Below are 72089 nucleotides of genomic sequence, written 5' to 3'. Positions count from 1 at the left end.
TACATATGAAACCAAATTGATAAATTTATGATCCCTCTGAGTTTCTTTGTTCCTTGTAAATTAAAAAGTTATGGATCTGAAGATGACAAATAATTTGCCAATATAAATGTGTAATGCAAGCACACTGTTTCACTTCTGCTATGAGGGCCTAGTTTGCAGCAAATCCTCTGGATAATGGGAGGCTGGAGAAAAGCGGCATACAATACAGGCACAGGAAATCATCTCATCTGCATAAAGGCATCCAAAAGATGCAAAAGCACCCAAGACTTGAGGGACCAAAATCCTGGAGAGAAAGAAAACTCATTGAGGAGAGCTCAATATTTCATGTACCTTCATAAAACTCATTGAAGAGAGTTCATATTTTATGTACCTTCTCCTTTCAATGTATTTGCCAATTCACAGTTGCCTAAACAGAGAAACAAAATTAGCCCAGAAGAAAGCCCAAGTCTGCTGGCACTGACGGAAACACAGAGACATAGGACAGTGGACCGATCACTTTTGGCATTGACTTACGAGCTTCATTTCAGCTTTGCCAACATGGAGCAAACAGAGTGAGATACTCAACAAAATTACCAACATTTTCATGGCACTGGAGAGATACAAATTGCAGTTCAGGGACTGCCATGTGGAATGACCCTGGGAAACATGTATCCTGTCAGTTGACAACCCTGGAGGCTGGGACTCCGGAAGGAAGTGGGAAGCAGAAATGGACCAGCACTCACACAGACTCCCACTGAGAATTAGGACAACTCCTGATGGCGTTAGGGTGATTTTCTCCCTCATTTAATACTGGCAGTAAGCTCAACTAAGTCTCTTACCAAAAAATAAAAATACCATCCAGAAACTCTACATTTTTAAGATGCATAAAGTCCAACTTTCAATAAAAATAAAATTATAAGCATGGCAAGAGACAGAACTCAGAGAAAATAAAATAGAGAAACCAGTGATAGAAATATTGAGTTTATCAGACTTGAGCTTTAAATAACTCTGATTAACATATTCAATAAAAAGACATGAAAATAGGGATAATTTTGCCTGTAATCTATATCAAAGCTTCAGATGAAACTTCTAAAGCCAAAATTAAGAATTCAATGAATAATTGTTTTAACTGCAAAGTATTCACAGTTGAAGTAAGGATTAGGGGTCGGTAGAAAGCATACTGTTAAAAGCATAAAGAGAAAAAAATTGAAAATGTAAAGCGTGCAAGACGCATATTTGACATGGAGAAAAGTGTAAAGTATTTGTAACTGCAGTCCTAGAAATTGTGTAGAAAATAAATAATGAGAACTATTTGGAGAGATAATGGGAGAGAGTGTTCCAAAACTGACAAAAATATTAAGACATAGATTCAGGGACTATTACAAATTCCAAAGAAGAAAATAAATATACATCTACACATATTAACCAAAATAAAGAGAAAAATCTTAAAAGCAGCCAGAGGGAAAAAATATGCATCATCTTTCAAAGAGCGAAAATAAGACTGACAGCTGTCTTTTTAACAGAAAGAGTGAAAGACACAAGATGGTAAAATGCCATATCTAAAACTCTAGAATAAAATAATTATCAAACTGGAGTTTGATTGCCAGTGAAAATAGCTTTCAAAAAAAAAAAAAATCAGTGACTACCAACAGTACAAGTCTCTATTATCTGTCCCTTCCCTGATGACCTCTATAATCTCTGGACAGATTAAGGACTCTGAAAAGTAAACACAAGCAGGCAGATTATTGAGAAGTCATCATTTGAGACAAATGACACAAACAGAGAGATTTTTCTCATTTTTTCACTTCCTATGGCTTTGCCCAAAGACAGACCTCTGCCAAGCAACATGGTGGTGCAAAAATTGCATTATATTTCTGGTTAGAGAACCAGGGAAAGAGGTACCATAAGTTGAATTTAAGAGGGAAGATCAAGAATGGAGAGGTCTGGGCAATAGGATTTCATATTTCTGCATATGAATCTTCACAAGCCTTAAGCTGATCCCTGAACCAAAGATGTGTGAGATATACCCAATCCAGTGCAACAACAACAACAATAAAAACTGAGATTTAAATCACCACCCACCCAAGGGGAGAAATAACAACGTTTGATACTAATTGGATTGATTGTTTGCCAATAGTAAATATCATGTTCCAGGAATTACAAGCCAATTCAGTTGCTATGGAAGGTAAGATTCACAACGTCCAGGATCCAATTCAAAATACCTCAGCATAAAAAGAACCAAGATAATGTGTCCTGTTCATGAAGGAAAAAGTTAACTGATGCCAATCTTGGTATGACTGAGATGTTTCAATTAGTAGAACAAGACTGTAAAGTACTATGATGGACTGAAGTACGCTCCCATCACACACACAAAATTCATATATTGAAGCCCTAACCTACAATATGACTGTATTTGGCCATGTGGTTTTTAGCAGCTAATTATTGGTTTGAAGATACCTGGTCCATGGTAATGTGTTATGGCAGCCTACAAGCACCTATTTTAGCTGTGCTCCATAAGTTAAAGAAAAGGACACCTGAAATTAATGAAAATACAGGAAATTTTAGGAGAAAAAAATGATTGCTAGAAAATAAGACAAATGAAATTGAGCTCAATAGTAGAATAGAGATGGTGAAGTGGACAGTCAGAAATTGATGATAGATAAACAGAAATTGTCCAATCTGAATAGCAGAAAGAGATAGGATAAAAAGTAATAAAATGAATAGGATTCCAGAAATTCATCAAAAGTTCTAAAGTGCGTTTATTCATAGTATAAGAAAGAGGGGATGATGGGGTAGAACAAATAAGGGTAAAATTTGCAATGGCCAAAAAATTAACAAATTTATAAAGACATAAATTTACAGAATTGAAAACCTCGGCAAGCCTTGCATAGGTTAAATTCAAAGACACTACCTCTCTCTCTGTATATATATATATACAGATATATACAGATATATATACAGATATATATATACAGATATATACAGATATATATATACATATATACAGATGATATATATATATATATAGATGCTATATATATACACAGATGATATATATATATATCATCATAAAACTGCTCAAAAACAAAATTAAATTAAAAATATTGAAAGCTGCTAGAGAAAATGATAGACTTCACATAAGGACAATAATTCAAATGGTTCTGATTTCTCATCAGAATGTTTAGATAACAGAAGACAATCATAAGTATTTTTACTGTTGAAAGCAAAACAAATGAACATAAGATAAAGAAAAACACAGAAATTGTTTCCTATCCAGAGGGAATGGTGAAGAAATTTCAGTTGGAGGAAAACTAATAGAAAGAAATAGAATGGTTACTAGTAGCTGTTCTACAAATAATACCGAAAGGGCATCAGAAATGAGGTTAACATATTCTGCACACACACACACACACACACACACACACACAATGTGCACACAAGAAAAGCAATTGCGTGGATAGTCTATCATACTATCACAAGCTATGTATTTATCTGCCATTTTCCCCAAGGCAGAGCCAACATGGTAAAATCATTGTATCTTTAGAAGTTTTGGCATCTGCCATAAAGATTTTTCTCAGCTTTTTCAGCTTTAGGATTGACCCTCTGCCAACAGTTCATATTCCCACTCCAGTAAAAATGTACAAATGGTTTTGAACATCAAAGACAAGATGTCTGGACCCCACTTTCCATCTTCCCAAATGATTTTTCCATATCTCTATAGATGCAAACAGTTGCACATTGTAAAGAAGCAATATCTGTCTTCATTGATTTTTCTAGACACTAGGCCTCAGACCAGGGCTTGAAAACCAAACCTGGAGGGTAAATCTAACCCATAACCTGTTTCTGTATTAATGTTTCCCTGGGACACAGCTTCTCCTTTGGCTCGAGTCTTGTCTATGGCTGCTTTCACATGACAACAGCAAACTTGAACGGTTGTGACAGAGAACAGATGGCCCTTGAAACACTCATCATTTATTTTTTTCTATTGGAAGGTTTGTCCTCTAAACAAAGGAAAATAAAATTTGGTTATTTTCCTTAGAAAAACTACAAGTGGATAAATCTTCTAGTTTTAAATAATAAAAGGAACACTGTAGTGGTACTTTCAAAGTAAAATTAAGTTTTCCTCAATATGCATAGGCTTATTAACTTAGAAGTTAACAACCATTAGCAATTCTTCCTATATTGCAGATTAAGATGAAAATGTTAGACCTGTTCCTGAGCCCATTAAGTTTTCATGGGACATCCCATTGTAATGGCACATACATGCACTTACACAAGGAAATACAGCACAGCATCCTAAAACAAACAGTCCAAAAGAAAAGGGGACACTTATAATTCTCTAAAAAAACAAAACCAGAAGAATTTGCTGCCAACAGCAGTGTACCTAAAGAAATACTGAAAGTTTTTCTTCAGGAAAAAGGGTATCATGGAAATGCAGGGATAATTAACAACCAAGGAAATGTTACACATGGAATAAATCTAAATAAATATTGACTATATAAAACAATCATAATTTTATTTGTGTTTAATGTTTAATCTTCAATGGCAAAAATCATAGAACATAAACATTTAAAATTTTCTAAATTTCAGCCCTGAAGGTGGAAAAAACACTGACGTATATATATATTAGATTTTACCAATTTATGCATGCTAATAAGGTAACCAATAAAATAATGAAAGGGTAGAGTGATATAATAAAAGTAATTAAAAATTTTTATTTTATTTTATTATTATTTTTAGAGACAGGGTGTCACCCTGTCATCCATCCTGGAGTGCAGTGGCATGATAATAGCTTATTGCTACCTCAAACTCCTGGGCTCAAGTGATCCTGCCACCTCAGCCTCCCGAGTAGCTGGAACTACAGGCCTGTACCACCACAAAAACATGAATTTTTTTTTATCTAAAACAAAACAAAGAAGAAAAAAAGAAATATAGAACATAAGAGCACAGAGACTTAAAAGAAATGTTAGTAATTTAAATGTAGATGCAAATAGATTAAATACTTCAATTAAAATGTAAAGGTTAACAGACTAAATTAAAAATCTCCAGATAAATATAACTTGCAAGAGCTACTCTGAAATACAAAAGTCACATAAAGCTTGGAAGTAAGGAAAAATAAGCAAATCAAACACTACCTCAAAGAAATCTGGTATAGCTTAACAATATCAAAGTATACTTCAAGGGAAGTAAAATTAGTATAACATGGAGAATAATCTTTTATAAAGTTATATATCACCTTACTAAGAAAGAGATCAATTATGAATTTGAATGAACCTACCACTATAGTTTTACATCATAATATAATGATAGATAGAACTAAAAGAAAGGAAAAAAAAATCATAGCCAAGTTGGGATCCTTTAATGTACCTTTCTTATTATACAACAGAAAGATGAGATTAAACAAAATCAGTATGAATTTGAAAGATCTGAAAAATATCAATACATTTGATCTAATTGACGTAGAGAGAACGCTGCATAGAACTGACCACATGCTGGACCATAAAAACTCTTTCAACCTAAGAATGAAAATCATTCACGGCACATTGTCTAAAACAGTAAACTTAATCTAGAAATCAATAAGAAGTAGGCAAGTAGAGCTCTGAATGTTAGAAAAATAATTAGTATGTCTGTAAATAACCCATAAATTAATTAAGAAATGACAGTGGAATTGATAAACTATTTTGAACTGAAGATGATTAAATATGCCATATTTAAGATAGCTAACATGAAAAAGACAACATATGAAGGGTTGGCATAGCTATGATGTAACTGGTCATTTCACAAACTTCTTATAGGAGCTGATGTATTATAGTTTTAAAAACACTTTGTGTCAACTAAAGTTGGATATATTTATACCTTATTACTCAGAAATCTACGATTTACCCAATACAATTTCAGTAATATGAACCAAAGACATGTAGAAGCTTGTTCATGGCAGAACTATTCTTACTAACTAAAAATTATAAAGATCTAGTTGCTAAATAGATAAATAATGGCCTAAGCTGGACACAACGACTCACACCTGTAATCCTAGCCATTTGGGAGGCTGAAGCAGAAGAATCGCTTGAGCCCAGGAGTTCGAGACCAGCCTGGTCAACATAGCGAGAACTTGGCTCTGCTAAAAATAAAAATTAGCTGGGTGTGGTGGTGCGCACCTGTGGTCTCAGCTACTTGGGAGGCTGAGGCAAGAGAGTCACTTGAGCCTGGGAGGTTGAGGCTGCAGTGAGCTGTGATTGCACCACTGCACGCCAGCCTGGGCAACAAAGCAAGACCCTGTCTCAGAAAATAATAGAAAATAAAAAAAATTGATGGCCTATTCACACAATGATATATTATACGACAACAACAAATAACAAGGATTCTTATAAACATATAGTTGAGTAAAAGAAGTCACATACAAAAGATTACCAAGCCATTAATAAACATATTTAAAAGGTAAAACTCATTGATAGTGTATGAATTAATAGGGTGATTCCCTTGGAAAGGTAGTAGGGACAGTAAAGATGCTGAGGATAGCTCTGGGTGCTGGTAATATTCTATTTTTCAAATTTCATGGTTATCAGCATGTATTCACCTTATGAAAATTCATTTAGCTGTACATTTATGATTATTATACTTCATTGTATTAAGACGAGATCAAAAAGTTCACCCAAAATTATGTAATGCAAATAAATATTTTGAACAATACTTTTTGGTTAAAAAATGAGAAAGCCAAAATATTATTGCATTTTGATATTTTTATTCAATATATTAATTATATAAAGTTTTTTTTTTACATCAATTACCCTCATGTGGACACATGTATAAAGTTTTTCAATGTTGATATTAACTAAGGTTTTTGAGAAACTGGTAAAAGTTTCAGTTTTATTAAAGCATAGTGTCAGTATTATTAAATTGTTGTAAATAAATGAGAGAATTGTTAAAATGACCATAAAGTTTAAATGTTTAAGTATTACATGTTGAAAAAATGACTTGTCATTAATAAAAGGACAGCACACATTTAAACCTGGTTAGATAAAAAAAAAAATTCAGTAGAATTAAGTGGGTCATATCTGATTAGTCTAAAATTTAGATTTGTTTTCAATTTTATATTTCTGTTGTTTACTGTGCTGTATTAATGATGAGTAACAGGTTATTTGAATACCTATAAAAGCAAAATTTGTTGAAGATACAAAATATTTGGTTAGTGAAGAATTTAAGAGATTTTGAAAAACTCCAGAAGGGTGTAATAAAACTAGATAACTAAACAATTTGTTGTCAAATGAAATGTAATATACACAGTGGAAGATATAACACACTATAAGAAATATTTTAATATACATCCGCTATTTTGTAATGATTGTAATCACTGAAAAATTAAATATTAATATACACTTGAACAGACTGTCCTTAACTTATGGTGGTTTGAGTTATGATTTTTTGACTTGATTACAGTGTGAAAGCAATACATATCCAACAGAAAATCCATACTTCAAATTTTGAATTTTGATCTTTTCCTGGGCTAGCAATATGCAATAAATACTCAGCTCCCAGTCATCCACAGGATCATGAGGGTAAGCAACCGACAGTGATGCCAAATGATTTTGCCCAACTCTAGGCTAGTAAGTGTTCTGAGTATGTTTAAAGTAGGGTAGGCTAAGCTATGATGGTCAGTAGGTTAAGTATATTAAATGCATTTTCAACTTACAATATTTTCAACTTACAATGGATTTATCAGGATGTAACCCCAACCTAAGTCAGGGAGTATGTGTACTTATTTCATCCTCAATATTTTATTTAGATAATTATGGAGTACTTATTATGGTCTTTAGATTCCATATATCTCATATTTCAAAATTATATGGAAGGATCAAGGACCAGGAATAACCAAGACACTCCTTGAAAAAGAAGAACACACAAGACAAGATTTGTCCTATTACATGTTCACCTCATTGTAAAGCTGTATTGCATTTTATAGGCAGTATTGAAGTAGGGATCAATAAATACACCAGTGGAAGATAAAAGAAACATATTCCAGAAACAGATTCATGCATATGTGAAAACCTGATAAATATCAGAGCTGTTGTGACATATCAGCGGGAAAGATAGTTAACACAGAATAAAGGGAAAGCAATTGACTATTCAAGTAAGAAATAAGAAACAGACCCCATTTCAATTGATAAGCAAAAATTTATCCTATACTGACATTTGAATATAGTCTTGATTTTAGATAATAGTATTATAATGACATCAATATTCTGGTTGTTATAATTATACTATGGATTTATAATATGTTAACATTAGGGAAAGGTTGAAGAAGAAAATAAGTGAACTTTCTGTGTTGGTTTTGTAACTGTTCCGTAGCTCTATAATTCTTTGAAAATAAGAAGTGTTTTTTAAAAAGGTAGTACAAGTAATATGTGATCACAAAAATTGAATTCCATGTTGATCATGAGTTTTAATGCAAATAGCAAAATTTAATATTCTTTTGAAAACAATATATAAGAATACTTTTAACCCTTTGTACTTGGAAAAAATTTCTTAAATAAGACTTAATGAATACAAACCATAAATAAAAATATGGATAAATCCAACTACCCTAAAAACAAGATTTTCTGTACATCATAATTTCTATCTCATTACCACAATTGTTACAATATTTTTAAGAAACAGAGGTTCAAGAGGTCAATGACAGCTCATAGAAAATAGTTACTTAGATATGGAAATCAAATTTAATCTCATTTCTGCCTAATTCTACATTTTTTTCCTTTGGGTGTTATAGTTTTCTCCTTCTCAAAAAATATATTTTAAACAATAAGATAATTAACCTATAATTGTAAAAGAATGCATGGATAATATAACCTGCATTCATGGCATAGTTGTATGCTCACACCTACCTAAATTTACAAGAGAAAACAGATTTTAGTTTATTAGAATCCATTTTTTCTTTGGTTTTGACATTTTGAAATGAGACATAAATAAGGATATCCTTATATAAAAACATGTCATGCATATTGCAATTACAAATATAGATTGATACAAGTATGTTGGATTGGTGACATACCATGAAAGGTGTGGCTATTGATATTAAGATTTTCTGAAATTGTAAACAACTTTTAGCAAAAGTCTGAGCCAAAATATATGTTTTATTTAACTTACATGATAATTGTATTTCTGAATAATCCCATAAATATTAAATCCCAGCAAAAAACACTTTTTGTTTTAAAAGAGTATTAGGTTTTATGCTCAATCATCCACCAATAGGAATATTAATGGGACATTTGATTTTCCAGTAGAAAAAACTTAAAAAACTTTTTATTGTACAGGGCTGTCCTGTGAATTTCAGTATATCTAACTGATGGGACCCAACCAATTATATTCAGTGCATTGCTTTTCTTTGTGACAATGCAAAATCATTCATAGGCGGGGACTTCAAAAAGTTTGTGAAAAAATACATTTTATGAAAAAACTAAGAAGAGATTCTAAAATTGTTTTGGACCCAAATAAACTCATACTAACTTGTTATAACATGTCTAAGCAGGATCTAGTTTGAGGCACTAAGAAGGATAAGACATCATTTTGAAAAGGGCCCCTATCAGAGCAAAGTGAATTCTGCTAAAATTAAAGAACACATAAATTTATGGTGATGCTAAAGTGGAAAAATGGTAAAATCATTGATGCTTTACAAAAAGTTTATCAGAGAAATGCCCTAAGGAAATCAACAGTTTACAAATGGATAACTTGTTTAAAGAGACAAGAGGATGTTCAAAATGAAGCCCATAGTGGTAGATCATTCTCATCAATTTGTGAGAAAAAAAAGTCATTTTGTTCATGCCTCAACTGAAGAGAACAACAGATTCACAACACAAACACAAGCCAACACCATAGACAGCTCAACTAGTGCAGCTTGCACAATTCTGACTGAAAAATTATAGCTGAGCAAATTTTCCAATTAATAGGTGCCAAAACCATTTCACCCAGATCAGTTGCAGACAAGAGAACCTTCAGTGGAAATTTTCAACAAGTGGGATCAAGATCCTGAAGCATTTCTTGAAAGAATTATAATGGGAGATGAAGCCCGGCTTCACCAGTACAATCCTGAGGACAAAGCACAATCAAAGCAATGGCAACTGAGAGGTGGAAGTGGTCCCATCAAAGCAAAAGCAGACCAGTCATGAGCAAATTTCCTGGCAACAGATTTTCTTTGTTTTGTTTTATAAGCTTAAGGTATTTTGCTTGTTGACTTTCTGGAGGGCCAAAAACAATATCATTTGCATATTTTGAAAGTGTTTTGAGAAAGCCAAAGCTTTTGCAGAAAAACACCTGAGAAAGCTTTACCTGAGACTTCTTTTCCACCATGACAATGTTCCTGCTCATTCTTCTCATCTGACAAGGGCAATTTTGTGAGTTTTAATGGGAAATCATTAGGTCTCCACCTCCAATCATTACCATCCTGATTTAGCTCCTTTCAGCTCCTTTTTGTTTCCTAATCTTAAAACATAAATCTGTAAAGTGTGCTCACTTTTCTTCAGTTAATCATGTAAAAAAAAAACTGTGCTGACATGATTCATTCCCAGGAGCCTCCACTGGTATTGTTGCTTACAAAAGTGTTTTGAACTTGATGAAGCTTATGTTGAGAAATACATTTATAGTTTTCCCTTTTATTTATTAATTCCATTTTCCACAAACTTTTCAAAATCCCCTCATACATTTTGAAATAATTTAACACCTTATTGGGAACCACTGGCTAATTTATATCAAGCTTCAGATTCATGTTATCAGGACTGGCAGTTTTATGTTTGATAGAAACAACAGAACAACAGTTCCTTGTGTTTGCTGGTTGTTCTACCACCTTCCAACAACTTTCCAAAAAACTCTTCTCAAAAACTTTAGAAGGTAGCCATCTCTTCATCTTAGATAAATGTTGTTAAAAAGGTCTAGTGCACTTTTGGAGGCTGAGGTGGGCAGATCTCTTGAGCTCAGGAGTTCAAGACCAGCCTGGGCAACATGGCGAAAGCCTGTCTCTACAAAAATACAAAAATTAGCTGAGTGTGATGGCACATGTCTGTGGTCCCAGCTCCTCAGGAGCTTGGAGGATCACTTGAGCCTAGGATAGGATGTGGGAGGATCACTTGAGGCTAGGATGCAGAGGCTAAGGTGGGAGGATCACTTGAGCCTAGGATACAGAGGCTGCAGTGAGCTGAAACTGCATTGCCGCACTCCAGCCTGTGTGACAGAAAAAACAAAACAAAACAAAATTCTAGAGATTTGCCCCAAGTCAAACACAATTAAACAGCTGGGTAAAATGGATCTCTTATTTAGTTGTGAGTTTTTATTATGACAACCAGTGGGAAGTTTAGCCTTCTAAGATTTTGGTATGGAGTGGACCCTTTCACATTACAATGTTCCATTTTCTTGGCTGAATTCAGCAAAGGATGGCGTGGCAGTGGCCGTGGCTCTCTGCAGCCTCCTGCCTTGGCTCTGCCACAGGCATCCACGGGCAACAATTGTTTCTCCTTTGCCTGTATTTCACGGGGCAGCCAGCCGGTCTTTGAGATGTGCACCCAGCACTTCTTGAAGTCTGTGTGATATATTAAGGAACTTTGTTCACTGTTGAAGGCAACCATCTGGTACAAAGTGCTGACACATTTGTTCTGATAGCGCACTGTGAAGAAACCTACCAGAGCTGCTGTGGGGGAGGTGAGGACAGGAGCAGCTAACAACCCTGAAGCCCCATGAGGACACATGGGAAGACTCTATGGGAGCTGAGAAAGACCAAAAACACTCCTGTGCAAGCATTCATGGTTGGGAGACCTGAAGTATCAGCAAAAGCACAAAGTGCTTCTCTCACCCAGGGAATGTGGGGAGATGTGGGACAGTCCTAGGGAAGCATACACAAGCATGTGCAAACTCAGCCCTCTCTTTTGGAATAAACAATTACCTTACAAAAAGACAGTATCAAATTCTATTATTAGAGACCCCCTCTTATCTTCTTTTGGAATAAGCTAAGAACTAACCCGTTCTCCTGTTGTTAACAACACAATGGTGCCACAGGTGAGAAGTTATATATTAGGGAGGTCCAGACAGGCTTTCATGGAAATAACACCTAATCAGGCACAGAAAGGGGGTGTAGTAGACAGAATAGCCTCACCTACCCAAAAATGTCCACATCAGAATTTCTGGACTCTGAAAATGTTATGCTGTATAGCAAAAGGAAATTAAAAATGCATATGGAATTAAATTTGCTAATCAGATATCATGAGATGGGGAGACCATCTGGATGATCTGGACAGTCCTGATGTAGTCACAAAGGTCCTTATGAGTGAAAGACAGGCAGAACAATAAGTTTCAGAATGGTGCAGCTTGCGAAAGACTCAAGTAGCCATTGTGGGTGGCTTTGAGGATGGAAGGGGGCCATGAACCAAGGAATGTTGATAGCCACTAGAGCTGGAAAAGGCAAGAGAATGAATGGATTCCTAGAGCCACTAGAAAGGCATGCAGCCCTGCTGAGACCCATTTGAACTTTGGATGTGCAGAACTGTATAATGACGTCTTTGTGTTGTTATAAGCTATAAGGCTGTAATAATTTTCTACAGCAGAAATAGGAAACTAATATAGGGTGGATTAGCTAGTGCCTTTTTACTTTATTTGTGTGATGGCAGACTTAGAGCAGCAGGTCGATAAATTTAGCAGCAGTGACTTAGTGATGAGAGAGAAAGATGTTTCATGGCTGCATGTCTTTGCATCATATGTTAAATTCTATCCTAATTTGAGCTCTCCCAATGTAGAGGTAATAGGGACTAGAATCAAACAGTTTCTTTGGAAATAATTCCAGTGTTCTGCTGAGACGAAATTATGAACAGTGCCCAGGTACATAAATTTTGGCTATAGTATGAAGGATTTTGTGCCATGCATTGCATTTCACATTTGTCAAAGGTATAGTAATTTTGAGAAGGGAAGATTCAAAAAACAATGCTTTAAAGAGGCATATGAGATTAACTGAAGGGAACTGAGGCCAGCTACTGTCCTTGGCTTTACTTATTCGTTTACCAAATGTTTTTAGGAGCTGTGCTCAGTGTAGAGGCAATAAAAAAATGGCCAAACTTAGTTTGTGTTCTCAAGAGGTTAATCGTCCATTGAATGAGACAATTCTATGGATGATTAAAAGATGACCCAGCAAATACTTCCCTGGAGGTGTGGACAGGATGTGGGGAAACAGGGCATGGTGTTGGAGTGTCCCTGGGGAAAATGACCAGCAATATTTCACTGTGTGATTATCTCGCCTGAGTATTCTTATTGCATACGTGAGCACTCTATTCTTGCAACAAATGTCATACTGGACTGTTTTAATTATTTACTTGTCTGTCTTCCCTAGTTGTTTTATATGTCCTTAAAGAAAGGGCTGCATATTTTCCCGTTTGAATTCCTAATGAAAACCCTAAGCAATGGAGAGAGAAAGAGGCTCCTGAAAAGAAAGTGGTGTGTATTGTATTCCAGAGTAAGCATTGCAATGGGAATACAATGGGCGTATTCAGGGAAACAAAGGAAGGTGAGGGTTTAAAAAGCAGACATGAGGAGGATTACGTAATTGTTTTTGGATAATTATCCTTGGGTGCAAGAGTTGATACCAAGGGGAGCACCAATCTGATGTTGGACAGGAAGTTGCTGGGCAGATGTCCTCGCAGACATATTATTTTGTGTAAGGTTGCAGTGGCCTTTGTGCAAGCTTGTGGTTTTTGCAGAGCCTTTTGCAGAGTTCTTATTATCAGGCATAGATGAATGAGAACCCTCCATCATGGCCTTCCCCGGCTCCATTCATCAGGGTTTTAACACAAGTGACTTCGTGAGTCTAACAACTTTTACACTAGCAACTTGCTGCGGTGTGAATGTTTGTGTCCCCTTCCCCCACATTCATGTGTTGATACCAAGCCCCAAAGGTAATAGTGTTAAACGGGTAAGGACTTTGGAAGGTGATTAGGTCATGAAGATAAAGGGCTTTCTGCCATTACAAAAAAAAAAAAAAAAAAGGAACATATTGGTACCAAGTGAAGACGCAACAAGAAGGCACTGTCTATGACAAATAAGCCCTCATCAGACACAATATCTGCTGGTACCTTGATGTTGGACTTCCAGCATTCAGAACTGTGAGCAATAAATGTTTTCTCTTTATAAAATTCCTAGTCTGTAGTATCCTTTTATAGCAGCCTGTAAGCCTGTACAGACTAAGACAAAACTACTTCAGGCTACTCACTTGCAGGCTGAGTGAATGAGTGAATGAGAGGGTGAGTGAGTGAATGAGAGGGTGAGTGAGTGAATGAGAGGGTGAGTGAGTGAATGAGAGGGTGGGTGAGTGAATGAGAGGGTGGGTGAGTGAATGAGAGGGTGAGTGAGTGAATGAGAGGGTGGAGTGAGTGAATGAGAGGGTGGAGTGAGTGAATGAGAGGGTGAGTGAGTGAATGAGAGGGTGAGTGAGTGAATGAGAGGGTGAGTGAATGAATGGTGGAGTGAGTGAATGAGAGGGTGAGTGAGTGAATCAGGTGACATTTGATCTGAAGGATCCTGAAGTACAAGTGAACAATCAGTGACATGGGAGATATATATATATATATATATATATATATATATAGATATATGTATGTATATGCCAGGTGCCAGGTAAAGACTATATATATATATATATATATATATATATATATATATATATATATATATATATATATATACACACACACACACACATACACACACGTGTACATATACCTGTGTATATATATATATATAGAGAGAGAGAGAGAGAGAGAGAGAGAGAGCAGGTAAAGCTAACAATATTGTTCCACTTGGATTTTAATTTCAAACACATCTTTAACACTTCACTATTCTTATACACAAATGTCACTTAAGCCTGGGTGCAGTCAAACCTGAAGATACTAGCAAGAACTGGTGCCCCTGGGGTGGCCCTGTAAACAAACTGTCCTCTTTCTCCCGACGCATAGTCACAATGGCTAACACAAATGACTCACAACTGTGGACCCCCATATCAAGTCTCCAGGACAACATGGCATATGGAAAAGGGGCCCTTGCTTTGTCCCTGGACTCGGAAATGCCCTGCCTTTCTCTCTCTGTTGTTTCCCTTGGACCACTCACTGTTCTTACTTTTCCTCTATTCTTTCTTTTGTTCACATCAGCTCTGGCTAAAACTAAAGTCGCTCCACGGTCCAGAATCAAATAGCTAAATTCAAGCATTTTCCTGTGTTTAAAGGGCTATGAGGACTAAAACAATCAGAATGAGGCTGATCATAACCCATTTCTACCACTTCCAGAATTCACATCTATCATGTGTTGTTTTGTATGTTTGTTTGTTCTCCCATCTTTCAAAGCTACATGAGTCATTTCCTCTCATTTTTCTTGTTCAAGAGAAAATTAGAAAAGAGAGGCTAAAATGATCAAAGACAGGAGTGGGGTGTGTACTCCCCTGTTGCTGTATCAGAGCTTGTCAGAGAAGAAAAGTTTGAAGTCCATAGTTTTTAAGGAATAAGTCATAACCAAGCCATGTGAGCTATTTTCCCACCAACAACTTAGAGTTGAAGAAGTTTTGGTTTAAATATTCATGTAGCAAAGTTATTTAAATTGTATTTTTGATAGTAACACAATGTGGACACTAATGAGCTTTTTTGATGATAGGTAATAATAAGAGGTGTTTCAGATGGCTTAACATGGTAATTTTTGAAATTTTAATTATTAACTAATATTTATATGTGATTCTTAAAAACAAGATTTTTGCTTATATTTTATTGGAGAAGAAAGAATAAATTCTATAGTTTGAGAATTTTATTTGGAAATTAAAATTGCTATTCTTTAGATTTGCATATATCCAAATGCAGTAAAACTATCTCTTGGATATTCTTGTTTATAATATTCCCAATGGTTTACAGACTTGCAGAATCATCGTTCCTAGAGTTATAAAAAGGCAATTTTCTGCCTCACTACTTATTTTCATATAAACAGTTGAGTACATTTAGGGGTTACATTGGAGCCTATTAATAGCAAAATAGACTCTCCTAGAAACAACATTCAAACATATTACAAAGTCCCGGCATTTACATCACATTGTATGGGTGCCTTTGGCGCCAAGCGGCAAGTGCAGGGGCATAGATTTGGAGCTAGTATTAATTTCTTAAATTTGTTATAAATATTATAGATGGCTATATATACATATATACAATTTAATCCAAATTTTATAGAATTTGTATATATATATATATATATATATATTTTTTTTTTTTTAGACGGAGTCTCTCTCTGTTGCCCAGGCTGGAGTTCAGTGGCAGGATCTCCGTTCACTGCAAGCTCCGCCTCCCAGGTTCACACCATTCTCCTGCCTCAGCCTCCCGAGTATCTGGGGACTACAGGCACCCGCCACTATGCCCGGCTAATTTTTTGTATTTTTAGTAGAGACGGGGTTTCACTGTGTTAGCCAGGATGGTCTAGATCTCCTGACCTCGTGATCCACCCGCCCAGGCCTCCCAAAGTGCTGGGATTACAGGCGTGAGCCACCTCACCCGGCCCAGAATTTGTATTTTTTAAAGGCAGTGTTAGGCTTTTGGGAGGGGAATGATGATATGAATAGCTCCATTTTACAGATGAAAATGCAGAGACTGGTTAAAACAAGTAAGCTACCTATTACAGAAGAGAATGCAAGTGTACGTCAGATTCTCAACCCTATGCCACATCACACACACACACAATCACACATTCAGCACAGACTGAATGGGAGATGGAAAATCACATGTAACCCAGAAGATCTGATATAGGGTCTAAATATCCAGAAGGAAATACAAAGGAATCTGGAAGAAACACTATAAATATCCCATAAAACTCAGATCATTTACTACATAAATTCTGATATTTTTTGGACAATCATGTAAAAATTGTAAATTTTTCATTAAGATTGCAAATGGCAAATCAAACTTATTCATGAGAATGTTGCAGCTATTACGTTAATTTTTTCCAAGGTACACTTCCTCTCTCTCTCTTTGTCTCTCTGTGTTTTCTCATGTGGGAATGGGAGGTTGAAGTCAATGACATACATTTTTCAAAACTGAAGTTCTCTGATACTATGGTTTTAAAGCAGCTACAAAATTATGCTCTCTTACTTTTTCATTCAGACAACTAACAAAAAAATCTAAGAAATGGAAAACATACATTAAGGAAACTCCTACATCCAACAGTCTTGAGAAAACTAACCGTTTTTGACTTCAAGACTTGAATCTGTCTTGATGTGACCTTTAGTTTCTTAAGACATTTTCCCAGAGTCCCTTACACATGAAGCTTAACAGCAAATGGCAAGAGAAGATCAATAGTGGGAAGGTCCTGAAGCAATGAGGCTGGGCATCCTGACACAGGTATGCCCACAAGATGATTGACAACATGACATTTGAGCCACTCCTGTGTGTCATCAGATGAAGGTGGGGGTCGCCTCAGGATCATGAGTTAAAAAAAAATGGCATGTGACCTATGGAACCACGTCTTCAGATAGAGCTGTAGCAGCAGACATGCATCAGTGTGCCAGGCAGCACTGTGAGAAGGAATGATTCATTTTCGCCCAGAAAGGCAGCCATCCAAGAGGCAGAACCCTAAATAACGACAGGTCTCAAAGCCGAGGCTACCACTGTGCTCCAAACAATATGTGTCCGTTCTACTGAAATAGCTGCTGTGCACACTGTCAGGAGTGACATTTGTGAAAGTACTCAGTGAAGGACAAATTCATCGAGATGGCAGCTTCTGGGAGGTTGTCAATACAGTGGACACTTAATGTCACTGCAACAGATTTGATAACAAATAATTTGTTTATTAAGGATTTAAAGTCACTTTCCCAGTATCTTAGCTTCTGATGATCTATGGCAAGGTAAACAATTAAAATAAGGAAAATGAACTACAAATGAAGATAAACAAAGTCCAAAGAGATGAGACCTTAAGCATTTCACTACTAAACCGGGCCTGTAGCATTAGATTGATGAGTAGCATCGTGGAAATAATAACAAAGTAAGAGTGCTTTTCACACAAAACTGCAGAAAATTGGTAACAATTTATTGGGTGCAAGAATTCAAACAGTGGGCCTCTTTGACACATCTTTACTACCATATATAACATTAGAAATATATCATGATACCATCACACTCCTCTGAGAATGAGAGCTGTCATGAGAGAAACATATCTTCAGTATGATAACATACACACCAGCGTTTTCACACTGTTAGGAAATTCTACAAAAATCAGATTTATCCTTTTATGCCATATTTTAAGTACATGCCACATAGAGTGAGAGGACAGTGCTAGACATTGATGGTATAGGGATAGAAAAGTTCTAGTTCCTGTACCTTAAGCAAATCAGGCCAGACCACCAGATACTTTTCAGTCCTGAGGAGTAGACTGTCAAACACGCAATAATTAAAGCACATTACGGTAAGTACTATGATTTAACTTATAAATAATATGCTAAAAAAACAGAGAAGAGAAATGCTTTTTGCTGTTTGGGGAAAGAAGAATGGGAGGTGTATTAGTCAGGGTTCTCTAGAGGGACAGAACTAATAAGATAGATGTATATATGAAGGGGAATTTATTAAGGAGAATTGACTCATGCGATCATAAGGTGAAATTCCACAATAGGCCATCTGCAAGCTGAGGAGCAAGGAAGCCAGTCCAAGTCCCAAAACCTCAAAAGTAGGGAAGCTGACAATGCAGCCTTCTGTCTGTGGCTGAAGGCCCAAGAGCCCAAGATGCCCTGGCAAATCACTGGTGTAAGTCCAAGAGTCCAGAAGCTGAAGAACTTGGAGTCTGATGTTCCAGGTCAGGAAGCATCCAGCACAGGAGAAAGATGAAGGCTGGAAAACTCAGCAAGTCTGCTCATTCACTTTCTTCTGTCTGCTTTTTCTAACCACGCTGGCAGCCAAGGGGATGGTGCCCACCCAGATTAAGGGTGGGTCTGCCTCTCTCAGTCCACTGACTCAAATGTGAATCTCCTTTGAGAACACCCTCGCAGACATACCCAGGAAGAATACTTTGCATCCTTTCAGCCAAATCAAGTTAATACTCAATATTAACCATCACAGGAGGCTTTCTGCAGAATAAAATGTAAAAGATGAGTCTTGACTATCCACAAAGAGTTGGCTATTTGCAAGAAGTTGAGAGGAATTTGTTGAGAAGAATTCCTGGAAGAGAGAGTAGCTTATTGGTTATTAAGTTAGTGTGAGAGGTCTAATGGGTTTCAGGTACCATTTTTGAAATATTTTAGTCTCAGGACACTTTCTGGCCTTAAAAGTTACTTAGAACACCAAGCAATTTCTGTTTTGGAAGATTATACTTATTAATAAATACTGTATTCAAAATTTAAAAATAAATGTAAAATGTATATTTATTAATATATTTTAAAATAGCAATAATAACTAATTGTTGACATCAGCTTATTTGATGAAAAGTGACTATTTTTATTAAAAGAAAGTAGCAGTTAGAGAAGTGGCATTGTTTTCCATTTGAAATCTATTAATATCTGTGATAAAGAAGACAGATGGATTCTCATCTGCTTCTGCATTTCTTCCATTGAAATATGTAGTTTTAGTAGAAATTTATAAGGAAAATCTGGTCTCACACAGATATGTATCTGAAAGAGGGAGAAGTATATGTAGCTTGCCTAGAAAATTGTGGCTATTCTTCTTTAATATTACACCAAAACTCAGCAAATCATAGTTTCTCAAAGTTGAACTGCAATGTAGAATATATAACAATATCAACAAGCTTCTCATTTATTGTTCTTATTTTGGTCTATCATGTAAATTTCAAAGCATCTTTATCTATGCATAATTTTGGTCATTTGGAAGATACTGGTTTAGTTAGGTCTACAGATCTTTAAAACATGGTATATTTTATTGTAGAATAGTTTTTAAAATCACATTTGTTAAATAACACCACAGGTCTTAAAAAATCTCTGAAATATTAAGAAGTATTTAAGCTGATGTGGATTTATAGTTCTTTTCCAAAATACTAAATTAAACTTGAAGGCTCAATTTTTATCATTGGCAGTAAATACTGTCAGTTGTTTTCTTTTGATAAGAACTTTTATACTAATTAAACAAAATGCCAGTTAAATAGTCAAATATTAATACCCGCAATAAGCAACTGGGTCATTCCGTTAAGTATTCATGAAAAAGCAGGTAGTTCAATTTGCCTCTCAAACTGTTCTGTAAGTGCTTTACCTTGCAACAAATGCTTTAGGCAAACTTCTCATTTCATTTTTCAGTATTACAAGATGGGATGCAAGGATTGAGATTTAATAAATTGATACATTTTGACTCTTTATCAAAGACATTTAGCATTTTCTTAAATCATGGGTTGTGGCCATGGAGAATTCATTGAGTTCAGTTTGGTGTTACCGACTTGATTCTTGCTTCTAAGGGGTGGGCAAATTCACTGTGACTGCTTCCGAGGGCAAATGGCAACATAGTGTTAATAAAAAGGTGATGACTTATCATTACTATAAAATTAGTCTTGATGCACAGCATCCTTGTGCATAGCTGGAGTTTCTATGGGCAGCCTCCATGGTTCCACAGTTGAGTCCTTAGGATCTGCAAACATGCTGAAATTTCACTTCCTGGATTGTGTTATGTGGACAGTAAAAAGAGTAGATGGCCTGGATGTGCCCAGTCTCACTACAGGAGCTGTGGACAGGAGAGGAGAGCAGATCTCAGAAAGTTTGAAACATGAGAACTTCACCCACTGTTGCTGGCTTTGGAGATGGAGGAGGTCATAGCCAAGGAAGATAGGCAGCAACTAGAAGATGCTAGAACTAACTAGAAGTGGAAAACAGCCCTGGACCAACACCCAGCATGGGAACAGGACTGTAGTCCTATGACTGCATGAAACTGAATTCTGCAAACAACATGAATCAGGCTACACATGGCTTTCCCCTGGAATATCCAGTAGGCAGACCTGCCAACACATTGATGGTGGCCTTGGGAGACCCAGAACAGGGACTCTTCACATTTTACCTGGACTCCTGACCCATGGAAACTGTGAGACCATAAATGTATGCTGTGTTAAGCCAAAAAGTTTGCAGTAATTTGTTTGACATGAATCGAAAATTTAGAAATAGAAACAAATACACCATAAAAGGGTCTCTGGGACTCTCAGGGGCCCATAGCCTATACTTTGAGAACTGCTGGCTTAAGACATCATTTGGTAGACAAGTAGGGGAGGACTCATCTGGGACCTGGGCTACCCCTACATCTTATACTTTCTTACATTCTATTTTGGCACAAATATCTTTCGTAAGCTGAATTCAGGCTTTTCTAGGTCAACTGAATCAAGTTTCAGCATTGTGAGATGAAAACTTGGGCACTCATGGCTACATTTGACCTATAGATTACAGTGTGGCCCACACACACTAGACCAAATAGTTTTTTAAATTAGGTGACAACATATAAACATCGAGAAATATAAATGGTCGCTGGGCACAGTGGCTCACGCCTGTTATCCCTGCAGTTTGAGAAGCCAAGGCAGGAGGATTGCTTGAGCTCAGGAGTTTGGGACCAGCCTGGTCAACAAAGGGAAATTGTTCTCTAAAAAAAAAAAAATTAGCTGGGCATGGTGGTGCGTGCCCATGTTCCAAGCTGCTTGGGGGGCTGAGATGGGAGGATTGTTTGAGCCTGGGAAGTTGAGGCTGCAGTGAGCTGTGATCACTCCACCACACTCCAGCCTGGGTTATAGAGCAAGACCCCATCTCAAAAAAAAAGGAAATATAAATGGTACATACACACAATAAAAACTATTCGCCATAAGAATAAATGAAATCCTGTCTTTTGCAGCAACATGGATGGAACTGGAGGCCATTATCTGAAGTGAAACAAGTCAAATACAGAAAGACAAATATTGCATGTTCTCACTCCTAAAATGGAGCTAAAAAATGTGCACACACGGACACCGAGAGTTGAATCATAGACAATGGAGACTCAGAAAAGTGAGGGGGTGAGAGGGGGGTGGATGATGAGAAATTACTTAAATGCTTAGTTATTACACCAAACACCCTGACTTACACATTACACAATCTATGCATGGAACAAAAGTTGCACTTGTACCCAATAAGTTTATACAAATAAAAAAATCCAGACTGCTTTAAAATCCAGGCTTCTCTAAAAACTCACAACATATACCAAGGTGAGCCCTGATTCTGTTAGGACGACATTCGGTTGAAGCCCACCTATTCTTCCAAGAATGTGCCTTCCAACGAATCCGAGGCTCCACACCTGCTCAGGTGCTCTGCGTTCATCTTCTCTTTCACCTGCGGCATCTTTCACATCACCTTGCTGATGCCTGTATCCAGTAGCTCCCAGTTAGCCTGGGAGATGGACTGAGTCAGGGGCTGGTGATTTCCTTTAGGGGAGTCCCTTCCCTTTTCCTTTTCCCATCTGTATCCCTGGGGTTATATTGCTCCTTGGCTACAGCTATAGACTGTTTGCTAGAAGGCTGGACTCCAGCTTGATTTGCCCAGAGAAGGGGCGAGAGAAACAGAAAGAGAAGCAGTCCAGATGAGAGAGCAGGTGCTTTAACTTTGATTGCTGCAGATTTTCTTGGCATTTACATGCTGATGAAGCAGGTGTGATTTGGGAAAGATGCTTGCAAGTTTCCTAACTGGAAATTTTTTAATTTGTTTTTTTAACTTTTTTTTGTTGATTGTTAGATCCCGGGGTCCAGGTCCGGCCCATGCTGTGGTCTGAAGGGAGTGGGTGGATGGGCAGAAAGAACACTGGGGAGGGAAGAGGGAGGCTCTGTGTAGGTGAATGTGGTTTTATTCAGCACCAGCTCTCAGCAACAGCTTTCTCACACTAGTGCTTTACACTGTGTACCCTGTCTTGGCTCCTTGAGCCAGTGGCTCCTACACACGCCTGCGCGGCCGGCTCTCCCTCGCCTTCAGGGTCAGCAGCTTAACTCTTTCTCTCTCTGGGCATGAGTGCAAGCCGTGCTGTGCTGTGCCATGCTGACCCACGCCCTGGCTTCCCTCTGTCCATCTGCAAGACAGACAGCTCTGGTTCCCTCTCTTTCTCTGGGTGCCAGTGTGCCTGCCACGTCAAGCCACGTTGAACTGAGCCAAGCCCTGTGCGCAGCATCAGCAGGGCAATTATACCTTCTACAGACAACAGTGGCTCCAAGCCAAGCACAACCTTATACAAAGAGGTTATATAACAAGTGGAGGTGTGCTCCTGCATGCCCAGCTCTCTGAGTTATGCAGTCCTGGATATTCACCTCGGCCTATTCCTTGACCAGAGCACATCCGTGTAACTTACAGTGATAGAAGCCCCTTTTCAATGTGCATATCTACTGTGAGACTTTGGGACATTTCTAAGCATGAGGAATGTGATAACCATGAGGGGCTCTTAGCTGCCCTTGTATCTGAGTGTCACTCACACAGTGAGCTTAGAGCTGTTTTAGCTGACCACACTACACTTGTGGTCAGGTAACACCCTGCTGCTCTTTTCAAGAGGGCAATTTATAAAGTCTTTTTTTTGAGACAGTCTCACTCTGTCGCCCAGACTGGAGTGCAGTGGCGCGATCTTGGCTCACTGAAAGCTGCGCCTCACACCATTCTCCTGCCTCAGCCTCCCAAGTAGCTGGGACTACAGGCACCCGCCACCACGCCCAGCTAATTTTTTGTATTTTTAGTTGAGAGGGGGTTTCACCATGTTAGCCAGGATGGTCTCGATCTCCTGACCTCATGATCCACCCACCTCGGCCTCCCAAAGTGCTGGGATTACAGGCGTAAGCCACTGCACCTGGCCGATATAAAGTCATTTTCAAATAGACTTGTCAAACCAGATAATTTTTGAAAGTTTTTTGGATTATGTTACAAACAGAAAAGCACACAAATCATAACTAAACAGTTCAATGATTATCCCTAAATCAACACACTCATGAACCACAATTCAGTTCCTTGCGATTTTTACCTAATGTGGTGTCTCATGTGGTAGCCATCCTTAAAATCTTTTCTTCTGAATATACTCTCATTGATTTGAGTCTGTGGTTATAATTATATCCATCATGTTGGAAAAAAAAGGATCTGCAGTAGATCAGAAAACAATTGTTCTTTTTCCGTTCCCACTGAGTTTTCAAACCTACTCTGTGGGACAAGTTTTTCTCCTGCGTGTGAACGAAGTGGAGCACAGATGCAATACATTTTCAGTTCACTCTTTAGTGATAGACAATTTTCTAATCATTTTTATCTGTCCACGAATGGCCTCAGTTCCATCATTAAAATGTTTAATTCAAGTGAAAAAAGAAAACACCTTAAATTCATTGGAGATGAACTCTATTGGTTTAAGCTTGCTAGAAGACAGGGATCCTGTTGTTAGGGAAGGAATTTTGTGGTCTAATATTCCCCACCCTATTTAAGAACTTTGTTTTCTGATTCCTGTAAAGTTACGGGTGTAGAACAGAAAAAAGTAGAGAACGGGCTGGAAACTGATCCTGTTCTAAAAACTCTCTGGACATGATTATCACCCGAAGATGCCTCTGTCTAGGTTTGACAGGTAATCTACTGACTCATTCTCTTTGCTCATTTGTGAGTCTTGCAGGGAACCTGCTGCCCACAGCTGAGGAGCTTTTGCCTTCAGCATTCTTGACCCAACCATTTGTGCCTTAGCCTTTTTTGGTCCATGCATCAGTTGAGGTCATCTTTCCATTCCAAATATTTTACCCGGAGAAGATCCAGGGAAAATCCAAGTTCTCTCTCACATCCACTACCTCATGACACTGCCAGATAGATAAGATTCCAGGGGATGCATGTTGATCTCTGCAAAGGGGTCCTGGCAACCTCTGTTCATCAATGTTTACAGGAGGCACTCCTTGTTGAGGGGCACTGAAGAGGAAACAGAGGGGACGTTTTCTTTAAATAAATGATCCTTCTAATCGCTTATTCCTACCCTCATGTATCTTTAATGTAGTGAGGGCTAAGAATGTACAAAACGGGTTTCTGGGACCCCTTTGGAAGTCTAACCTGGTGAATATCACACCTAATTTTGGAATATGGACACAGTAGGTGCCTATTAACATGCAGTTTCACTGGAGGTGAGTCAGAAAAGAATCCTATTATTGTTTTGTGATACAGTCTATGAAAATCTTTTTGAAATCTTGCTGTCCATGTAAATGTGCTGTCCTCTTCAGCTTGGTTTTGATGCAGGAGAGGTCCTGCTCCTTGTGAAGTGGGGCTACCCTATAGGTAGTGTGTCCGGAGGAGCAGCTCAAAGGCAGTTCTGCAGTCATATTTACATCCACTTCTAATCACATGCAAATTAAAGCGCAGATTATGCAGAAATCTATAGAAAAGGGTAGCAACTTCTGGTCATCAAGTCGTTGCCATGAAAAGAGGTGGTAAAATCTGGATGTTGCTATGGCAATGGTAAACTAACATGGCACACGGATGGAAGTGTCTTGTGGAAAGCTGCTTTTGCCGTGTCCCTGTTTTAGCTAGTCCTCAATTTGGTTTGATGTCTGAGCCCCACCTCTGGAGTCAAGACCTACCTCCTGTGCGGAGTCCTGCCTTCTACCTCAGTTTCACCCATAGATTTGTATGCATATCTCTGATGTCATTAACACTTAATTAGCAGTTGTCAGAAACGGGCATGATCAGGGATAAAGTGCACTTAGTAGGTAAACATGTCTGCTTCTGAGTTGGTGTAATGTGATCTATCAACACTGCTCATGTATGAGAGAAACTGCAGTGCTATCTAACCTTACTATTCCATTGACATCTATGTTATGTTCAAAAGTATGTACTGTGATTTTTTCCAAATATTTTGTATAAATCCACAGAAATTAATTGTATTTCTTAAAAGAAGTTAATTCAAAAGAACATACAAGAAACACAACAAAAACTCGGCAGTAAAAGGAAAACTATTTTAAACTTGAGATTTCTTGGCATGAGCTTCTGAGATGCTATAAATTGATAAACTAAATTTGAAGATCATTAGAAAATTATCAGTGTGAGTAAAAGGCAAATTAAAAGCTGGGGAGAATATTTATGACATGAGAGAAAACTGATTAATGCTTTTATTATTTGAAAATCTTGATGAAATCAGTGAGCAAAAGACAATGACTGCATTACAACTGAACAAATATATAAAGAGCAATTCATAAATTACCATGATAAAGTCCAAAATTGTTAATAACCTAAGCAATGCAAATATAAAAAATTAGAAGCCATTTTTCATCTTTCAAAAACTGGCATTGGTAAACAGTAATACACAGTGTTGGCAAAGATTCAAGATATTCTCATGCAAAGCTGATAGAAGAGAAAAAAGGGTTATAGATCTCAACATGGAAAAGTAAATAAAAATACTTAAAATATGCATACCCTTTGACCTATTAATCTTATATCTGGAAATTTAAATCAAGAGAATGTTAAGGGATGGGTGCCAAGATTAGCTACAAGAATGTAGAGCATTGTGTCAATAGGGAAAACTTTGAAAAAAATCAAACATAAAACACTGGATCAGTGGTTGAATAAATTTGTATTTCTTCATAGTGGTATACCTTCTAACCACTAAGTTACATAGAGCAAATTAAATGAAAACTAACTATTCTTTTAAAACTTATGTTTACTGAACCTCTGCTTTGTGTGTAGAACTCTTCTAGCTGAGGATAAAGTAGTGAGCAAAACAGTTAAAATCCCTATTCTCACAGAGCTTACCTACTAGTGAGTGCAAGATAATTTCCTATAAGTGCTTTAATAAAAATAACACAGAATAATGCAATAGAATAAACCAGATTATGAAACAGTATATATAGCATGAACCCATTTTTATTTTTTAATTTTTGTGGGTACATAGTAGGTATATATATGTATGGGGTACAGGAGAAGTTTTGATACAGGCATTCAATGTGTAACTATCACATCATGGAAGATGGAGTATCCATCCCTTCAAGCATTTATCGTTTGTGTTACAAACAATCCAATTACACTCTTTTAGTTATTTTAAAATGTGCAATTAAATTATTATTAACTCTAGTCACCCTTTGTGCCATCAAATACTAGGCATTATTCATTCATTCATTCTTTTTTTTTTTTTTTGAGATGGAGTCTCGCTCTGTCATTCAGGCTGGAGAGCAGTGGCGCAATTTCGGCTCACTGAAACCTCTACCTCCCGGGTTCAAGCAATCCTCTCGCCTCTTCCCGAGTAGCTGGGATTGCAGGAGTGCGCCACTATGCCCAGCTAATTTTTGTATTTTTAGTAGAGACAGGGTTTCACTATGTTGGCCAGGCTAGTCTCGAACTCCTGACCTCAGGTGATCCACCTGCCTTGGCCTCCCAAAGTGCTGGGATTACAGGCATGAGCCACTGCGCCCAGCTCATTCTATTTTTTTGTACACTTTATATAGCCTCAACTCCCTCTCACCCCCCAATACTACTCTTCCCAGCCTCTTGTAACTATCCTTCTACTCTCCATCTCCATGAGTTTAATTGTTTTAATGGTTAGATCCCACAAATAAATGTGAACAGTCAATGTTTGTTTTTCTGTGCCTGGCTTATTTCACTTAACATAAACACCACCAGTCCTCCAGTTCCATCCATGTTGTTGCAAATGACTGAATCTTTTTTTTTCATGGCTGAATAGTACTTCATTGTGTATACAGACCACCTTTTCTTTATCCATTCATCTGTTGATGGACACTTAGGTTGATTTCAAATCTTGGCTATTGTGAACAGAGCTGTAACAAACATAGTAGTGGCAGTTATCTCTTCAATATATTGATTTCCTTTCTTTTGGGTATATACCCAGCAGTGGGATTGTTAGATCATATGGTAGATCTCTTTTTAGATTTTTGGGGAACCTCCAAACTGTTTTCCGTAGTTGTTTTACTAATTTACATTCCCACCAACAGTGTATGAGGGTTCCCTTTTCTTCACAGCCTCATCAGCATTTGTTATTGCCTGTCTTTTGGATACAAGCCATTTTAACTGCGGTGAGATGATATTTCACTGTAGTTTTGATTTGCATTCGTGTGATGATCAATGATATTGTGCACGTTTTCATATGCCTACTAGCCTCATAGAATGAGTTTGGAAGTATTCTTTCCCCCTCCATTTTTTGAAACAGTTTGAGTAGTATTGCTATTATTTCTTTAACTGTTTAGTAGAATTCAGCAGTGAAGCCATTAGGTCCCAGGCTTTTCTTTAATGGGAACATTTTTATTTCAGCTTCAATTTCTTTACTTGTTATTAGTCTGTTCAGGCTTTGGATTTCTTCCTGGTTCAATCTTGGTAAGTTGTATGTGTCTAGGAATTTATCCATTTCTTCTAGATTTTCCAATGTATTAGCATATAGTTGCTCATAGTAGCCACTATCTTTTGAATATCTGCAGTATCAGTTGTAATGTCTTCTTTTTCATCTCTGATGTTATGTATTTGAATCTTCTCTCTTTTTATCTTAGTCTAGCTAAAGGCTTGTCAATTTTGTTTAACTTTTCAAAAAAACCAACTTTTTGTTTCATTGATCTTTTGTATTATTTTCTTTAATTCAATTTCATTTATTTCTGCTTTGTTCTTTATGATTTCATTTTTCTACTAATTTTGGGTTTGGTTGGCTTTTGCTTTCCCAGTTCTTGAAGATGCATTGTGAGGCTGTTTATTTAGAGTTTTTCTTCATTTTTGATGTAGGCACTTATAGCTTTGAACTTTCCCCTTATATTGTTTTTATTGTATCCCATAGGTTTTGGTCTATGTTTCCGTTATTATTTGTTTCAAAAATCTTTTCAATGTCCTTCTTAATTTATTCATTGATCCAATGGTGATTTAGGAGCATATTATGTAATTTCCATATAATTGTGTACTTTTCAAAATTCTTCGTTATTAATTTCTAGTTTTTTTCCATTGTCATTAAAGAAGATGCTTGATATTATTTCAATTTTTAAAAATATTTTAAGACTTGTTTTGTGACCTAACATATGATCTATTCTTGAGAAAGAACCATGTGCTGAGAAAAAGTATGTATATTCTGCAGCCATTGAGTGAAATGTTGTAAATATCTATTAGACTCGTGTGGTTTATAGTACAGATTAAGTCTGATGATTCTTTGTTGATTTTCGGTCTGGAAGATCGGTGCAGTGCTAAAAGCAGGGTGTTAAAATGTGCAACTATTATTGTATTGGGATCTATCTCTCTCTTTAGCTCTAATAATATTTGCTTTATATATCTGGGTGCTCCAGTGTTGGGTGCATATATTTACAATTGTATTCTCCTGCTGAATTGACTCCTTTATCATTATATAGGACCTTCTTTGTCTCTTCTTATATTAATAAATGTCTTGAAATCTACTTTGTCTGATGTTAGTAAAACTCCTGATCTCTTTTTGGTTTCCATTGGCATGGAATATCTTTTTCCATCTCTTTATTTTCAATTTATGTGTGTCTTTATAGGTGGAGTATGTTTCTTATAGGCAACAGATCGGTGGGTGTCTCTCTCTCTCTTTTTTAAATTCATTCAGCCACTCTACGTCTTTTGATTGGAGATGTTAGTCTATTTACATTCAGTGTTATTATTGATAAATAAGGACATGCTCCTTCCATTTTGTTATTTGTTTTTGGTTGCTTTGTGGTCTTCGCTTCCTTTCCTTTCCTTCCTGTCCTCCATTAGTGAAGGTGATTTTTCTCTGGTGATATGATTTAATTTCTTGCTTTTTATTTTTTGTGTATCCATTGTATGTTTTTTCTTTTGAGGTTACCCATGAGGCTTGCAAATACTATCTTATAACCCATTATTTTAAGCTGATAATAACAACACTGTTTGCCTAAACAAACAAACAAGCAAAAAGAAAACTAGTAAAGACTCATCACTTTAACTTCGTTACTCTTCTTTTTAACATTTTTTGTCACTATTTATATCTTACTGTACTGTCTATGTCTTGAAAAGTGTTGTAGTTATTATTTTTGATTGGTTCATGGTTTAGTCTTTCTTCTTAGGATAAGAGTAGTTTACACACTACAGCTACAGTGTTATAATGTTCTGTGCTTTTCTGTTTACTATTAGCAGTGAGTTTTATACCTTCAGGTGATTACTTATTGCTCATTAATATCCTTTTCTTTCTGATTGAAGTACTCCTTTTAGCATTTCTTGAAGTATGAAAGCCCTTAGCTTTTCTTTATCTGGGGAAGTATTTATTTCTCCTTCATGTTAAAAGATAATTTCACCAGATATACTATCCTAGAGTAAAGTGTGTGTGGTTTTTTTCCTTCAGCACTTTAATTATGTCGTGCCACTCTCTCCTCGCCTATAAGGTTTCCACTGAAAATTCTGCTGCTGCCAGATGTATTGGAGCTCCACTGTATTTTATTTGTTTCTTTTCTTTTGCTGCATTTAGGATCCTTTGTTTCTCCTTGATCTATGGGAGTTTGATTATTAAATACCTTGAGGTTAAATCTGCTTGGTGTTCTATAACCTTCTTGTACTTGGATATTAATATTATTCTCTAGGTTTGGGAAGTTCTCTGTTATTATCCCTTTGAATAAACTTTCTAACCTTATCTCTTTATCTCTTCTTTAGGGCCAATATCTCTTAGATTTGCCCTTTTAAGGCTACTCTCTATATCCTGTAGGCAGGCTTTATTGTTTTTTATTCTTTTTTCTTTTGTCTCCTCTGACTGTGTATTTTCAAATAGTCTGTCTTCAAGCTCACTAATTCTTTCTTCTGCTTGATTAATTCTGTGATTAAAAGACTCTGATGCATTCTTCAGTTGCATTTTTCAACTCCATAATTTCTCCTGTATTTTAAATTATTTCAATCTCTTTGTTAAATGTATCCGATAGCATTGTGAATTCCTTCTCTATGTTATCTTGAACTTCATTGAGGTTCCTCAACACAGCTGTTTTGAATTATCTGTCTGAAAGGTAACATATCTCTATTTCCCCAGGATTGGTACCTGGTGCCTTATTTAGTTCATGTGGTGTGGTTATGTTTCCCTGGATGGTGTTGATGATAGTAGATATTCTTCAGTGTCTGGGCATTGAAGAATTAGGGATTTATTTTAGTCTTTGCAGTCTGGGCTTACTTGCCCTTCTTGGGAAAACTTTCCAGAATTCTAAAGGACTTGGCTGTTGTGATCTAAGCTGTATCTGCTTTAGGGGGAAACCCAAATCTAGAAGTGCTGTGGTTCCTGCAGACTTGTAGAGGTACTTCCTTGATGGTCTTGGACAAGATCCAAAATAATTTTCTGGATTACCAGACAGACTTTTATTCTTTTCCCTTACTTTCTCCCAAACAAGCAGAGTCTCTCTTTATTCTGAGCTACCTGAACCTAGGGGTGGAGTGACATGAGCACCTGTGTGGCCATCACCCCTAGGACTGAGTTGAGTCAGACCTGAAACGAGCACAGCACTGGGTCTTGCCCAAAGCCTGCTCTAATGACTCCCTAACTACTGCCTATGGTTGCTCAAAACCCTCGTGCTCTAAAATCAGCAGATGACAATTCTAGTCAGGCCTATGTCCTTCCCTTTGGGATAGAAAGTTACCCAAGGCCCTAGGGGCATACGGAGGTGCCAACTGGGAGCCAGGAGCTACAGCCAAATACCTTTGAAGTCTACCTGGTGTTCTGTTGTACTGCAGCTGAGCTGGCAGTCAAACCACAAGGCGAAATCCTTCCCTCTCGTTCCTCCCCTTGCCAAAGGCAGAAGAGCCTCACCCCATGGCCACCACCACCTCAGGCCCATTAGAAGTACAGCCAAACAGCTGGGCGTGGTGGCTCAGCCTGTAATCCCAGCACTTTGGGAGGTCGAGGTGGGCAGATCACGAGATCAGGAGATCGAGACAATCCTGGCTAACACAGTGAAACCCCGTATCTACTAAAAATACAAAAAAATTAGCCAGGCGTGGTGGCAGGCACCTGTAGTCCCAGCTACTCGGGAGGCTGAGGCAGGAGAATTGCTTGAACCCAGGAAGCGGAGGTTGCAGTGAGCCAAGATCATGCCACTGCACTCCAGTGACATGAGTGAGACATGGGCGACAGAGTGAGACTCCATCTCAAAAAAACAACAACAACAACAAAAGAAGTACAGCCAAACCACTGTCGACATTCCCTTTAGGCCCACGGGTTCCTCAGTTAGCTCGTGTTGAATGCTACCTGGCCTGGGGCTCACACTGGCTCCTCTCTAGGCCAGAGTGGGTCCAGAAATGCCATCCAAGAACCAAGTTCTGGAACTGGGGACCTTAAAAGCCTGTTTGCTGCCCTACTTCGCTGTGGCTAAGATGGTACTTAAGGTACAAGACAAAGTCCCCTTTACTTTTTCCTCTGCTTTTCTTAAGTAGAAGGAGTCTCACTTTGTAGCCACCACAGTTGTGAATGTCTTCAGTTTCACCTGAGGTCAGCAAGTTTCAGCATCTCACCTAGGGCTCTCAACAAAGTACTTGGGTGTCACTGCTGGTTATTCATGGCCCAGGGACTCCTCAGTTAGCAGGTGATGGATCCTTCCTGAGGGGAGTTCTTTCCTTCAAGACAGTGAGTTCCTTCCTTTGGTTCTTTTCTGGCCCAGGGTATGTCTACAAATGTTTGGGAGCTAGGGCCTGGAACGGGGCCTCACAGTTCTGACTGGTGCTTTATCATGCCATGGCTCAGCTGGTACCCGAGATGCAAGACAAACTTATACCCACTCTTTGATATCCTCTCCTCAAGAAGGAAAGAAGGTCTGTTTTGGAGCTGTGAATTGTGCAGCCTGGGGTTAGGGGAGGAGTGATGCCAGCACTCTCTTAGCCACCCCAGTTGGTATCTCAGCAGGTCATGTACTCTCCCAGTCCATTGTCTCAGCCCAGTTCAGCCCTAGGACTTGCTTAGGTGTTGCAGTCCTTGTGGTCTAGACTGCCTTTCAAGTTTATTTGAGACCCCATTGCATCTTAGCCCATGGTGGTGAGGCTTATAGATTTTTGCATCATTATTCTCTCAGTAATTTTTTTTTGTGGAAATCCCTCCTGGCATGCTATTCCCAATGAATTAGTATCTCTCTCTCTCTCTCTCTCTCTCTTCACTTATGTACTGTATCTATAATTCACTTATGTACTATATCTTTAATTTCTATGGGCTAAATTGAAGAGTGAAGTTTTATTGTTAAAATATATGTATATATATATTATTCTTTATAATTTGATAGATGTTGTCAGATTATTTTCTAAACAAAAGTAGTATCGTTTCTCACTTTCATCAGAAATGTTTGAAAGTATTCTTTACCACACATACCCTATTGGAAATAGTTTTTGTAGCTTATATATTTTCAGCCTGACTGATATGAAGTTATATATTATTGTATATTTATTTACATTTGTCTGAATACTAGTGAATTTGATCTTTTCATACATTTCATGGCCTTTCAATTTGCACTTCTATTGATCATTATGTTTCAGTTGCTCTTGCATTATTTGTTTCTTTCTTGCAAATCTGTAGTTGTCATTTTATATTATAACTAATAACACATTATCATCTTCATAATAAATTTTTCCAGCTCACATGTTTTTCTACTGGCATTTTTCACAGTAACTTTTGCTATATAAAAGTTTAAATTTTTCTGTAATTCAATATGCCAATTTTCCTTTTAAAAATGCCTGGGCTTCAAGCCTTGGTTAAAAAGAGAATCTCTCCGACCCTTATTTTTAGTCCCCTAGGTTTTCTGTAAGCATTAACTTTTCTGTAGGCATTTAATTTTTTAACATTCAGCACCTTTAATTTATCTAAAATGTGTTTTAGAATATGGTTTAAGATATGTGTGAATGTAGAGTCTCTGTATGTGTCTTCTGGATAGACAGCCAACTGTGGCAATACCATTCACTAAACAATCTATTGATTTTTGATTGAATTATGCTAATGCCTGTGCTACATACTGACATCCACATGTGTTTCACTGATTGATTTCTCTAATTTCATGTTTCAGTAGCAGTCAACTAGCTTATCGTGTTTTACAAACACCTCAAAATGTCCTTGTTTTAAACCAACAAATGTTGATTTGCTGCTCATTCTGCACGTGTGATGCACCTATTTTGAGATCTGTGGTGAAGCAGTCTCTATTTACATGCACCCTTCCAGTATCACAAAGCAAAGAGAAGGGACACATGGTGAAGCACTCACTTGTGTTTCTTCCTGGAGACACACTCAGTATCTATGCTCGTATTTCATTGACTAAAGCAAGTCACATGGTCATATTACTTTAAGAAGAATGGGAAAATACCGGAAGAAGTAGAATAATTATTAAGAACCATAATGTTACTCTTCCATACAAATATCCTACTGATTTGATTAGTGTTTTGATAATGTGAATCTGTCTGTTTTATCAGTTCAAAAATTCCTTAGTCTTTTTCTCTTCAAATATTGCATCCACCACCTTTTCTATCTTTAGTCTCTTACTGGGGAAATAGACTATGTCTGACTTTCTAATAATTTTATCTCCATTTTTTTTAAAATTATTTTCCATTTCAGACTCTTTGCCCTCTATGCTACAAAGAGGACAAAATAAATTATTTTGATGTGTTTTTCTATCCAATAATTTCTTTTCTGGTTGTGTCTGTTTTAAAAAATATATATAAGATATTACTTCATTTTTAGCATTTTTCATTTGCAGAAGCTCTGGTTAGTGTTTTTGCAGGATTGTTAAGACATTTTTAATAGGTCCCTATTTTCTGAAGTTCTTTCAAAGTTCATTTACATTTATTCAATCAGAGTAAGATAATTGCTGGTATGGTTTGGCTCTGTGTCCCCACCCAAATCGTATCTGAAATTGTAGTCATCATGTGTCGAGGTGGGAGATGATTAGGTCACGGAAGTGGACTTGTCCGTATTGTTCTCATGATAGTGAGTGAATTCTCATGAGATCTGATGGTTTTACAAGTGTTTGGCAGTCCCCACATTTGCCCTTTTTTTCTCCCGCCACTAGGTAAGACTTGCCTTGCTTCCCCTTTACCTTCCACCATGATTGTAAGTTTCCTGAGGCCTCTCCAACCCATACAGAACTGTGGGTCAATTAAAACTCTTTTGTTTAAAAATTGTCCAGGCTCAGGCAATATCTTTATAGCGGTGTGAGAATGAACTAATACAGATAATTGGTACTGGTAGTGGGGTACTGCTATAAAAGTAACCTGAAATTATGAAAGCAACTTTGGAACGGGTAATGGGCAGAAGTTGGACCAGTTTGGAGGGCTCAGAAGACAGGAAGATGTGGGATAGTTTGGAATTTCATAGAGGCTTATTGAATGCTTTCAACCAAAATGCTGATAGTGATATAGATAATGAAGTACTGGATAAGGTGATCTCAGATGGAGATGAGGAACTTATTGGGAACTGAAGCACAGGTCATGCTTGCTATGCTTAGGCAAAGAGACTAGCAGCATTTTGTCCCTGTCCTAGAGATCTGTGGAACTTTGAATTTGAGAGACATGGATTTAGGATATCTGCCAGAAGAAATTTCTAAGCAGCAAAGCACTAATTTTGAACACATTCAGGTCTATGCATCATTTACAGTGATGATTTGAAATTGGAACACATTTTTAAAAGGGAAGCAGAGCATAAAGGTTTGGAAAAATTTGCAGCCTGACCATGTGGAAAAAAAAAAAAAAAGAAGACATTTTCTGGGGAGGACTTCAAGCCCAAAGAACTTTGCATAAATAACAAGGAGTCAAATGTTAACAGTTAAGACAATGGGTCAAATGTCTCCAGGGCATGTCAGAGTCTTTAGTGGCAGCCCCTTCCATCACAGGCCTGGAGGGCCTAGGACAGAAAAATGGTTTTGTGGGCTGGGCCAAGGGCCCTACTGCTCTGTGCAGCTTCATGACATGGTGACCTGCGTTCCAGCTGCGACTAAAAGGGACTGTGATGGTTAATACTAACTGTCAACTTGATTGGATTGAGGGATGCAAAGTATTGTTCCTCGATGTGTCTGTGAGGGTGTTGCCAAAGGAGATTAACATTTGAGTCAGTGGACTGGGAGAGGCAGACCCACCCTCAATGTAGAAGGGCATCATCCAATCAACTGCCAGCATAACTAGAATAAAGCATGCAGAAGAAGGTGAGAGAAGTCAACTTCTTGAGATTTCTGGCTTTCATTTATCTCCTGTGCTAGATACTTCCTGCCTTGAACATCAAACTCCAAGTTCTTCAGCTTTTGGAATCTTGGACTTACACCAATGATTTGCCAGGAGCTCTTGGGCCTTTGGCCACAGACTGAAGGCTGCACTGTCAGTTTCCCTACTTTCGAGGTTTTGAGACTTGGACTGGCTTCCTTGCTCCTCAGCTTGCAGACAGCCTATTGTGGGACTTCACCTTGTGATCCTGTGAGTCAATTCTCTTTCATAAACTCCCTTTCATATATACATCTATCCTATTAGTTCTATCCCTCTAGAGGACACTAATACAGATTTTGGCACTGGGAGTGGTTCTAGAGGAACAGAATTTTAAGACTGGATTATTTTATTGCTGGTTTTGGGATTTCCGAAGTTGGCTGCTTAATCTGATTAGACCTAAAATGCTGGGGTCTCTACTTTTAATAGTATGGAGAACACTGATAGTCCCTGCCATGAACTGTTTAAAGAGTTATGCAAAATAAATGCATTTAAAACTTGATTTAATGCTCTTGGGAGGCAAGAAGTTTAGTGACTGTATACATAGTACCTTCAACCATATGTGGAGAACCAATGAATATAATGAAGTTGATTAATTGCTCCTAAATTCGCTGAACAAAATTATGAAAGTAAAGGATGAGCTCAGGGATTCTCACTCCCAGTTCCAGAAGCACATACTGAGCCTCCAGCCTTCTACAGTTGCCTTGAGTGAGAGTTTTATTTCCTGTAGACAAAGGACTGAAATTGTGGAAGATCAGACACAAGCTCTTTTCATGTAAGTGGCTGACCAGCAATGAAAAGTGCTCTCTCAGTCTCACCAGGGCATTGGTTGGAAAAGAATGGGACCCTGCAATTTGAAATGGGCGTATGTGGGAAGACCCTAATGAAGTTGAAGACACTGAGCTTGTAAACTCTGATGAGGCCTTTTTGCTAGAGGAAACAGGGGCTTTTTTGCCCCCACCCCCAGTGGTGGAAACATACCCTCCCCACCCATGCTGCCATCAGCCTTTTCACCTTAGTCTGATAAGATAAACCATGCACTGCTTGAGACAACAGTGATGGCCTCCTCTGAGGCAGTTGCCAGGTGATTCTCCTCACGACTCACCCTCAACACACCTATTTGCTTGTAGACTAGACTCAAGTGCTGGCAGGTTCCTAGAGGTGAGGTTCAGAGTGTGACTCATGAGGAGGTATGCTACACTCCAAAAGAACTTCTTGAGTTTTCTAATGTGTATAAGCAGAAATCTGGAGAACAGGCATAGGAATGGATATTAAGGGTGTGGGATAATGATGGAAGGAACATAAAGTTGGATCAGGCTGAATTTATTGATATGGGCCCACTTAGCATGGACTCTGAATTTAATATTGCAGCTTGGGGAGTTAAAAAAAAGTTCTCATAGTTTTTTAGCTTGGTTAGCTGAAATATGAATAAATAAATGGCCCACTGTGAGTGAGCTAGGAATGTCTAATCTCCCTTGGTTTAATGTAGAGGAAGAGATCCAAAGGTTAGGGAGACTGGGATGGTGATGTGGATTAGTCACTTTAGACATACTCATCCCGGCTGGGAGGTTCCAGAAGACATATCCATTATCATACCCTTGTGAAATTGATTTGTGATGGGAGCACCTGAGTTTTTGAAGAGCTCTGTGATTGTTCTTCTCTGTATGGCAGATCTTATAGTGGGAACCACAGTTACTCAATTATAAAATTTAAATGCAATGGGAATAATTGGATCCCAAGCTGGCAGGGGCCAAGTGGTGGCACTCAATCATCAAGGGCAATGTGGATGTAGTTACTGTAATGAACAGCAGAGATAAAGCAGCAATCAGAATAGTCTGACTCATGCAGAGCTTTAGCATTGGCTAATTAATCATGGTGTTCCTAGAAGTGAAATTGATAGGAAGCCTACTACATTCTTACTTAATTCGTATAAGCAGAAAACTTCCAGGTCGAGTGGACAAAACACTAATTTAAATTATAAAAACAGAGAATCACGACCCCTCAATCAATTTCCAGACTTGAACCAGTTTACATACCCAGAACCACTTGAATGAAGTGGAAGTTGGGTCTCCTTGAGGAAGGACTCCACTACACATACCAACAATTTATACTGTTCATCTTTCTCCCATCCTTCCCCAAGGAGACCTCTGGCCTTTTACCAGTGTAACTGTGCGTTGGGGAAAGGGGTATGATAAAAGCTTTCAGGGACTACTGGACACTGGCTCTGAGCTGACATTGTTTCCAGGGGAACCAAAACATCACTGTGGTTCTCCAGTTCAGTTAGAGTATGGGCTTTTTGAGTAAGGTAATTAATGGAGTTTCAGCACAGGTTTAATTTTCACTGGGTCCAGTAGGTCCCCAGTTTCATCCTGTGGTCATTTCCCCAGGGCCAGAATGCATAACTGGCATAGACATACTTAGCAGCTGGCAGAATCCCCACATTGACTCCCTGACTGGTAGGGCGAGGGCTATTATGGTGGGAAATACAAAATAGAAGCCATTAGAGTGACTCTACCTAGAAAAATAGTAAATCAAATAAAATCACATCTCTGAAGGAATTGCAAGGATTAGTACCACCACCAAGGACTTGACAGATGCAGGAGTGGTGATTCCCACCATGTCCCCATTCAATTCTCCTATTTTGCCCATGAAGAAGACAGTTGGATCTTGGGAAATGACAGTGGATTATCACAAGCTTAACTAAATGGTGACTCCAATTGCAGCTACTGTATTGGATGTAGTTTTATTGCTTGAACAAATTTACATATCTCCTGGTACCTGGTATGCAGCCATTGATTTGGCAAATGCCTTTTTCTCCATTCCTGTCTACAATGCCCACCAGAAGCAAGGCCACAATATACCTCTACTGTCCTACCTCAGGGGTATGTCAACTCTCTGGCTCTGTGTCACAATCTTGTTTGCAGGGATCTTCATGGCTTTTCACTTCCAAAACATATCACATTGGTCCATTACAATGATGATATTATGCCAATTTGACCCATTGAGCTAGATGTAGCAAAGGCACTGCACTGGACTTATTGGTGAGAAATTTGCATGCCAAGGAATGGGAAATAAATCCAACTAAACTTCAGAGACATTCTACCTCAGTGAAATTTCTAAGGGTCCAGTGGTGTGGGGCCTGTTGAGATATTCCTTCTAAGGTGAAGGATAAGTTGTTGCATTTGGCATCTCCTACAACTAAGAAAGTTGCACAACACCTAGTGGGCCCATTTGGATTTTGAAGGCAACACATTCCTCATTTGGGTGTGTTACTCTGGCCTATTTGTTGAATGACCCAAAAGGCTGTCAGTTTTGTGTGGGTCCAGAACAGGAGAAGTCTCTGCAACAGGTCCAGGCTGCTGTGCAAGCTGCTCTGTCACTTGGGCCATATGACCCAGCAAATCTGATGGTGCATCCCTCAGGCAGACAGGGATGCTGTTTGGAGTCTTTGGCAGGCACTTATAGGTGAATCACAGTTGAGGCCTCTAGGATTTTGGAGCAAGGCTCTGCCATCTTCTGTATATAACTACTCTCCTTTAGAGAGACCACTCTTGGCCTGTTACTGGGCTTTGGTAGAAACTGAACGCTTGACTATGGGTCATCAAGTCATCATGCGACCTGAACTGACTATCATAAACTGGGTGCTTCCTGACCCATCTAGCCACAAAATTGGGCATGCATAGCAGCATTCCATCATCAAATGGAAGTGGTACATATGTGATCTGGGCTTAAGCAGGTCCTGAAGGCACAAGTAAGTTACATGAGGAAGTGGCTCAAATGCCCATGGTTGCAACTCATTCCACCCTGCCTTCTCTCCCCAGCCTGCATTGATGGCCTCATGGGAAGTTCCCTATGATCAGTTGACAGAGGAATAGAAGGGCCTGGTTTACAGATGGTTCTGCATAATATGCAGGCACCACCCAAAAGTGGACAGCTGCGGCGCTACAGCCCCTCTCTAGGGCATCTCTGAAGGACAGTGGTGAAGGGAAATCTCAGTGGGCACAACTTCTGGCAATGCACCTGGTTGTGCACTTTGCTTGAAAAGAGAAATGACCAGATTTGTGATTATATACTGATCCATGAGCTGTACCCAACGGTTTGGCTGGATCGTCAGGGACTTGGAAGAAGTATAATTGGAAAACTGGTGACAAAGAAATTTGGGGAAGAGGTAGGTGGATGGACCTCTCTGAGTGGTCAAAAACTGTGAAGATATTTGTATCTCATGTGAATAGTTATCAGTGGGTGACATCAGCAGAGGAGGATTTTAATAATCAAGTGGTGACTCACTCTGTGGACACCACTCAGCTTCTTTCCCCAGCCACCCCTGTCATCGCCCAATGGGCCCATGAAAAACATGGTCACGGTGGCAGGAATAGAGGCTATGTATGGGCTCAGGAACATGGAGTTTCACTTACCAAGACAGACCTGGCTACGGTCACTGCTGAGTGCTTCATTTGCCAGCAGCAGAGACCAAGAGCGAGCCCTTGATATGGTACCATTTCTTGGGGTGATCACTCAGCTACTTGGTGGGAGGTTGATTATTTGACCTCCTCCATCATGGAAAGGGCAGCAGTTGGTCTTCACCGAAATAGACATTTACTCTGGATATAGGTTTCCCTATCCTGCATGCGATGCTTCCGTCAAGACTACTGTTCATGGACTCACAGAATGCTTTATCTATCATCGTGGTATTCCACACAGCATTGCCTCTTCACGGCTAAAGAAGTGCAGCAGTGGGCTCATGCTCATGGGATTCAATGGTCTTATCATGTTCCCCATCATCAAGCAGCTAGATTGATAGATTGGTGAAATGGTCTTTTAAAGTCACAATTGCAATGCCAACTAGGTAACAATACTTTGCAGGGCTGGGGCAAAGGTCTCCAGGAGGTTGTGTATGCTCTGAATCAGTATGCAATATATGGTGCTCTTTCTCCCATAGTCAGGATTCATGGGTCCAGGAATCAAGGAGTGGAATTGGAAGTGCCATGACTCACCATCACCCCTAGTGACCCACTAGCAAAATTTTTGCTTCCTGTTTCCATGACTTTATGTTCTGTTGGCCTAAAAGTCTTAGTTCCGGAGAGGGGAATGCTGCCACCAGGAGATACAACAATGATTCCATTAAATCAAAAGTTACAATTGCCACCTGGGCACTTTGGGCTCCTCCTACCCCTAAGGGTAGGAGGAATAACTAATAACTGACCACGTGACCAGTTGCAGAAATTAAGACTGTAATTGTCATGAATATAATTTTTCTTTTGTTAAAAATAGGTTTGTGCATGTATACACTTGTACTAAGAAAATATCTTACAGTGTTGGTTGGGGAGATTGACCCACACTATCAAGATGAAATCAATCTACTATTCCACAGTGGAGTGAGGAAGAGTATGTATAAAATACAGGAGATTCCATAGGACATCTCTTAGCATTACCACACCCTGTGATTAATGTCCATGGGAAACTACAATGGCCCAACCCAAGCAGGACTACAAATGGCCCAGACTCTTCAGGCATGAAAGTTTGGGTCACTCCACCAGGAGTAAAAATGCATGACCCCCTGAGGTGCTTGCAGAAGGCAAAGGGAATACAGAATGGGTAGCAGAAGAAGGTAGTCATCAAAACCAGCCATGACAATGTGACCAGTTGCAGAAACAAGGACTGTAGTTGTCATGAATATATTTTTTATTTTGTTAAGAATAGGTTTGTGTATGTATACAGTTCTACTAAAAAAAAATCTTAATTTTATTTCATTTCTTTTTCCTTTTCATGTGACATAAGATTTGTTGACTTCATATTAGCATTTAAGTGTTGTTGTGATAGCATTTAGGTTAAGGATTAATGTGCTTCCAGTTGTACAAGGGATAGCTGTATTTTATTAGCCAAATTATCACCTCATTATTATCTTTATTTGGAGATTACGTATAATTTCAGGAGGTGTATGAGTTCAAGTTGACAAGGGGTGGACCTTTGATGGTTAATATTGTCAGTTTGATTGAAGGATGCAAAGTAGTGTTCCTGTGTGTGTCTGTGAGGGTGTTGCCAAAGAAGATTAACATTTGAGTCAGTGGACTGGTAGAGGCAGAGTCATCCTCAATGTGGGTGGGCACCATCTAATCAACTGCCAGTGCAGCTAGAATAAAGCAGGCAGAATAAGATGGGAGAAGTAAACTTGCTAAGTATTCCAGCTTTCATCTTCCTCCCATGCTGAATGGTTCCTGCCCTTGGACATCAGACTCCAAGTTCTTCAGCTTTTGGACTCTTGCACTTACACCAGTGGTTTGCTAGGGGCTCTCAGGCCTTTGGCTACAGACTGAAGGCTGCACTGCTGGCTTCCTTACTTTTGAGGTTTTGGGACTCAGACTGGCTTCATTGCTCTTCAGCTTGCAGAGGCCTATTTTTGGCCTTCACCTTGTAATCATGTGAGTCAATATTCCTTAATAAATTCCCCTTCACATATACATCTATCCTATTAGTTCTGTCCCTCTAGAGAACTCTAATTAAGGGACCAAGGTACAGCTCAAGTCATGGCTTCAGAGGCTGCAAGCCCCAAGTTTTGGTGGCTTCCAGACATTGTTAGAGTTGTGGGCATACAGAAGAAAACAGTTGAAGTTCGGGAGCCTCCACCTAGATTTCAGAGGATGTATGGAAATATCTGGATGTCCAGGCAGAAGTTTGCTGCAGGAGTGGAGCCCTCATGGAGAACCCCTGCTAGGGTATTGCAGAAGATAAATATGGGGTTGGAAATGCCATACAGATTTCTCACTGGGGCACTGCCTCATGGAGCTGTGAGAAGAGGGCCGCTAGACAGTGGTCATACCCCAGAAATGTAGATACATTGACAGCTTGCCTCTGGAAATGCTGCAGGCAGTAAACATCAGCCCACAAATGTAGCTGCATGAGCTGTATGCTGCAGAGCCACAGGGGCGGAGCTGCTCAAGGCTCTGGGAGCCCACCCTTTGCATCAGCATGCCCTGGATGTGAAACACGGAGTCAAAGGAGATTTAGGAGCTTTAAGGTTTAACAACTTCCCATCTGGATTTAGGACTTGTGTGGGGCCTTTAGCCACTTTATTTTGGCCAACTTTTCTCAACTGAAATGGAAATATTTACCCAGTGCCTGTATCTTCATTGTTTTTTTAAAGTAACTAACTTGCTTTTGATTTTACAGGCTCATAGGCAGAAGGGACTTGCCTTGTCTCCACTGAGACTTTGGACTTGGAATTTTGGCTTAATGTTGGAATAAGTTAAGACTTTGGGGGATGGTTGGGAAGTCATAATTGATTTTGCAATTTGAGAAGGACATGAGATTTTGGAGGGGCCAGTGGCAGAATAATATGGTTTGGCTTTATGTCCTCACCCAAATTTTATCTCCAATTGTAATTTTCATGGATTGAGGGAGGGAGCTGGTGGGACATGACTGGATCATGGGGGCAGTTTCCCCCATGCTGTTCTTGTGACAGGAAGTTCTCACAAGATCTGATGGTTTTAAAAGTGTTTGGCAGTTCACCCCTCCCCCACTCTGTTTCCTGCTGCCATGTAAGATGTGCCTTGCTTCCCCTTCACCTTTCACCATGATTGTAAGTTTCCTAAGGCCTCTCCAGCCATGTGAAACTGTGAGTCAATTAAACCTCTTTTGTTTATAAATTGCCCAGTCTAAGGTAGTATCTTTATAGCAGTGTAAGAACAGACTAATACAGTTGCTTTATCATATATGGCTGATAAATATCATATCAAAAGAGTTTTACATCTGTTTTTTAAACTGTTTTCCTCTTATTACTATCAATCATGGTGTCTTGATTCCTTGACGTCTAATTACTTAGCTGCTAATTTTATTTGTGGGGATTGTTTAAGGCACAGGACAAGATGTCATCAGTTGGAAAACATTTGAATTTGTCTCTGCCTAGTGCCTATTGACATCTTAAATTGGAACCACTTTAAATTCAATGTATGGCCACAGATGTTTTGGACCACTTATATTAAATAAATAAGTGTTCACAATGCACAAACACAGTCTTGTCATTGTAAATCTATCCATATTTACATATATATACACACACACAAATATATTTGTATTTGTATGTATGTAGAACAAACATACATACATGTATTTGTTCTCCCCTGGTTTGCCCTGAATAAGGCAACTTCCTTTGTAGTCACCTGGGAGAGGGACTAATGGGAAGAAGTTGTATTAAAGTGGGATTATCCATTATCAGGGAACCCAGCTCCATAGGGTCCCACCTTTATTTAGATATATCCTGTTGGAATTCCCATTTTGATGAGCTTTTTTTTTCTTCTCTCCCCTGTACCTTGCAAGGTCAGTCAAAACTGAAGATCAACTTTTGATCATGGTAAGTGGAGTGGTTGGGCAAATCATCCCATAGGTAACAATTAGAAATGTTTTGATCTAGAAATGTGTTCTCTCTCTCACACATACACAAACACTCTCTCATACACACACACACACACACACTCCTCACTGAGGGTTAATCACAACAGGAAGGCTTCAATTGACCTGACTCTTTTGTTGAAATAAGTGTTGTCCCTGCACAGCACTGGTGCCTAGTGAAGGCACTAAATGTTCTGATTAACAGTGTGCTTCATCATCATGGGGACAAGGGGGGTTGGAGGTAGTTTGTGTAATGGGATCGAGGATTTGCACTGATCCAGGTAAGGTCTCCAGAGGGCTCTGGCAGTGAGGCTGGTTGGATAGCAAGACTATGCCCACATGATGAGCAGGGTGTTCTGGGCTGAACTGTGTTTTCCTCACATTCATTTGTTGAAGTTCTATTTCCTAGTACCTCAGAATGTGACTGTATTTGGATATAGGGCCTTTAAGAGTTAGATAAGTTAAAATGAGGTTAGTAGGATAGTGTCCAACTCAATATGACCTGCATCCTTATAAGAAGAGGAGATTAGGTCACAGATGTTCAATAAGGAAAGACCATGTGAAGACACAAGAAGATGGTCATCTGCAAGCCAAGAGAAATGTCTCAAAAGGAACTGGCCCTGCTGACATCTTGACCTTGAATTTCCAGCCTCAAGTACTGTGGGAAAATGAATTTCTGTTATTTAAGCTACTTAATCTTTGTTTTTTTTTTTTTTTTTTTTTTTTTTTTTACTGAAGCCTTAAAAACTAATAATATATAGGTTTAAAATGCCCTAGCTGAGACTTAGAGGTATCCAGGTGCACGTCAGTGATTCTGCATTTGAATAAGAGAGTGCATCCATCTATAAGGTCTTTCAGGGGAGGACTCTTGGGGCCCACTCTGAATGCTGTGGGTCTTGCTTTGTGGGGCAGCCTCTGGCTGCTGTTCATGTCCTTGCTTTAGTGCAGTTGCTATGTTCTATCCTTTTCCTAAAGTAAACTTGTTTCATAGGCACTGTTCTTCAGGGTCCTATAAGTCTGCTTTAGTAAACCAAACCAAACCCTGTCTGACTGAAGCCAGTAGTGCCCTATCTATCATCTATCTATCTATGTCATCTATCTATCATCTGTCTATCTATGCCATCTATCTATGTCATCTATCAATCACCTATCATCTCATCTATATATCTCATTTAAAAATATATGATTTTTTAAAGCATAAAGTGTTTTTGTTTAGTTTAGCTTAGTTCATAATGTATATAGATATAACATACATGACAATAAGCACTAAAGATGGGAATGTGAAATAAAAATATATTCTTTGAAATTTCCTATATTTTACCTGAAGTAATTAAATAATACCTCCAAGATGACTCTAACTTAAAAATGCATATTTTAATTCTTAGAGAAACTACTAAAAATGATTTTTAAAATAGCTAAAAATTCAATACACTAAATAAAATGGAATCATCAAAAAAACTTTTAAAAGAATGACTAAAGGGAAACAAAAAAATAAAATAAAAAAGAAACAAATGGCAAAATAGCACACCTAAAAACAATCATATCAATAATGATATTATATGCAATAAACTGAATAATCCAATCATATGACAGGAATTATCAGGATAAATTTGGGAAAAGTCAATTGTATTCTGCCCATAAGAGAAGAGTTTACAACACACAAACATAAATGGGTTGAAAATATAATATTAGAAATAATATTTCCTTAAACAATAAACATCAGAAAGGAAGAGAGATTATATTAGTAAGATTCAAACTAGACTTCAAGGCAAAGAATGTTACTAGAGAAAAAGAGAGAGAGAGGTCTTATAATGATAAAACTGCAAAAACATAAAGAAGTTATAAATACTGTATTTTGTGCCTAATGAGAGAGCTTTAAAACAGGAAGCCAAAACTGTCAAGATTTAAGGGAGAAACAGACAAATCCACAGCACATTTTGGAGGTATTAATAGACATGGTTGGTGATATTCATGCATGTTTCTTTGTAACTAATTGGACAATTAGAGAAAAAAAAATAACTCATTGTAGATCCTAAGGACATTATCAGCCACCTTAACCTAATTGACATTTTTAGAACTGCTCATCCAACAATTGCAGAATACATTATTTTCAAGTGTCATATTAAACCACATCATATTCTCCCAATATTTCCTCTTCTCTGAACTTCACAAATCCTTGTCTCTTTAGCTTTGTATTTTTGTTTCTTCATTTGGCTAGAGCTTTCTCTCAGTGTTCTATGAGGAATCTTCATTGAATTTTTACATACTCTAAGGTTAGATTTTTTTCTTTTTCATGATGATAGTTGTATATGTGATCCTTCACTCTGAAGCTCCTATTATAAACATTTTGTTTTCCTGGCACTACCCTAAACTATCTTCCAAGTTTCTTTTATGTCCTTCAGATGTCCCTTTTTTATGCTGTATGCCTCAAAATAGTTTCTTAACTTGATTTTGCAGACCTCAGTCTCAACGGTGACCAAGCTGTTCTCCAGTGCATTTACGGAATTATATAGTAAGAAAATCTTATTTTTTTTGTTTTTTAAATCCCTAGAAAGATGTGTGTGTGTGTCTGTGTGTGTGTCTGTGTGTTACACTGAAACTCCTTCAGTTTGTGCATGGTCTCTTTCTCTCCTATTTCTCCCTCTCTGTCTCTTAGATTTGTGGCCCTTACCTGTGTCTTCTTGGGGGTCAGCGTCCCATTTTTTCTCCCTGGCCTCCCTCTCTCTAGCTGTTTGGCTACCCAACCCAACCTAGACGGTAGGCTGGTTGTGTTGTATACTTGTTTTGTGACTCTGTTCCCTGCCCCTTCCCCCATCACAATTGCATAGAAGCTGAAGAAATGCCCTCCATTTCCTGCTGAGCATTGGGAGAAGCTTTTAGCTCTCTGGCTAAAATTTCTGGCACATGGAAGACTCAGCTCCTCTCATCAGCTGATGAGGCTCTTGGCTTTTAATATAACAGAATAGAATAGAATATTAAATTTCTATTCTATTTTAATAGAATAGTTTCATAGCAACTGCACTAAAACAATAGAGCTGATAGAATCTGTCGTGATCACATCATAGAGGAAGTGACTTTAAGGCCACATCTTTAGGTTCCTTTCAAGTCCTTTCTCTGGATATGATATTGTTTTCCAGTGTTTCTCTAGGAGGATGAATGACCGTAACACGTATCTCGTACTCTCTGCTAGGACCTCCAGGGACCCCAGACATCATGGTCCTAGCGGAGCTTTTTTTCTACCCGACATGCTCCAGTGTCACATGACTCTTTTACATGCCCAGCCCCTTTGGACACAATGCCATCTTGAAACTGAAGTTAAAATAGATTTGTGAAAAATTTGACACAATGAGGGGCAACCCTCAGCACATATGTTACACAAAATTCTTTAGAATCTTGTAACGCTTCAAAATCTACAAGTAAAAGGTAAACTTTTGTATTATCTTGACCAGAAGTGGGAAGATAAGAATGAAAGAACAATGAAAGTGTTTTAGAAGTTAGCAAAGTCTCATTTCAAATGATGGTGGAGCTGTGAGATGTGGGGAATTGCAGGAGTGACCACGAGATGTGGTAGGGCATTGCATTCCGAAACATAGTGGCAGTTTGCTCAAGAAAAAATTCAAGCATAACTTTGATAAGGTGTCAGGAACAGAGCCAGGACCATTAAATCCTGAGCTTAATAAGAGTCATAAGTAAGAAAGATATTGAAAGAAAATCAAATATATATTTTTGGTTTAGGATTGAAGAAATGGATTTAAATACTACATAAAAATAATCTAGCATTTAGTATAAATAACTCTAAATGATTGGCAGTTAATCATACTATTCACATAAAGTAGAAATAAATATGTACATATATTCCATGTAAGGTGTTGAAATGATCTGAGATAATTTACCTCTCTTAATAAATATTCCGATTAAACTTCTCATCTCAAATATACTAAAAAGTAATGTATTAACAAGAAATTACTTTCTCTTTTATTCAAATTTTAGTTTGTATCACTGGCTGTTAAAACCTTCTATAGAAAGGTTCTTCTGTAGAAACCTTCTAAGGAAATAGCATGCATATAGACTCAGGACAGAAGGAATAAAAAGATACAATATTGCTTTCCTTGTAAGAAAAATTTCTAGGGAAATGCCAAGTTGACATCAATGTAGAAAGAATATAGCAGGTGTAATGCATGTCCATTTAAATAAAAGGTATTGATCTCCTCTACTTATTGTCAACTGAAAAGCCCAAGGACTGTTGACATTCTCTGTATTGGCTTTTTTTTTCAAAATCTGTTCTAGAAGATAGCAGTTTGTTATGACAACCTATTCTATTCATCATGACTAGAAAGGATCAGGCATTTGTCAATACGTATTCTGAGCAGTGTCCTCTTTGTGCAAGGGGCATATCGTGGATGAAAATTAGTCTGCAAAATCAGCTACTTAATACACTAAGTACAATACCACATTTATACCTCTTTTACTGAAATCACAAAATGCAAGAAGAAATTTTGCTATTCGCTGTATGCATGTTTAGCCATTTCCTTCATTACATTGTATGCTGGGTTGTACTTTGGGAAGTATGAAATGTAAATGACAATAAAATGCATGCACATAAATTCAGACAACCTTACTTTAATTATAGAAAGTTGCTGAATTTTCTCTAGATACAAGTTGTATGAGTCAAAATAGTCTACATTATTCTGTAATAATAAACACTCTTAGTGAAGTAGCCTCAGAAATAGTGTGGTCTCACACAAAGATAGTCCATTTTGTATCTTGTGAATCCTCGGGACAGCTGTCTCACATTCACAAGATATGTTAGCAGGATATTCTAGGCTGCTTCCATTGAGTGTTACTGATAGGCACCTCTATATCAGTAAGTGCTTCCATGGTCACTGAATCTTGGGAAGAGTCAGCTGAAGAGGTAAGCACCGGCTCATAGGTGCTTCCACCTGGGAATGGCTTATGTCACTTCTTGCTTAGGAAATAGGATCTCAGCTGCCAGGACAAGTCACATGCACTTACCTTCAAGGAGATGAAGGAGTGCAAGAATCCCATATGCCCCATTATAGAGGAGAGCTGGGTATTGATGAGCAGTAGTTATCTACTTTCTTTTATGCTCTTCTGAATTTTTCTGTCTCTCAAGGTCACCAATAACCATGCCTTATCACCTTCAAAACTATAACAAAATAATAGTTAACTTTTTCTCAGGTTTTCCTAAGAGTATAACATTGTGCTAAACATTTTTGTTATATTATTTTGCTTAGTCATTAAGGAAATCTATGAGGCCCATGTATCATCATCTCCATTATGCAGATGATAACCCTTTCATATCATTTAGTGTGCGTGCAATTAGGCTTCAAATCCACCTTTTTCTGATTTCAAGGCTTAATGTCCATGCCATGTCTCCAACTGTAATTTGCTTCCATTTTCCAATTCTTAGCTGCCTGAGCTATTTTATTTTAAAGCCTAGCATAATAAAGTGCTTAGGAAATGATATTTGAAAGTGAAGAATGGGAAAGAAAGTATTAGAAGCTGATCTATAACCTATTTTTTTCTATCATATGAACACCAAGAGTGAGAATACAAAGAAAAAAATTATGAATAGGTCTTTTTAAAAACATGCTAATATAAATTATTGATAGCATTTACTAGTATAAGGAAGAGGCATTATTGAAAGAATGCTTTTAGCAGGTTATATCTGGTCAACTTAGATTTTTTTATAGTGAACCAAACTGAAATTCATGAATTTCTGGAGCGTGACCTGCTAAAAATATCAATGACAGTTACATATCTTCAAAGGTAAAAAATGGAGATATTTTATGATTAAAATAGTTCCCTTTGTAACATAATATCTTATATAACAACATCTAGAGATCTCATGTATTTAATTTGGGCTAGGGAACATTCTGACGCAGTGAGGTATGAGTGCCAGGTGGTCTCAGACTTCACGCTTCGTTGTGTCTCAAAGTCAGTTATGCCTATCCCTTGGTTTACAGGAAGATCTGATACAGGTTAAAATCTCCAATTCTTGTGTGTCTGATTTAACTATCTCATACTTTGTGTATTTTAATGTCTAATCAATTTTATTACATCTCATATTATTAACACTTAAGAAATAGAGTTATTTTCCTGTTTTGGAACTATCTAAAGGTAAAAAGCCAGACTTTTTGGATTTCTAAACAAGGCAAACCAGAAATCTCTGGGCTGCATACTGGGCAGACCTGGATGCCTGTTGAAGGGTCTGGAGAGTTACAAAAACTGAATAATTGAAGTAGTGGAGCGTAGAATATTTTGAGTCAGGGAACTTGCTTATGTTCTAGGTCAAGGCAAAACATCTTTTAAAACATTACTTTTATTTACAATGAGTAGATACGTAAAACTTACCTCACAGAGTTCAGCTCCTTGAAACCTGAACAATCCCGTGTTTTGCTGTCTGTCCTTTGTTTTGCTGTCTGTCCTGTGTTTTGCTGTCTGTCCTGTGTTTTGCTGTCTGTCTGTCCTGTGTTTTGCTGTCTGTCCTGTGTTTTGCTGGCAATGTCTTGACATATGTGCATGATATCGATTCCATTCATGTGATGATCAAAACTGAACAAATAAGTTCCAAAGAACAGGCAGAGCACTATTCCCACAGCCAGGGCAAGGCAAACCTCCCTGGTGACCTTTCCTGGGCCACAATGTTGGTGCAGGGCTTTATCTGGCAGCTCTGGAACTCGCACGTGCCACCTTGCATTGTGCGCTGGCCCTGCACACTTGGCTGTTTACTGCCCCGGAACACTCTGCAGACCATGCTCTGGGCTTCAGGATCACATCCCACACTCTCTCCCGATCTCTTACACATGTTCTTTTCAGCTCTTCTTCATTCCCCGTTCTCTCTAAAGCCTGACATACAAAAGATACAAGAGTTGTATGGTTCTTAGCAACACTTTGAAAAGTCTGTTTACCAATCCCTGTGGATAAAGAGACGCAGTTCTTAAAACTGAGATGCCTGATTTCCTGTCTTTGTAAGGAAGGGCACTTCTTTCTCTACCCCATCCCAAAGGCTGTGTGCTAGAAAAAAGAGAATAAATCCAAATTTAATTACTGGCTTTTATTTCTATTACTGACGTCTTTGAGAGATACCATTTCTACACTTAAAAAATGAGTCTTTTATTTCTCGAAATGATTGTGAACTCTGAGCAGACAGAGGCGCTGTTTTGCATGATGTCATTTTCCATAAAGAGCTGCATCTGGGACCTGAATGTAGTAAGTTGTCTTTATGAATTCCTATAAAGGTACAGAGAAAACTTCCTTTAGTTGAATAACAATGCACCACACTTCATAATAACCTTGAATATATTATAAAGCCTGCCCAGAAGGCCCAGAAGGCGCCTCTGGTCGCCTCTATATGGTCAAATAGTTGGGGGAGGAGGCATAGTTATAGTTATAATTTAGTTATAGTTAGTTATAATACCTAATAGCACATTAAAGCCTTGAGAGGGATTGAGTGAAAAAACATTTTTCTGTTTTTACTTACTGTATCCTACAATTCTTTCAATATGGACCACTTTTTGTTACATCAGTGACCGGTGAGTTCTTTCTTAAAGGGCCAGAAAATAAATGTTTTAGGTTTTGCTGTCAAACAAACATATACCAAAAGCAGAGGAGATTGTGTAGGTACTAAAATAACCATTTAAAATAAACGCTTTGAAAAGATGAAAACTGTTATGTGCTTGTGAGCCATAGGAAAAGAGGGAGCCAGTCAAGTTGGGCTCACAGGACATAGTTCACTATTCTTTGGAGTAGAAAATACTCACTGGCATATTGGAGTAGAGTTTTTGGAGCACGCACCATGGGATATTTGCTAAGTACACCTTCAGTCATGAAACATTAGGATTTAAGTCAAAATTGCTCAAGTGTTTGGAAAATTCTTGCATGAAAAGTTGATTTTAATTTTAAGATTGTTCATTCTCCTGATACTCGAGGAAAGACATGCTCTACTTTCTTAAAATTACATATTGTTCATCCAATTATAAAAGGATTACATACAAAAGAATACAAAAAGAAAACAGTCCCACATCTCAGAGATAAACATCCTTAATGCGGTATATATTTTTAAGCTTTCAAATTCATATTTTAAATGCCAATACAGAATCTTTTGGCAGTACACGATCCATGTACTTGCAGGTTTTGATGATTGGAATAAACTCTGAAGAATGATTTATGTATAGGTTAGAGAGGGGCTGTAAGTTGTTGGCTCAAGTATAGTGGGGCTGCGGTAAGAGATGCCAGCGACTGGTTTTCCACTTTGATGAATTTTTTCACCAGTTTTAATTTTTTTCTCTAAATTTCTGTTAATCAAATGACATGTGAACAGGAACAACCATTAAGCAGACAGCAGTGATCAAGGTGAAATCTCTTTTTATACAGTATAATAGAACTGATGAAATTCACTCCTTGCACTACATCCCCTGAACTGACATGTGCTATCAGCTCAAGGTCGCCTCCGGTCAAGAAATTGACTACCCGTTTAGGACACATGCTGTAATTATTAGGGAGCAGGTTCTTCTACCTGATTTGCAACACATTTTCTTTATAATGAGCTAAAACCAAATGCAACAAATACTAGAGTTCACTGTCATAGCTGCATGTTGCCAAACTCTTCTGCATTTCAAGGCATTTTGTGTTTTGTCACGTGCGTTCTGCCTCCTCATGGCTTCTCAGCCACTAGTTCACAGTGAGATTCTGCACTTCGCCACAAGTGTCTCCTGAAGATGTTTACTGAGACATTATGCAAGTTGCAAATATATGTTGTGCTTTTAAGATTCAAAATTTATGTGCACGTCAGTAATTATTAATGATTATTGTAATGATTAATTACAATAAGGACTGCTTCTTGGCCGTTTAATGGAACAGGGTCGACTGGTGAGTTTTACATCCGTGGGTCTAAAAACGGACTGTTGAAAAGCTCTCTAAATAAATTTCCCTGCATGTTAAAAAACGAGGGAATAGTGCCAGGGAAAGAGAGACCAAATCCTGCCAAGAACCTAAAACAGACAAGGCTGCCAACAATATATTAAGCACAAATAACAAAGAAATATGGTGTGGATGGCTCTGTCCTGCCAGCTTTATGCGGTCCCCAAATTTTTTTCAAATTCTAATGTTGGCAGAGGGGGAAAAACACATAGAGCAGATTGAAAAGACCTGATTCTCCAGGCCACATTTCAGGAAAGCAAAGTGAAGGTTAGGCATCTGCAACGGAGAATAGTTCAGAAAATGAATTCTACTTAAAAGAAAGGGATGATAGAGAGAAAAAAAGAATAGTCAGGGAAATACCGAGGCAGCAAGCGTGGGACCCTTGATTACTCACTGCTTGTTAGCACATTTCCTAGCACGGACAGTTTACATTCAGCTTCTCCGTTGAGAGGGTGAGGTACATGGAAGCTTTAGTTTTTGAACTTGAAGAAACAGGGAGCTGGCTACATCCAAGGGAAAATGCCTCCGAGTGATGCCTGTGATGGGCTGGTGACAGGCCCTGTGAAGGGCTCCATTACCAGGCCACTCAGACATTGCTCGAGTGCTTGCTGATAGGTAGATCTTGACCAAGCCACATTTTCCAGGCTCTTTAGTTCATTTTCAGTTTTCCTGTGGAGTTCACACTGAAGGATAATGACACTGTATTTCTGTCACAAAAAGTGACTGAGCAGCTGGGAGAAAAAAATAAAAGAGCCTTATTTACTTTTTAAAAAATGGGCTGATGACTTAAGATTGTAGCCATTTGTGATTTCTCCATGTGTCCTTTGAATAGTGACAATGGCATGGAAACATGAACTTCCATTTAGATGGCCAGTAATGGGCCACCGGGTTGAGATCATCTTGCGGGGACCAGATGCACACCATGCGTGTCGTACGGTGAGATTCTTAGGACTTAGGTCCTGGTTTCTCTGTCTAGACTCAACGTAGCTAATAATTTGATGACTGGATGAATATTGGCAGGGAAGACTTACCACTGCACAGGGAGAAATCTAAATTGTTAGCTTAGGTAGAAGTTGGTTAAAACTTGCTGTATCATCCATTATTTACCTGTGTAATTGGTAACTTTTTTTTAAGTTGTTTTTCTTTCAATGTCCTTGAACTAATGTTTGATGTGTTTTTCTGTTGTTGTTCTTACGTCAAGGTTCTTGGATGCTTGATGGAATTAAGGATTTGAGAACATGAGAACAAACAGGAATATGCAGGAAATCATCGAGGACACAGGAGATGAAGTCAGCCTGTGGCCAAGGGAGAGGGAGGGACATGAGCAGCTTTGTGAAAGATGTCAGCGCAAACCTCAGGCAAGTGCCACCCAACTTAGAGCTGTGGATTGAAGTTTGGCGTTGGGGTGTCAGCCTGTGATTTCCTGATGTCCAACTCCACTCCTCTTAAGTCACCCGGCCTAAGGCACTGAACCTCGTCATCAGAACCTCAGAGTCCGGCATCTTGACTATAGCCTTGCAACCTCACTGTTAGGTGAGTTTCAAGTTCTCACTCCCCATAAACTTCTTCAGAGCACTGCTCCCTCGAATGACTTTGTTTCCTCCCAGGTCATCAGTTTCCTTAGTCAATTTCCAAGTCCCATCAGTTGTAGACACTACGATTGGTCTTCCCATCCGAGTGACTATTTCACTTAAACTTGCCTTTCCTCCTCTGTTTGCAATAACTCTCATACACAGCTCTAGCTTAACATCCACGTTGCCTTCTCTATTCTTATCTCCAGGACAGCAGAACACTAAACATTAAGTTCTTCAATGCTAAAAAAATCCTGTAATCACGAAAATCAGCCCAGTACAAATTCATGCTCACTACACGTGGTTCTCAGCTGCTGTGGGGCCTCTCTCTTCCCTTCGGTATCCGCAGACTTGCAACGTTCTTCTCAGCCTTCCTTCGCACCACTAAATTATCTCATTAAGTCAGGACCATCTGGTGGGAACTCCTTTAACTTCCCAGGGCCCAGGAAAAATAAATCACATTTATCCATGCCTCCCTCTTTCTCCATGCGCCTTTTCAAGAAGAGAGGCTCTTCTCCCAGTGTCTCTCTCCCTGACTCCATATCACCCTCTCTTCTTTGGGATACTTCTCCAAAGAGTGTGGTCTTGCAGGTGTCCTTACTGTCTTATGACTGAGTCATTCCACTTGGCTTACGAATCTCTTTGTTACTTATTCCAGGCACTCTGAGTCTCCCCTGCATTCAGTCTCCCTTCAGCACACAACACTGTTCATGATGCTTTTTGTAAAGCCCTCTGCTTCCCCATCCTCCTTAGATCTTCTGCTACTACTCTGTCTAGTTTTTCTCCGTCTGCTGCTTCTCCTTCCCTTGACCTATTACTTCCTTCCTCCTCCTGAAGAAATCTGATCTGCAGCTCCTCTTCTCTTTTCATCAGTGTGCTCACTCTTGATGCTGCTGCTCCTGCAGCTACTGCCAAGTCTCACTTGATAGACAGTACCCACTCCATATGGGGCAAGAATAAAAATCACCAAAAATAGACAGTTATAAACAAATGTCCCTGCCCATAAGATTTATGTAATCGTACTTTATCCGTGTGTTATATTGCTAAGGACATGGTGACTATGACAGATGTAATGTAATAGATGCAATTGACATATACAGCATTTCTTATAGCTAAACTACATCTAAGTTATTATATTTGAAAAATAATATATGAGATACATCAATAATTGGTTTCAATGTTAAAAATATACACACAAAGCATCTTAAAATAATGTAAATATAACAACCTGATAACTATAATAAATATAAACAAAAATTGTAAAATAAGGTTGTTCTTAATTTTTGAAATTTAAAGGATATCTTAAGATTTTAGTTAAATAACATCACAAATATATGCAAGATAATTTCAAATGCTGCTCTCTTTTTCTTTTGAACATGTTATAATAAAAAACTATACAATATTATTTACTTGAGAATATAAAATTTGCTTGCAAATTAACTACTCAATGAGACTTCAAGAATACTTGAACAGGTAATTTGTAGAAAAAGAAATAAGGCTAGCCATGAATATAAAAAGATTTTCTATCACAGAGAAAATAGAGAATGTGCCACCTTAAAACTATGAGATTGTTAGTATGTTAGCGTGGGAGCATGCTTTAGCAGTAATGCGTAAAGCAGCATATATGGTGTGGTGATGCACCAAATAAATCTGGCCCTGCTGATTCTTTTAAAAATATTTTCTAAGAAAAATATAAATAATACGTACAAAAATGCTTATAGCAAAGATGCTTACCACGGCATTATTTTAAATAATGCTTTTATTATTTATAAAATTTAAAAACTACCAAATATTCCTTTGACCTTAGAACTTCATCAAAATCTAGTATGTTTTCAATACATCATTTTTACTAATGAATTAGTTATTGCATGTAAAGCACCTGCCTAGCATAGACAATGAAATGTAGCATATATAATAATAGTCATCATAATACTTAAAGTAAAACCGTAGTCAACATTTTTTCTTATAAATTTAGTGTACTTCATGCAAGTGTTTGAAAAAAGAGTGAGTATGTTTATAAAGGAGACTTGTATACTATCAAAACTATTTAATGTTGGATATTTTTCTCAATCAAAATTATAAATGCAGCCACTCATAATATTACACACATATAATGCTTTCATCTTCTCTTTTATTGGCTGCTATCAGAATACGCCACAATTCACTGAAAAAAGTCCTACAACAATGATCAGCTTATTCATTTTGACCTTACGTTGTTGCTTTTGTAGTGCTGTATAGAATTACTAAGGTAGGCAGAAGCAGTGTCTTCATGGATCATATATGTTGTGTTTTTTTATATATAACTATTTACAAAATGTATAGATATAATCAATAAAAGTAACATCGTAATCAAGAAGAATAATAAGAATAAATTAATAAGAATAAACTAAATCATCAGTAGGAATAAACTATAAATATAAATATTTTAATAAATATATACATTAATAAATGTTCAAATGAGTGAAATTAAACATGTGGCACACCCTTAAATAGGATTATAGAAAAATAGGAAAATGATAAATATTTAATTTACATACACTTAAAGATGTAATCATAAATAATGAATAAATTTTTTTAAGTTGTATTTTCATCATGTAAGAATGTGAAATAGATACATAAAGCAATAATGCAGTGAAATACTATTTGATATAATACATCAGGTGATGAGAAAGTGCTAATATAAAGTTTGCAAGATTATAGCCAAAATGCTCATATATCTTTACCATGATTGACAGTTTCCCAAATGAAGAAACCAAGAATATACTTCTATAGCTATTAAGTTTTGGGCTGTATGTTTTACACACACACACACACACACACACACACACACACACACACTTCTCATGTAATCGCTTAGGTTTTTGATATTTGACCCCGAAAACTAGGCTTAGATTAATGAACTGAAGGAAAAATCATACACCAAGTGGAAAAGTTAATATGAAAATCTAGTTATAACATTGCACATTTATGCATTATTTCAAAATTGTGCTGAGAATACAGAAGGCACTCAATTAATATTTGTTGAGAGTATGAATAAATGCATGCTAATTTTAGTTTGCTCTTATTTGCCTCATTGGAGTTGTTGGAAATCCATTTATTTACTTCAGGTCCTGGGGAGCCTGAGGAACAAAGGTATTAAGGGTATGGCTGAATATTACATGTTTCATTTCTCATTTCTTCGTTTGGCCCAGAGAAACTGAAAGACTAAATATAAATATCCCCAATTTACATGTTCTTTGGTTCCTAAAGGTACAATAATGACTCTTCCTTATGAATCATGATTTGGATTATTACTATAGTACTGATACCTCCCTCCAAAGCAACAAAAAAATCACTCAGAGATGACAAGGTCTTCCAGAAATAATTTTAAAGATTTAAATAAAATTAGTTCTAAGATCGTGTAAAAACCTAAGTGTTGGAGTAAATGACAAACAGCTAATACATCAATGATAATTTCAGTCTTAATTTTTAGGGAAAAAATCCAATATTAGGAAAATGCGGAACTCAGTGCCTATCAACTAAGCTCAACTTACTTTTTGAAAAGTTTATAACATTTTCTCAAATTGACTAAAAGACAATATTAGGACTATAAGATGAGGACAAATATCCAGAAAATATGGCATGAAAAATATTGTAAATTTTCTTTCTTCTTACTTTGACCCGAGATCTAAAGCACTGACCATAAACCATTTGAAAGACCTTTGGTTCTTAAAGCTGTTACTTCACAGACATATAACCAAGTGTTTGTTGGTTCTGTGGACTTGGTTTGTTGATTTAAGTCACCCATATAGAATACTGAGTAGAAACATACCAGTCGTCTATAATAGATTAAGTTGATTGTTTTTGCCGGCAGATGTGAGAGAGCATCATTGCTCATTATATGGTTGGCTTAATTGGTTTTCTCCTGGAATACATGGATGGCATTCTTTTAATCTGTTCCACACAGAGTACTTAAAATCAAAGCCTCTGAATTATTGTTTAATTGTTAGTATATTTTACATCATGGTTACATTCTGGGATTGGTTTATGATAAAACACTTGTTTGTCCCTTACACAGGGATTAATGTGGGGCAGAAAAAGGTCATTTCTGTTGTTTTCAAGCATTAGACACTTGTTATTAGTAAAATGTTGAAGTGAGAGTTCACTGATTTTAAAAACCAAATACTGTAATAGGACACAGAATTTAATGAGAATATTATCTCTTTGGAGCATGATTTTTGTTGTCATGTTATATACAGTAGAAAGGTCAAATGATGGATGTGACTATTACAAATAACAGTGATTTATGATGGGGTATCTGCAAAATAGACAGGCTTTGCTTTGAGAAAAAAAATCAAAATCTGTGTTTTAAGGTAGCATTAATATTTTTGTTCTGTAACTAGAAAATGAAAAAACAATGTTTGCAAAGGACTTTGGCGATTTTTGTGATTATGGTTTAAATCGCAAGAAAAAATCTAGGCTAGAGAAGAACACTTTAAAATTGTGTTTTAAAATTGCATTTGGAAAACAGCCTTTCTTTAGTTTTCATTAAAAGATGGATAAAGACAATAAAACAAAATAAGAACTCAGAAGAACCCTAAACATAGACCAACAGATAACCTATACTCAGAACCTAGGAGGACAGACTTTCCTCTAAGTTGAATAAAACTGGACTACCTTGTAACCTGTCTCTAAACAATATCACATTCAAAAGAAAACCAGTATGATACAAACAAAAGAATCAAACTGCAACTTAAATGTTAACTGCAGCTTTACCAAGGGCATCTTAATAAAATAGCAACTTATGACTCACAGAAAAATGACCTACAATCACCTTTAGTCACCTGAATGTCCCTGAATCTTCACAGAAATAGTTCATGTCTCTCCTAAATTTCCCTCATCCTCAGAAAAACCTGCGGTTCACACAGCCCATGCAAACCTGGGCTCTCGTTCTATGGACTATCTGACTGTCATTAGATTGAAATATAAATTAATTAATTTAGTCTCTCTTGGTTGTTTAAATGTTGCCCTATATTCAATAGTCCACATTCAAACAAGGACTAAGAACGAAGCAAATACACATAATTGAATTTCTAAAAGGCAGGGGAAGGTACATTTCTGTTCTTGTTTCATTCCAGTGAGCATAATTGATTGAGACTCTTCCCAACCAATGCTCTACCCAAGTGTAACCTCACGAAACAGATAAACTTTGTTCACCTGCAAGAAGGAGAAAATAGAAACAAATAAAATATAATATGCTCTAAAATCTGATCAGTGAAGACTTCTTTTCCGCTTTTACAATTTTACTCATGCAAAATAATGAAGCATTTATTTGTAGTATTCTACCCATACCCAATAGATTACCTGCCATTGCCAAATGCAGTATAGCCTTAAAGTATTAATTTTGTGTACCTTTCGTATAGGTTGTCCTACTTGCTAGTCATTCATTATAGCAATGCCCCTATTTCAAACATGTCTAGAAGAATAGCATTAGTGTATTGATCATGATAATGTTTGGAGAGCTTTGTAACTTAGGTTTTTATTGATGATCTAGTTATATATTGAGATACTTTGCTAAAAATGTCTTTCAAGACATAGTCTTTTACCAGCCCCTTAGATAGCTTTTTTCCTTTTTTTTTTGAGACAGAGTCTCCCTCTGTCACCCGGGCTGGAGTGCAGTGGTGCGATCTTGGCTCACTGCAACCACTGCCTCCCAGGTTCAAGCAATTCTCCTGCCTCAGCCTTCCGAGTAGCTGGGACTACAGGTGCATGCCACCATGCTTGCCACGCCCGGCTAATTTTTGTATTTTTAGTAGAGACCGGGTTTCAACATGTTGGCCAGGCTGGTCTTGAACTCCTGACCTCATGATCCACCCACCTTCGCCTCAAAGTGCTGGGATTACAGGCTTTATTCCATATAATCTTTTTTCCATTTTTTCCTATTGTTCCATATACGTATATATGTAGGAATATATGTATGTATACAATTTTTGAATTTTTATTTTTGATGTTAACCATATATAAAATAAAGCAAATGTATAATTAATCCATATGTATCTAATAATTTAAATTCAACAATTATTATCCACATATTTCTGTTTTTTTTATGTAAGTATTACCCCAGTTGTTTTTGCTAGAATATGTTAAAAGAAATCCCATATCGTTTATAATTTCATCCTTAAATAATATGGTATGTACCTCTAATGGGTAGACTTGTTTAAGAAGCCCTAAATTGTTATTACATCTAACAAACTAAAATTCTCCTTTATCATAATCTATTAAAAAGTTCATATAAAATTTTATCCAATTTCTTAAAATATAATTGTATAGTCAATTCATATGAGTCAGGATTCAAAGAAGTTTATTCACTGCATTCGGATGATAGGTCTCTTAAGTCTCTTTTATCCGTGTCAGTTCATTCTATTATTCCACTAGACCATTTATTCATTAAAAAATGTGGTTTTTCAACACACAACTTATTTTTTTGTTGTCTCCCAAGTAACTGAGATTACAGGTGCCTGCCACCACACAAAGTTAATTTTGTATTTTTTAGTGGAGATGGGATTTCACCATGTTGGCCAGGCTGGTCTTGAACTCCTGATCTCAGGTGATCTGCGCACCTTGGCCTGTCAGAGTGCTAAGATTACAGGTGTAAGCCACCGTGCCTGGCCCACAGTTGGTGTTTTTTACTTTCTACTTCATTGTAAATGCTTGATTTTTCTAACTTTTGTGATCTGACTATTGCTCATTGGTATATCAGCCAGATTTTGCTGCGTAACAAAATCATTACACATTTATTTAATAATACTGCAAGGCAAGGATAGGCTGAAAGTTCTAACAGACACTTGGCTAAGGTGTCATTAGTCTTAAATGGCTTTCTTCATATGTGTAGTAGTTAGCTTAGTGCAGGTTTTGGTAAAACTTTTCTTCAAGGAGAAGTACATGTTTAGTTTGGAGAGCCATGCAACACATGCCACAATTATTTGACCCTTCCGTTAAGCTAAAAAGCATCCATAGATAAAAACATAAATAAATGAACAGGGCTGTATCCCAATAAGAATTTATTTATGAGAACAGCTGAAAGGTCTATGGCTTGTAGTTTACCAACCTCTGATATAATGGAAAAGGACAATAGGAATACATGATGCTCTTCAGAAAAAAACACAGACGTAAAACTAAGGTAATCTAATAAAACATAGTAACAGACATCTAAAAATGCCTGATGATCTTATTATAAAATTTTGGTATATTTGAAAAAAGAATCATTGGCTTGAAGATAGTACAATAGAAATGACACAATTTAAAAAACAAGGTGAAAGTACAATAAATTAAAAATTAAAAAAATGAAAAGAACTGGCTGGGCGTGGTGGCTCACACCTGTAATCCCAGCACTTTGGGAGGCAGAGGTGAGCAGATCACCTGAGGTCAGGAGTTCAAGACCAGCCTGACCAATATGGTGAAACTCTGTCTGTACTAAAAATACAAAATTAGCAGGGTGTGGTGGTACCTGCCTGTAATCTCAGCTACTCAGTAAGCTGAGGCAGGAGAATCACTTGAACCCGGGAGGTAGAGGTTGCAGTGAGCTGAGATCACACCATTGTACTGCAGCCTGGGCAACAAGAGCAAAACTCTGTCAAAAAAAACAAAAACAAAAAAACAGACTACAGAAGATGTGTGAAATAACACAATAACACAAAGGGTCTAACTTTTGTGTAATCGAGATCCCAGATAAAGATAAGAAAGAACGAGGCAGAAAAAATATTTGAAAAAATAATGGTTGTTAAATGAAAGATATGAAACCACACATCCAAGAATGTCACATAATATCAGCAGGAAACAAAGATACAGGTAAAAAATGTTAAATACAGCCAGTGAGAAGACACATTACCTACAGTTGTCAAAGAACAATATTACAGCAGACTTTTTATTAGATAATATGTATACCAGAAGACAATGAGTGCCATTTTTTTAAATGCTGAAAGAAAAAAAACCTCAAACTAGAATTCTGTATTCAGCAAAAAATATGTCTTAGAAATCAAAAGGACATTAAAGTTTTTCAAAAAATCAATAACAGAAAGATCTCATATTATTGAATTTTCACTAGTAAAATTGGTAAAGGAAGCTCTTCAGGCAGAAAGAATAAGATGTCATATAGACACAAGCATTGCAGTAAGAAAGTTGTAAAATTGAAATGATTATACAATTCATTTTTTCTTTTTTTATCAATCTAAAAGATAACTGACTGTGTATAGTATAAAGAATACCAGCATATTGTTTGTTTCTATATGTAAAATAAAATGTATGAAAGCAATAGCACAAAGCTTGGGAGGGGGAGTTGGGATGATATTGTTATGAGTTTCATATGTTACGTATGAAGCACTGTGATATTATTTGAAGAAAGATTGTGATTACTTAAAGATTAATATTATAAATGCTAGTATACTCAGTAAAATTTTAAAGAGCAGAGTAAGAAATAAAGCATAAATGAAGTTAAAAATACAGTAATTTAAAAAATCACATAATATGAAAGAAGGTATAAAAGAGGAAAAAAGGAAAAAATAATAAAAGGAAAATAGAAAATACCTAGCAGCATGATAGATTTTAATGCAAAATATGAATAATCACATTAAATGCAAACGATTTGAACCTACCAGTTAAAAATAATTCAGATTTTATTGAAAGCAAGACCCAGCTATATATATTTTATAAGAACTCTACCATAAATAAATAAACATCCACTTAAATATAGATCGAAAGTAAATCAGTGGAGAAAGATATTCCATACAAACACCAAAGAAAGCTAGATTGGCTATATTAACATTTAAAAAGTAGATTTCTTAAAAAAGAATATTATCAGGTATAAAAGATATTTAACAATAATAAACATGTCAAATATTTTATATATATATATTTCTGTTGGCATAAATCTAGATAACAATGTTTGTGTAGGAAAAGATACACTTCATTTAAGTTTTTAAAAATTTTATTCTTACATTATTGTAAAAGAAATCTCTTATAATGTATTAGAATTTCCTTCATTTGGTAGTTATTTACTCCTTGTCATTTTTTTATTGAGAATGTATGCTTCCATTCCTTCCTATTATTTGAGTCAATGTTTATGTATTCTGCTGAGTTAAAAATAAAACGTTTGAACTTCTTGATTTATTCTACTATTTTTTATTGTCGAATTAAATAATTTGTATTTCAGGTTTCTGTATCCAGTGAAAATATCGCTTAAAAGATAAACATGAAATAAATGTTTCCAGCTGGACTACACTACATAAAAATGAAGTTATTTGGGATGAAGAATAATGACACCACATAGATAATCACATTTTCAGTAAAAATGAGCAAAACCAAAAGTAAATAAATTGATACATGTACGTTTGTTTGCGTGTATGTTTTTACTTCTCATAATTTTATTTAAGGTATCTAATTGTCTAAAACAAAAATTATAAATCTGAGATAGCTCATATAAAAGAAAAATATCACAACAATAGCACCAATTATAATATGGGAATGAAATTAAACCGTTGTCAATTCATTGCGTTTGTAAAGTAGGAAATTGAAGCTTTAAGTGTGAGGTGAGAAATAAAAAGCAACTTTCAAATGTCAACTGAGAAGTGCGAAGTAGGACATGGGAAACGCCAGTGTGTGATGTGCTACTGACTTTGTTAAATGATACGTTTCGAATATAATATGCCTAACTTTGCATATCATATGCCTAAATCAATCATTTATAAAAGGGGTAAAATGAGAGGTAGCCAATAGTACTTTCAGTAAATAAAATGGAGTGCAAAAATAATATTTAATCAACCCAGAGGATGCAAAAAAGGAGTAAGAGAGAAAAAAAGTCATAGAAAAAAATGAAAAATGATACAATTTACACTTAAACATAACCATATCAGTAATGATATTAAATGTCAATTGATTAAATATACCAATTAATCACAGAGAGTGCCAGATGGGATAAAACCACTTACTATATTCTGGCTAAAAAAGACATATTTAAAATTTATGGACACATGTGTACTAAAATTAAAAATATGAAAAATATACCATAGAAAGAGTAAGCATAAAAATGGTATGGTACATTAATATCAGACAAAAGCAATGGGAAGAACTATTTTGTATAAAATACAATGGAAGACATTTTTAAACAATAAAACTGGAAATTTAACTGGAAGCACATTCATAGTTGGAAATGTAAAGCCCTTCTTTAAAGAATGGATAAAATAAACAAACAAAACCAGCGTGGATACAAAAGGGTCAAGTATATGGATATCCAGATCCTCCTTGGCTTACAATGGTGTTACCTCACAATAAACCCATTGTAAGTTGAAAATATTGTAAATCAATGATGCATTTTATACACCTCACCTATGGAACATTGTAACTTAGCTTTGCCTACCTGAAATATGCTCAGAACATTTACATCAGCCTATGGTTGGGAAAATTATATAACACAAAGCCTTTTTATAATAAAGTGTTGAAGATCTCATGAAATTTATTGAATACTATAGCTAAAGGTGGAAATGGAAGGATTATATGAGTACTCAAGCTACATTTTTTACTGAATACTGACCATTATAAGTCAGGGAGTCAGGGACCATCTGTAATTTTTATTTACTCTGAACTACTACAGAAATAACATGGATGTGACCATACCTTCTTAGGACTTTAGCATAACCATTACTATAAAACATGACAAGCACAACACAAAATGTAAAATTTCTAACTAATTTCTCTCAAACATTAACAAATATTAGAAACTTAAATTCCATAATACATATAAAGGATGCTGCATCACAACCAAGTAGGGCTTATTATAAAACTCTGAAGTTGGATAACAATTGGTTATCAATCAATGTTTTCTTTGACCACATTAAGAATCAAAGTCATAAAAACCATATTATCTAGATAATTTCAGAAAACATTAAAAAATCAATACCCATTCTTTATTAAAAATTACGATTAAACTAATAATATGAGAGTCCTTTTAAATTATTTAACTAATTAATTAATTAATAATTTTGAGGCAGGGTTTCACTCTGTAGCCAGGGCTGGAGTACAGTGATGTGATCATGGCTCACTTCAGCAATCCTCCTCCCTCAGCCTCACAATTAGCTGAGACTACAGGAATGTGTCACCACACCTGGCTAATTTTTAAATTTTTTTGTAGAGATGAGATCTCACTATGTTGCCTAGGCTGGTCTCAAACTCCTGGGCTCAAGCAATCCTCTCACCTTGGCCTCCCAAAGGAGAGTATATTTTTAATTGAAAAAGAAAAACTATTAATAAAGCCATGATTTTCAATGCTGGGATATTGAAAACATCCCACTACCACCTCTTAGATCAAGAAAAATCAAGAGATGCTTGTTATTCTTCTTATTCAACTACGTTCTAAATTATCTAGCCTCTGTTACAAGGTTTAAAAAAAATTCCACATGAATTTTAAAGGTGAAATCAAGCCTGTCATTATTTGCAGACAACGTGATGATATATCTAGAACATCCAAAGAATCAACAAACTATTTAAAATTCATATTTAGAATTAACAAGGTTGCTGAATACATGGTCATTAAAAAAAGTAATTGTATTTTATGTCCTAGCAACAAACAATTGGAAAATGTATATTTCTAAAAGTTGCCACTTACTATTGCAATATCAATACAATATTGCAATATTAATAATATCAAATACTAGAAATAAATCTAATGAAAGAGGAGCAATATTTCCCAATTGTATGTTCACGTATTGAAACATTCAGTGTTTTGAAGATGTCAATATTTCCAAAATTTTTCTATAAATTCATTTAAATCTCAACCAAAATTCAAAATCCAAGAAAGTTTTTTTAGAAATTGTTACAATGATACTAAAATTACAGAAATGCAAAAGCACAGGATTAGTGAAGATGGTCTGGAAGAATAAATCTGGGGAATTTATATTCCAAAAATCATGACCTAACAAAAAACTATATTAATTGATACAGTTCAGTGGAAAAATTGGTGGTTGGTGCTATGTAATTATATTCTCTTCTGGAAAACAAAGTGTACATGGAATCCTATTTCAGACAAAATACAAAATCAAATTTCAGATGGAATTCGTATTTAAATTGATATTAAAATGAAAACTATTTTAGCAGGAAACAAGAGAACATCAGGCTGACCGTGGAGTTGAGCTGATTTCTTAAAGAAATAGGAAAAAAGCAGCAGCTACAAAAGAGGAAAAATATATACTGAAATATATTACAAATTATGTAAAGTGATTAATATATTGCAAAAGCAAGCCCCATCACGGGAGAAGATCTTCTAAATACATACGGTCAACAAGAGGCTGATCTCTGGAATACATAAAGAACTCTAACAAGCAAGTAAGTCTAAGATGGACAATCAAATTAAAAGATGAGCAAAACTTGAAAAGACATCTCACAAAACAGAATACTCAAATTGCCAACATATTAATTTGCTCATCTGTGAGTCCTCAGGGAAATGAAAATGATAACCATAATGGGATACAATTCCACTTCTACCATATTAGGTAAAATGGAAAATACACTAAAAAATTACCAAGTGTGTCAAGAAGATGATGCAATTAGAACTGTCCCATAATGCTAATGGGAGCGTCAACTGGGAAAACTACTCTAGAAAATTGCTGGGAAGTATCTATTAATGTGGAACATGAGTAAATCCATGACCCAGCAATTCCATCATGAGGTATATGCTCAACAGAAATGTTCACTTGATGCGCAAGAATCCTCATAGCAAGACTGACTGTAACAGCTAGGAAAGAAATTTGATCATATGCAGTAATGCCTTACAAGATCCATACTCACTCATTGGCACTATCTAAAAAAAAGTCTACCATAAATAGAAATATAAAAAAAGTATGGAATTATTTATATAAACAAAATCTAGAATATAAATAGTAAGTGGAGGATTATCATTATGGGAGATTTATTCTTAAGATATTATATAGTCATTAAAATCATACTCACAATATTATTTAATATCAAAGATTAATGGTTTTTAAAATGTGACCTGAGAACCCCTGAAGTAAATGCAATGGACTTGCAGAGGTTCCTCTTACTCTCTCACAAGTGTACAGGATTTACTGCTATGGTTCAAGATTCTATATTTGCAACTAACTTTTTTTTTTTAGAGATGGAGTCTGTCTCTGTCTTCCAGGCGAGAGTGCAGTGGCATGATTTTGGCTCACTGCAGTCTCAACCTCCTGGCCTTTACCAATCCTCCCATCTCAGCCTCCCAAAGTACTGGGTTGTGAGCCACTCCTGCAGGAACTAACCTTTAAGAAACTGCTATTGACTTTGGGTTATTTATACACATCACAATTATCTAGAAAGGCAAATATAATACTCCTTCCTTTTCCAAAAACGTATCTGTGTGATGCCAGTTATTTTTAGTATATATATTAACAAAAGCAATATATTGCACTACATTGAATGCAGAAGCAGACGTGGAAATTCAGCTGTCTTCTTTTAAGCCAGATATTAAAGACATTTGTAAAAACTTTAAAAGAATGACCTCTTCTCAATAATATTTTGATTTGAGAAGCATAGGTATCAGAAGATATATTATTTTTGTTAACATGTAATGGATTTATTATTATTCAATGACTAAATACATATTTTAAGTTTTTCTCATTTTAAATTCTGATATGGTAAAGTCATTGACATATCTTACATAAACCAAAGTTCTTGGTGGACTCAATAAATTTTAATAGTGTGGTTACAGAGGTTAGAATGATTAAGGGCTACTGACATGTAGCAATATTACAAAAAACTTATGTAAAAACACAGAATATAAGTTGAAGGCCTGGATCTTGCCAATGTATGGCAGGTGACCTGGGGGTAGGTTACTCCTCGATGACTGTTCTCCTACCTTTGAAGTATGAAAAGAAACATATCTATCTTGTGTGTTTTTTGTGATAATAAAATAAAATTTGGCATATTACAAATGCTCATTTTGTATCTCTACTAATAATTAGTATATGTTAGGTTAGAAAATATTGAAAATTAATTTTGCTTTGTACATAAAAACAACTTTTGTTAAAATGAGAGTAGTTAGACTGCATATGGTGGCTCGTGCCTATAATCCCAGTATTTTGGGAGGCCGAGGTGGGAAGATAACTTTAGGTCAGGAGTCTGAGACCAGCCTGGGCAACATAGTAAGACTCCATCTCTACAAAAAATTTTAAAATTAGCTGGGCATAGTGGCACATGCCAGTAGTCTCAGCTACATGGGAGGCTGAGGTGGGAGGATCACTTGAGCCCAGGAGGTTGAGGCTGCAGTGAGCCATGATCACGCCACTGTACTCCAGTCTGGGCACCAGAGTGAGAATCTGTCTCAAAAAAAAAAAAAAAAAAAAAAAGGATTAATTGAGGGGATGGGTCGATCACATTCGCCACAACTGAGCAATTAAATTCTTAATATCTAATCTTAAAATAACCACTAAGAATATGCTAATCCATTTCATTTTTAGTAAAATAAATGAATATGCTATTTCCATATATTTAACGAATATGGTAATTTATTTCATTTTTAATGTTATTGATCATCTTGATTGGGACATCTGGAATCCTTACTTAGAAGGAAGTCACATAGTCTCATCAGGGCTACTGTACTGGTAATATAAATAATCCTTGTAGTTTATCTTCACCCCAAACTCCAGGTCAAGTGACTGCATTGAACCTTCAACATCACATTGCTAACATAAGTACGGCCAACCTACTGCAGTTATGGGAGAAATAAGGAGTCTCAGAGAGAATGTCGATAAAACGAGTAAAGTTAAATGCATTGAGCAATAAATGCAATAATGCTGAAACTGAATGTCATGTTTTTGCCCTGATTTGAAGAGAGATCTTCTGTATAATGATCTGAAGAATGTGGAGAATCCTTCTCAGGCTCAAGGAGGCAATGTGAGCCTCTTGCTTGTTGCAGTTGTTCTTGTCGTAAAATTTCTTCCATACTAGAGAGCTGTACCTGTTGAATGCTTAATGTTCCTTTCTTCCAGATCTATGATTCTTCCCCTGTATGTTCCCCAGATTGAAAATAGATTTCATTTTTTTAAACAAAAATTATTCTGACATCTTAGCTTTCATATCCTAATCTACTCAGCCAACCTTCCTTTTCAATTATCCTATGGGTGCTAAGATGTCACGTAAAAATTTTTCATTTAATTTTGAAACTGCCATTGAACATACTTTATAATTAAAGTAAAAGCATTATTAAAATTGAGCTGGAATTGTGTTTGCTTTGATATGCTCTGTGTAATATTTCTTGAAACAGGCTGATTGCATTGCATATTTAAAGACCAAGTTAGTCAAGTTAGCAACATGGAAGAATGACAGGTCTAAAACAGAGTAATCCTGGTTTAAAAAAAGGAGAGAAAGAGAGAAAGAGACGCTATGAATGTGCTGTGGAAAGGGAATCCCACTAAACAATCCAAATATATTCTTTCCAAGTTCTTTTGTGGAGTAGAAAGTGGTTTTATCCAGATGTGTTTAATTTATTTGGAAAGAAAAATGATGAGCTTTGAATTATGACTTTTTATTAATAATTTGGTGTCTTATGTTAGTATTGCATGTACTTACAGGTTATCAAAAAGTACTTTCTTGCTGTGAATTTCACAGCAATTGTGAGGATCTCTGAACAGGAGCTATTTGTGCATGAAGAGACTGGCAGAAAATTCAGTGAAATTGCTCTAATTGATCTGCATAGTAAGTTGAACTTACTATGTTACTAAATAATGAACTAAAAAATGAATTTACTATGTTACTAAAAAAAAACAGGTTTTTTTTTTTGTCTGAGCATTGTTTCTTTCCCTTGTATCAGAATTTCTTCCTGTCTCCATAGGGAGAAAAAAAGGAAAATAAGACATTATCCACAGATTTTCCTGGAGATTCAGTAACATACATTTGCTAGAATGTACTGCACACATTATTCATATCTACTAAAATATGTACCCCATTGATATTGGCATTAAGAGACGTAGAATTGGTTTTATGGTTTCCCAATAAGATATTCTGTTAGATTATGAATTGTACTGGAAAATCCTGGTATTTATGTAAGTTGGGCAAAATTAGATACGTAATAGCTTTATGCTTTTAGCAATGGTTTAATTTACAAACCCTCGAATAACACACACATATTTTAAAAAGATAGATGTGAATGTAGATATATAGATATAGATTTTCAGCTGAAACAGTGTTGTGCACACTTGAACATGTGTACGCATATGCAGTATGTGAAGTTCTTATTCTACTTTTATACTGTCATTGCAATAATGGTTCCTAACTTCTGTTACTTTTATTAACTCATACCATACTCTGCCTCATAAGGGTTTATCAGAGCTTAACAGAAATACATATGAAACAACAAAATGTAAAATTTAAATCAGATGGATGAGGAGGGCAAGAAAGCAAAACTAAGAAACTGTGGAGGTGAGAAAAGTGAGAAAAAGATAATGAGAAAAAAACTAAGATAAAGCCACTCAACATTTATGCTGTAAAATTCCAGTGACGTCTCTCTCTGTCTCCACTTACCTCACAAGGCTCTCTAGTGGAGGGCCAGATGTTTGGTTTCAGATTTTTTAGAGACTACTACCAAGTCAAATGAAGGTCACATGCCTAATCAGTGGGGTCCCTAACTGGCCAGAAGAAACTTAGTCTCTCCTAGACATCGGCCAAGTCCAGCGTAGCATGAGCTTTGGACATTGTTGCGCTGCCCTTGAGGATGTCCATGCTCTTCCAGTGGGGTTTCTACCACTCCCTTTTCCCTGGCAGGCTTGGCGCATCCATCCTGTACTGAAGGTATTTTCCCTGCCCACCGTCACACCTTAAAAAGTCATTTCAGGCATCTACTCCAATACACGTATCTCCTCTTTAAGTTTATGTCAGCCCGTGTGTCCATCAGAGGAGAACAAGAGAAAAATGAATAAACAATAGAAACAGTATCAGCAACAACAATGAAACAAGCATCTGGACAGTACTTTCTGTTTCTGAGCTCGCAGTCGTTAATTTTTCTGTCACTCTTTTTATATCAAGCAGCTGAGGGAATGTTAGGATTTAGAGCTTATTTTCCATCTGTTATCGTTACTCAGCCCGTCATG

General features: G+C 37.0%; 1 long non-coding RNA gene across 1 annotated transcript; it reads left to right on the top strand.

The window, feature by feature from the left end:
- Positions 1–28132: 28132 nt before the first annotated feature.
- On the top strand, positions 28133–55387 carry LOC129039360 (uncharacterized). The gene is made up of 4 exons (XR_008503314.2): positions 28133–28261; positions 44396–44429; positions 44988–45122; positions 54612–55387. It is a non-coding gene; the product is annotated as an uncharacterized LOC129039360 (long non-coding RNA).
- Positions 55388–72089: the final 16702 nt, after the last annotated feature.

This window comes from Pongo pygmaeus, chromosome 5 (genome assembly GCF_028885625.2).
Source record: "Pongo pygmaeus isolate AG05252 chromosome 5, NHGRI_mPonPyg2-v2.0_pri, whole genome shotgun sequence".
NCBI lineage: Eukaryota > Metazoa > Chordata > Mammalia > Primates > Hominidae > Pongo > Pongo pygmaeus.
Note: the sequence above shows the minus strand (reverse complement) of the source record. Positions and strands in the feature narration are given on the sequence as shown.